Source organism: Crocuta crocuta, unplaced genomic scaffold, assembly GCF_008692635.1.
Source record: "Crocuta crocuta isolate KB4526 unplaced genomic scaffold, BGI_CrCroc_1.0 scaffold99, whole genome shotgun sequence".
NCBI classification, from domain to species: domain Eukaryota; kingdom Metazoa; phylum Chordata; class Mammalia; order Carnivora; family Hyaenidae; genus Crocuta; species Crocuta crocuta.
In genome coordinates, this window is record NW_027551560.1 from 4,037,276 (window position 1) to 4,109,364 (window position 72,089).

General features: G+C 40.7%; 1 long non-coding RNA gene across 1 annotated transcript; it reads left to right on the plus strand.

The window, feature by feature from the left end:
- The first annotated feature begins 8,321 nt into the window (after positions 1-8,321).
- LOC144219520 (uncharacterized) lies at positions 8,322-20,478 on the plus strand. The gene is made up of 3 exons (XR_013331443.1): positions 8,322-8,616; positions 19,301-19,432; positions 20,152-20,478. It is a non-coding gene; the product is annotated as an uncharacterized LOC144219520 (long non-coding RNA).
- Positions 20,479-72,089: the final 51,611 nt, after the last annotated feature.

Here is a 72,089-nt window from a genome sequence, read left to right on the forward strand (position 1 = left end):
GGCTAGGCTTCCAGTGTCCTCTGAGTCTTCTTTAGCATATGAAAACCTCACTGGAAACTTCCCCTGGACTTTACCTCCCCCAACTCCCAAATATATAACCAGTCTCTCCACAGGGTCCAGGGCGGCTCTTCCTGCCCATGGGTCCTGTCCCTGTGATTTAATAAAATCACTATTTTTGCACCAAAGATGTCTTCAGGAATTCTTTCTTGGCTGTTGGCTCTGGACCCCTCAAACCCCACCATCACCCCAAAAGCTCATCATTAGAGCTGGGTATAAAGGGCCCGTGTTCCGAATCACTGGGTGGAAGAGTTCCTGCCTGCCGACTGGGAACACGAGTTAGAACTTTATACAAATGAGAATAAACTTCTGCTGTATTTGGTATTGTTTGTCAAAGCAGTTAATCTATGCGATTAACACACTTTCCACTGTACTCAGTGCAGCCTCAGGAACAAGAACAAGAGAAACAATCAGAATTATGTTGTCTGTGAGCCTTCACCTGGCGATCTTGAGATTTTGGACCCACGCTTTGAACCCTTTTTCCCCCTGGTGTCTCAGCTGGGGCCACAGGCCTCCTTAGGACAGATTTCTGGCTCTTCCACGGACATTTCCCTCAGTCTCCGAAAGGGCCCTGAATGATAACTTTCTGGAGGTGGGCAGGCCATTGCTTCATCGCACAGGGGCGCTGGGAACTGACGGGGGTATGCAACTGCCTGGGGTCTGGAGCCTCCTGCTTTGTGAGCTCGCAGGCCATGTATGGTCGCATGGGAAGCCAGCCTCGGACTCTGGGAAGGCTCATTCCTCCCCCGGGCAACTCTAGGTGTGCAAATAGCTCAGGGAAGGATCATTTAAAATCGCCTTTAAAGCCTGATTTGTAAATAATCTAAGACTGAAGACAGAGCAAGTTAAATATTTATTTGAAGATTATGCCTCTAAAGAGGGATTGTTGAAAATTAGTGAGTGCTTTGCCATCTTCTCTTTCCCCTCCCCTGCTGGAGGGCATATTATTTTTACGGCTGTGTTTGACAGCCAGAACAAGCCTCTGTAGATTTAGTGGTTGTTTGTAGTGGCATTTATGTGTTTGAATGAGCTGGGCAAACAGGAGGGAGGGAGGTGGGGGTAGTTAATTAACTCTGCGAATCTCTTGCTAACACTTCCACACTCAGAAAAGGCCAGTAAAAGAACCATTCACAGGTTTTTACAAAAGAAATCCTTTCCTTAACATGGCAGGTTTGGAAAGCACAGCAAATCCACTCTCCTGCCTTACAGATTCAGGATCTTCAAAGAGAAACACTTGCTTCTGGGCAGAAAATATCTGTGGGTATAACTTGCTGGGCCAGGTATCTGGCCATTTCCTGGGATAATGTCACTCATTCATTCATTCATCACACATTTACTCATTACCTGATGGTTCTAGGCCTTAGGTATACATACCCATATACATATAAGATATATGTTCACATATGGACACATATATGTGTATTTACACAGATGCACGCACACATATTCATACACATACATATTCATAAACATGTACCTGCACACACGTGTATACATACACACACATATAAAACACGTGTTCATATATGGACACATGCACACACGTGTACACACACATGCATGCTTATATATACACACGTGTGCATACATACACATATAAACATATATTCCTATCTTGATACATAGACATGTGCATTTATATACACATATGTACACACATACATATACATACATATACAGATACATATATATGCCAAACCTGCTTTCTAAAGTACACACAGAAAGTTATTTGAAAAATTGCTGATTTTTTTTTGTAGTGAATTAAAACCAAGCTTGAGGAAAAAAATACCAAAATGCTTGCTCAGTCAATATATAGATTTACCTAGAGCATTTTCCTCTCCCAGGAAATTGTGTTAGAAGGTGTTCCTTGAGAGTGTGAATCCCATGTTCCCCTGAAACTTTGAATTCTTGGTAACTCACTTCTCTGGGCCTTATCTTTAAGAGATTGGATTAAATCAGTGTTCCCTAAACTTGCATGATCTTTTTTTTTTTTTTAAACATTTTTATCATTTTTGAGAGACAGAGACAGAACACTAGCTGGGGAGGGGCAGAGAGAGAGGGAGACACAGAATCTGAAGTAGGCTCCAGGCTCTGAGCTGTCAGCACAGAGCCCAAAGCAGGGCTTGAACCCGTGAACCATGAGATTATGACCTGAGCCAAAGTCAGATGCTTTACCCACTAAACCACCCAGATGCCCCTAAACCTGCATGATCTTAAGAATCACCTGGAGGTTCTGCTTCAGTAGGTCTGAGATGAGGCCTGAGAATCGACCATTTTTTTAAATGGTTTTGGTGCACTTTATTCGTTTTCTTCTATAATTCTAGTAAAGGCCCAGGTGATGCTTGACTCAAAAAAATGTTTGGAAAACACTGGAACAGATGATCTTTGGGGTCCTGCCTGGCTATGACATTTATTATCTTATTTCCAGGGGCTCCTTAGTCCCCTTCAATGGATATCTCTGGAAAAGCTTTAATATGAGCACTGATGATCAGTAAATTTTTTAAACAAGTAAAAGAGAAGGGTCATACATGAATATTTCACCATCACTGTGGAACCGTAGCTCACTGGTGATCTTATTGGAGGAGGTAGCGGTGACATAACGGGGGCAGATTCCCTCAGTGACAAATAGTCCAGTCAAGTTAGGACAAGGCCACTGTATTGCATCAGGGCTTGAAGACTGTGCAGACCTCACGCAGCTGTTGAGTGAGGGTCAGGGTTACCAGCCTAGCTCCCATGCTCTGGAGGCCATTGGGCACTGCAGGTGCCCTTTCTCTCCCTGATCCGCCATTGTCCTCATGGGACAGGAAGGTCAAGAACTCCTAGGCACTTCCTCTCCACCCTTTCCTCAGTTTTCCCAGCCCTGGGATACCACCACCTCTAGAACTTGCTCTTCTTTCATTTCTTCTCCAAGGCACCATCACACTTGTCCTTTCCTCCACCCAAGATGCCTATTCTGGCTTAGCAGCCCACCCCTTGTGCCTGGGGAGGAGGATAAGGGGCACCCTCTTCATGGTGCACCAGGTCTCTGCAATGTCTCCTCTGCCATGCCTCTTGCTCTGCTTCCAGCTCCTCGGTACCTCCTGCAAGACAGCTCAGGCTTTTGGGCTCCAGTGATTGCTCCTGCACTCATTGTCCCTTCAACCTCAGAGGAGGTATCAACTCCCTGTCTTCCTAATTTCTGGGTTGCCTTAACATCTCCTGTTTGGCTTCTCTGTGCTTCCACTATCTCTCCTAATTCCCTACATTAAATTCCCTTTGTATAGGAGACTCATACACATTTCTGTTTTCTGTACTTGGCCCCTAATAACTAAACTCTCAAAGTACATCCCTAGGTTCGATTTCTGCCATGAGATTAACACCATATCTACAACAGCAGCACCTGACAAATGCCTGGCTGCCATGCTGGCATCTCGTAATCAAGAGGTCCCAAATGGAATATCTCGACTTTCCCAATTCCCGTCCTTTTTCTGTGCATATTGTCTGCATGCTCTTCTGAATCCCTCGGCTCAGATTTCAACAATCTCTGCCACTCTTCCCTCCAACCTGGCCCTCATGTGCAACACATCACCTATCTTCCCCGATGTGTCCACATCCCCGCCCTCCTGTGTATTCATACCCTTCCTTATGCCATCATCCTCTCTCACTGCATACACCTCTGCCAGTCCCTGGCCTTTGTTCTGTCCCCACCTCCAATCCACATGTGAGCTCCTGGGGTGACATTAGTCAAAACATTCCATTCTGTCCACTGCTGGCAAAGTCAGGGTCCCATCCCATCATGGCAAATGAACACTCCTGTCCCCTAACCCACGCACACAGCCTCACACCACTGCAGGCACCCTCCACTCACCATCACTCCGACATACCTGCCTTCTTGCATGCACTCTGTTCCCTCCTGCCAGAACGCCCTCCTTGTTTTTACCTATCTTCAAGTCTTGGTTTGATGCCAGCTCCAACCTAAAGCCTCTCCTAATCCTGCTATCTGGAACTAATCTCTCCTTCCTCAAAGCGCTCCTGCATTTCTTTATACAACTCCTTTGCCTCTTATCACGTTCTGCCTGGTGGGATAGCCACATGGCTGACATCACCCCAAATGGCAAGTTTTTTGGATGAGGTGCTCATTCATATTTACAGCTCCTATCAAATATTTGACCCTCAGCAGAGACCAGTGGAAGTCACGTTACTGGCACTCAGTAAGCCAACAAATTTAAATTTACTATGCTTCACAGCAATGCTTCCATATAGATCCTCTCTATTTGAATCTATCTATTTTCTCAATCATATGGCTGTTTTTCTTGGAAATAGTATTTGTTTCTCTTTTTAACTCAGCCTCTTAAACATGACCAACAGACATTCATCATTTACTAGACTAACGTTCTGATACGATTATATATGGAGTATCTGTCACGGACACATGTTGAGTGATTTACATACTTTATTTTATCCTCTCCAGGAGAGATCCTCTTCACTGTACAGGTGAGTAAAACTAAGGCTCGTAGAGACTGAGGAATTTTACCAGCATCACACAGCTGGTCAATACCAGTCGGGGGCCTGAAAAGAGATCTGGATGACTCAGAACTCTACATTGTGAAAGGGGAGAGGCTGTTTACTTTCTTCTTGGGAGGAAATGTTGCACCTGAGGAGAAAACAGACCAAGCAACCACTCCACCTCTAGTTTGCTCCTGGTATTGGAACTGCCCTCTGCCTTGGATTTCCCTGGACAGCAGTGAGCTCACCCACCTTGCCTCCTTTCTTCTTCTCTGGCTCTGTGCATAGTGAAAGGGATTCCGTCGGACTCCAGCCTGGTTTCTTTCCCAGCTCCCTTATGATTAACCCCACCCTCACCCAGGTGGGCTCAGTTATCCTAATTCTCAATAACTCAACAATCCCAAAATAGTTTGTCTTTCCAAGAGACCTGAGGCACGTCAACGCAGGCATTCCTGGAGATGGATCTGGCCATCGGTAATGGTGTCACAGAATGTGATGGGAGCAATGGAATTCCTGGCCTGGCCTCTGCTAGTGTCTGGGCAGGCGGAGCCCTAGGCAGGTCTTTCTGGGGGCTCTCTTGCCTGCCAAGTTGGTTTGACCTTTGGGGCATGGTGAAAGGTATAGCTTTTTGGTTAGCTATTTTGCAAGGCTTTTGGATTCTCTTGCTTTCTTTCCCCTTTGCTTTTATTTGCAGACTCAGCTTTGAACCCAAATGCATTGAGGCAGGGGTGCCTGGAATAGCCCAGCTCATTAATGGCAAGCCTACAAGTGAATGCAAAAGTATGAACATAGTAACAGCGCTGAGGTGACTCTCCTGTTTNTCTTCTCTCTTTCAAGGCAAAAAGGACACAGCTTCTCAGCGTCTGATGTCTGCCTGTCAGACTTCTTGGCCCTCAGGCTGGAAAAGCTCTGGAGTTCTCAGGAATCCTTGCAAGGCTGGCTCCAAGGATCCCCTTCCCCTCACCCCTGCAGACCACAGGGAGGAGCAAGAAGCCTTCAAGGCACAGACCAGGTTGGACTAGATTCAGAAGCCTAATTACCACCAGAAAATTAAAGAAAGGTAATAATTGCTTTTAAACACTTAACAAAAGGCAATCTCACCTCACAGGTTTGTAAATTTGTAGTGAGAACTGATTACAAGGGGGCCCTTGTGCTGCCTTCTTTGTGTTTGATTTGCAAACCAGAATGCACACGCCCCCATATGCATAATTGGACCCTCACGGTCTCCGCATCAATGTGGCCAGGCAGCCCAAGTTTATTTATCCAGTGCTCATTCAAAGAAAAGCTGAATGGAACAAGAAAACTCCCACTTTGCGATGGGATTAGATACCGTGGAGTATTCCTCCCCCCTGGTACTCTTTCAAGGATTTTTTTTTTTTAAGTTTCTAAATCTGCTTGGGAAAAAAAAAAAGTAAATTACCAGAAGTGAGATTAGTGGGGAATATTGTTCTTAGGACAATAGTGTCTTTATGGTTTGACTGGTATGGGCTCCCTGCTTCAAAAAAATACAAGAGCTGGAGGTGTGGGGGTTCTTAATTGCCTACATCTGATCAACTGGCAGCAGAGAAAGAAGAAAGAAAGAAATCTCATTCAGCTCTGATTTAGCCTGGATCAAGTCCACTTGCTAATCAGAGTTTAATGAGGATGCCACTGGCCCTGTTGTATTTGCCAACGCTCCCACTAAGGTCCCTGGCCTTCTGTTTGTGCAGGGAGCACTTTCGTCCGGCCGCCCCACGAAGCAGGATGCAGGCTGAGATGGAAGAGACCCAGCCCGGAGAAGTTAATTAAGTTTAGGCCCTTGGCATTCCAAGTCACCGGAACCCATGGTGGGAAGCCTCACCCACCGCACAAAAGAGACCCACATGGAGCTCTGAATGATGGTCCTCCGCGGGGGTAGCGGGGCTCCTGTGCGCCCCACTGCCAGCTCTTAACCCCGGGGACTGTGTCCCCTCCACTGCACAAACTGAATAGGTCTGCAGGACCACGAGCCGCTCCGGGTGCGGGAGGCTTCAGAAGCGCGCACGGGCCGTCATCCAATGTCACTGAGAGACGTGCAGACTCCACAGTCCTCAAAGAATCCGCAGATCTAGGAAGGCTCAGATAAAGGAATGATCCTGTTTCCAAGCTGTGTTCATTCTCTGTGGTTTAAACAAAAATTACCGTAAGCAAAAAGTTGACCTTGAGATGAGCAAGCTACTGTCTTTTCCGTTTTTAATTGTGTATCATAACCTCCAAGGAGGGAATGAAGCGTCCAGGTCTCCATGAGGATGTCGGAGGGCGCTGACTCGTTGGAGGACCGGAAACACAAGTCACAGAGTGCAGGGAGCCCAAATAAACGGTCACCAGCCCTTTCCTGCACATTTGCGTTTATGGCACGTGAAGGCCATGAAGGCCACAGAAAAAAGAGCCGTCTGGAGGGTAATGGGCTTGGGTTTTGAGTTCCAGGTCCGTCGGAATTCTCGAAGGGTACGTCTTTTCTGACAGATTGTTTACCATTGGTGAAGATTGGGATAATACGTGTGAGCACGGCCTTGCACAAGGCCACATGGTAAATGCTCTTGTTGTCTCTAGACCTCAAAACCCGGAGACCAGTAGAATCCCCGACACAGCTGGTGAGCATGCGCATTCCTGAGTCCCACCTTCAGAGATTCTGACGGGCGGGTTCGGGGTGGGACCTGAGACTCTGCATTCCTAATAAGCTCCCTGGTGATGCCACTGATGCGAATCATTGGCCACGCTTTTAGACACTGCCTTCCATCACGCTTCCCTCCCCTGCCCTTCCTCTTTCTTTCCTATTTTGCATTATTTACTGTGGTTTCTCTAGCGCCTACAACAGTGCCTGGCCTATTGTAGATGCTCCAATAAAATGCATTAAACAAATGACAAATATAGCCCCATAAAATAGATGAAAAGACAAGGTTCCAGAAGGATAGGTAGCGGGGCCAAGACTACACAACCAAGAGATGGCAGAGAAAGAACAATCACCAGGTATTTGTGGCTTCAGTGCTTTTAACACCCACGCCTCCTTCTCTCACTCCCAGCATGCTCTGGACTGGGGCTAATTTGGACATAGTTCCTTTGGGAACCTGGACATCCTGACTACCAGCATCACACAGAGCTCTGAATGGCCCATTCTCTCCTGAGACAGCAAAGGTGAAAATGTAGGAGGAGGCTGATTGGCCTCAGATGGCAAAGGTGGTCTTCTGAGAACCTACAATTCAGCCAGCCCATTCTTTTTTTTTTTTTTAATTTTTTTTTTTTTTTAATTTCTAGGAGACAGAGAGAGAGACAGCGTGAGCAGGGGAGGGTCAGAGAGAGAGGGAGTCACAGACTGAGGCTCCAGGCTCTGAGCTGGCAGGACTCCGAAACAGGCTCCAGGCTCTGAGCTGGCAGTCAGCACAGAGCCCGACGCGGGGCTCGAACCCACGAACCGCGAGATCATGACCTAAGCGAAAGTCGGACGCTTAACCGACTAAGCCACCCAGGCGCCCCAAGCCCATTCTTTTTTAACGCGAGGAAATATCTCGAGAGAACTTTACCAACGCCCTTTCCCTCATTTATTGGACAGCTGACTGGAATGTTTTTCTGCCTCACAATTTGGATTTACCCTCCAAAAAAATTCTTCCTCCAGACCATGGGCAAGCTCTTGAATCTTGTTTCATAATTCCAACTGTCGAAACAGCAGCTATGGAGACCAATGGTTACAATGCATGAGATGCACGATAAATGCTGGAACAAATTAATGGACAAAACATTTTTAAATTGAGCTTTTTATTTTCAGTTAATTATAGATTCTCATACAGTTGTAAGAAATAATACAGCGATATCCCATATGCCCTTTACCCAGTTTCTCAATGGTGACATCTTGCAAAACAAAAGCACAATGTTATCAGTAGGATATTGACATTGATGTAGTCAAGATACAGAGCATTTTCCATCACCACACGGATCCGTCATGTTGCGCTTTTATAGACACACTTCATTCCTACCTGTGTCTCCCTCCTCATCCAGAACACCATGGAAATTGCTAATCTGTTCTCCATTTCAATAATTTTGTTATTTCAAGAACTTTAGGTAAGTGGACTCATATAGCATATTTCCTACTGGGGTTGATTTTTTCCCCCACTTAACACAATCCTCTAGAGATTCGTCCAAGTTGTTGATATATCATGCATTTACTCCTTTCTTGCCAAGTAATATTCCATGGTATTGAAATGGCAGTTTGCTTTACCATTTAACTGTTGAAGGACATTTGGATTCTTTCCAGTTTCTTGCTATTATGAGTGAAACTGCTGTGACCATTCATGGATAGGTTTTTGTGTGACCATATATTTTCCATTTTCTGGAGCAAATGCATCAGGAGTATAATTGCTGGGTTCTAAAATAGTTTATATTTATTTATTTTTTCATGAAACTGCCAAACTATTTTCCAGAGTAGCTGTACTATTTTGCATTCCCATCAGGCAATGGGAATCCATTTCTCTCCATCTGAATGCCTTTGGTGAAAGGTTTTTTTCATGTTTTCTGCCCATTTTCTAATTGGATTGTTTGTTTTATTACTATTGAGTTTTTAGAATTCATTATGTAATCTAGATATGCTGTTTGCAAATATTTTTTCCCAGTCTACAAGCTTGTCTTTTCATCCTCTTAACAAAGTCTTTCACAGAATGAATGTTTTTTATTTTAATGAAGCCCAGTTTATCAATTTTTCCTTTTATGGACCATGCTCTTGGAGTCAAGTCTATGAACTCTTTGCCTACCTCTAGATCCTGAAGGTTTCTTCTTGTTTTCTTCCAAAAGCTTATAGCTTTACATTTTACATTTCCATTCATGATTTATATGTTGAGTTAAATTTTGTGTAAGGTACAGATTTAGATGTTATATTTTTTTGTCTGTAGATGTCCACTTGCTCCAGTACTATGGGCGGGATGATCTTTCCTCCATTGAAATGCTTCTACACTTTTGTCAAAAAGTTGAGTATATTTGTGTGTCTACTTCTGGGTTCTCTATTCTGTTCCATTGATTGCTTTTCATCAATACCACCCAGTTTTGATGCACAGAGCTACAAAATAAGTGTTGAAGCTGGATAGACTGATCATTCCCACTTTATTCTTCTTTTACAAAGCTGTTTAGCTACTCTAGCTCCTTTTTCATTTCCATATAAACTTTTGAATGATTTTGTCTCTAGCTACAAAAAGTCTTGCTGATATTTTGATAAGCATTGGGTTAAATATTTCTACCAATTTTCATTTTTTTCATGGGAGGTGTTCAAGCTCACGTCCATATGACACATACCATGTTTTGATTTCTTTTGTCAGCATTTTGAAGTTTTTGGCATACAAGTTCTGTATGTGTTTTGCCAGATTTATCTGTAAGTTTTTTCTTTTTTCTGAGCTATTGTGAATGGTATTCTATTTTAAATTTCAGTTGCCATGTGGTCATGACTTCTATATTTCTAATATGTACTACTATACAAAAATTGATTTTTGTGTGTTCTATCCTATGGCTTTTCTGAATTCACTTATTAGTTACAGAATTTGTTTTTTATAGATTTCTGGAGAATTTTTATGTAGGCAGTCACATAATGCGTGACATAGAGACAATTTTATTCCTTCTTTTAAAATTTACTTTTCTTACCTTATTTCACTTTACTTTTTTGCCTTGCCATCCAGCTCAAACTTTCAGTACTCAACTCATGTTGAATGAGTGAATATTGAATAAGTACTGAATGGTTGTCCTTTTGAAATATCCTTGTCTGGTCTCAATCTTTGGGGGAAAGCATTTAGTTTTTTACTATTAAACTTAATGTTAACTTTAAGGTTTTTTATTTGTTGTTTGTTTTTTTGGTAGATGCTCTTGGTCAGGTTGAGTAGTTCATCTCTATTTCTGTTTTTCTGAGAATTTTTATCATGATGCCTGTTGGATATTTCCATGTGATTTTTCTACATCTGTTGATATGATCACATGATTTTTTTTCTTCTCAGATTATAATGATTGATTTCCAGATAGTCAGTCGGTTTTGCATATCTGGAATAAAGCCCACTTGCTCATGGCATATTATTCTTTTTATTTATCATTAATTTTATTTTCTAATATTTTATTCAAGAGATTTGCTTTTGTATTCATGAGGGGTAATGCTCTATAGTCTCTTTTTTCTTCCTTTTCTTTTTTTCTTTTTCTTTTCTTTTTTTTGGTTGTCATTTTCTGTCTCTGGTTTTGATATCAGGGTAATAGTAGCATTATAAATTGAATTCGGGAGTGTACCCTCTTCTATTTTCTTGAAAAGATTGTGTAGAATTACTGTTAATTCTTTAATCATTTGGAAAAACTCTTCAATGAAACCATCTGGACCTGGAGTTCTCTTTTTGAGAGTTTTTTAATTACAAGTTTAATTTTCTTAATAGTTGAAAGGCTATTCAAATTTTCCAATTATCTATTTCATATTGGGTTAATTGTGATAGTTTGTGCATCTTGAGAAATGGACCTATATCCTCTAAGTTGTCATGTGTATGTATGTAGAGCTGTTTGTAGTATTTCCTTATTGTCTTTTTGATGTCAGTAGGGTTTGGAATGATATTTTCTGTTTCATTCCTGATACTGGTAATTTCTGTCTTCTCTCTTTTTTCTCTTTCAGTCTTTCTAGAGTTGAATCAATTTGGTTGATTTTTTTTTGAAGAACCACTTTTGCACCATTGAAATTCTTTATGTTCTATTTATTACTTTACTTCCTTTGAGCTTCCTCTTTGATTCTTGGATTCTTTTTTAGAAGTGTATTGTTTAATTTCCAAATATTTAGAGATTAAAAGAGTTTACACTGGGTTCTAAAATTCTTCCATTAAAAAAAGTTTTATGATATCTAACATTGCTAATGTAATGTGGTACAAGTGACAAACAGTGGCAGATAACTTAGCTATGGGGCTATGCTGTGGGATTAGGGTAAAGCAGTGTCTGATCAGGGCAAAATTTGGCAATGACTTTCTTTTCAGGGAGGTGCCTGAGAGCCTTGACTTCTATGTCTCTGGTACAGGCTCTCAGCAATGGCTGATGGGGCACTGACAGTCATGCTTTTGTGGAGCCTGGGGAGTTCCCTTCTTTTAGTAATGTCTTCACTGGAGATCATTGACAAGTGAGACACAAACCAGCCTATAATAAGTTATGTCAAAATGAAAACCTCTGGAAACTTAAATGCATATCACTAAGTGAAAGAAGCTATTAGGAAAAGGCTATATACTATATGATTCCAATATGGTAATCTAGAAAAGGAAAACCTGTGGGTACAGTAGAAAGATCAGTGGCTTCCAGGGCCTAGGGGACAGAGAGGGATGAGTAACCAGAGTGCAGAGGAATTTTAGGGGAGTGAAAATACTCTGTATGATACCATAATGGTGGATACATGCCATTGTATATTTGTCAAAATACACAGAATGTATAACACCAAGAGTGAACCCCAATGTAAGCTATGGACTTTGGATGATAATGGTGTGAATGCATTTGTTATTGATTATAAACAAATGCACCACTGTGGTTCAGAATGTGTAGTGTGGGAAGTTGTGTATGGGTGGGGCACAAAGCATATGGAACTCTCTGTGTTTTCTGCTATAATCTATTGACTATCACAGGGGCGCCTGGGTGGCTTAGTCGGTTAAGCGTCCGACTTTCGCTTAGGTCATGATCTCGCGGTTCGTGGGTTCGAGCCCCGCGTTGGGCTCTGTGCTGACTGCCAGCTCAGAGCCTGGAGCCTGTTTCAGTCTGTGACTCCCTCTCTCTCTGACCCTCCCCTGCTCACGCTCTCTCTCTCTCTCTCTCCTAGGGGGAAAAAAAACCATTACAATTATATAGGCCCTCACACCCATTAGGATGATTAATACAAAAAGCAAACAAACCCATAAATAATAAGTGTTGCTGAGAATGTGGAGAAATTAGAGCCCTCATGTACTGTTGGTGGGAATGTCAAATGGTGAAATCAATATGGAAAACAATGGCGGTTCCTCAAAAAATGAAAAATAGAACTACCATATGATCCAGTAATTCCACTTCTGTGTATATACTCAAAAGAATTTAAAGTAAGCTCTCAAATAGATATTTATACACCCGTGTTCAAGGCAGCATTGTTCATAATAACAAAGAGGTGGAAATAATTCAACTGTCCCTCAACAGATAATGGATAAACAAAATAGAGTATAAATATACAATAAAATATTATTTAGCCTTCAAAAGAAAGGTAGTTCTGACACATACTACAACCTGGATGAACTTTGAGGACATTATGATAAATGAAATAAGCTAGACACAAAAAGACAAATGGATGCCTCTTCTATGAACTACTCAGAGCTGTCAAATTCAGAGGCAGAAGATAGAAAAATGGTTACCGGGGGTTGGAGGAAGGAGTAAATGGGGCGTTGTTTAATGGGCACAGTTTCAACTTTGCAGAGTGAAAAGTCTCTGGAGACTTGGTTGTGCAATGATGCAAGTATACTTAACATCACCCTCCATTTAAAAATGATGAAATGGTAAATTTCATGTTACATATATTTTACCACAATTAAACATTTTTGAAAACAAACAAAATTAAAATAAATAAGAAAGCAAGCTCTTGGAAGCAGAAAATGTCAACTAGCTTCAAAAGTTTAGGAGGCTCCATTTAATTTAATCTGACTTCCATTGGAATGCAGTCCCTAGCATTTTTTTAAAATTTAAATTGTAGTGAACATCTAGTGCAAAATTGGTTTCAGGAGTAGAATTCAGTGACTCACCACTTATATACAATACCCAGTGTTCATCACATCAAGTACCTTCTTTAGTACTTCTCACTCACCTAGCCCATACTCCACCTGTTCCCTCCAACGACTCTCAGTTTGTTCTCTACCCTTATGAGTCTCTTATGGTTTGTTTTCCTCTCTCTTCCCCCTGTCTCTTCCCATATGTTCATCTGCTTTGTCTCTTAAATTCCACATATGACTGAAACCTATGGTATTAGTCTTTCTCTGGTTGACTTATTTCCCTCACATTTTTATTTCACAGTAGGCACTGTAGTTTTTCTCTCTCTGGTTCCACTGTCTCTAGAATTTTCCAGTCAACTTTCTGAATAACAGAACAACACTTTCTCACGAGGCCCCACTAGAGCACTGACAGGACAGGCAGAGGCAGGTCTTGGCCCTGAGGGGCTAATAAACTGACACAGATGGATGCTTGCTTACAGAACGTGATCCTGTTCAGATAAAATAGGATGCCATTTTAAATCTAGCCTCTTATTCAAGTCTTTTTAAAGATAATTGTTACCATTTCATTTATAGCTTATCCCTCGGTTCCAGCACTTTTCCTGTCCAAGTCAAAACTGGTTCTCTTTCACACCCAAAGTGTGTGGGGATGACAAGAGACACTGGCTCATCACCCGACTGCTAGAGAAACACAATGGAAGTGTGTGATGCAACCTTCTATTCAATAATATAAGCAAAAGTCCAACTAATTTTATTGTTATTGTGGTAAAAAAAATACATAACATAAGATTTACCATTTTAACCATTTATTTTTTTTAATGTTTTTTATTTATTTCTGAGAGAGAGACAGCGTGAGCAGGGGAGGGTCAGAGAGAGAGGGAGTCACAGAATCTGAAACAGGCTCCAAGCTCTGAGCTGGCTGTCAGCACAGAACCCGATGCTGGGCTCTAACCCACGAACTGCAAGATCATGACCTGAGCATAGTCGGACACTTAACCGACTGAGCCACCCAGGCGCCCCCCATTGTAACCATTTAAAAATATATAACATCGGTGACATTAGTGTGTTCTCACTGTTGTACAGCCATCACCACCAGCCATCTCCAGAACTTTTTATCAGCTCTGTGATGAGACTCTGTCCCCACGAAGCAATAAGTCCCCATTTCTCTCAGCATCCCCAGCCCCTGGTCCAGTTTAATTTTTAATTTGTGGCCAGGGTTAAGTGAACCTGGAAGACTTATAAGGTACATGATCTTGATCTCCCTTGCTTCTCTTTTTCAACATAATCCTTTATAATAGCCCAAAATTGTGTGTATTAGATTTCCCTCCCTATTTAGTAGAGCAGAAAGCCAGGACTCATAAGCTAATGTCTCTTCCCAACCTGTTTCCTTGCTTCAATTCTTGGTTGTTCTCCAACCCATTGTTAATCATCAGAATCAGGATAAAAACACTTATAGTGTTCTTTATGCTGGCCACTGTTCTAAGTGCATTATGTGTATTACTTCATTTATCCATATACTAGAAGGATGAATCCCCTACTTAAAATGAATCTGGGGCTTCCTATTTTAAAAATCATGTTCGGGGCACCTGGGTGGCTCAGTCAATTAAGCGTCTGACTTCAGCTCAGGTCATGATCTCACGGTTCATGAGTTCGAGCCCTGCGTAGGGCTCTGTGCTGACAGCTCAGAGCCTGGAGCCTGCTTCAGATTCTGTGTCTCCCTCTCTCTGACCCTCTCCTACTCATGCTGTCTCTCTCTCTCTCAGAAATAAATTTAAAAAAAGTCACGTCTACCTCCCTATCGGCTCTGCCAGATTCTGAGTGATCAGACCTGCCCTCCTGCCTCCCTTCCTCACTCTTTCTCCTCTGTTCAGGCCAACCACACTGCCCTCCCTTTCCTCCTTCTTCAAACATGTCCTCAAGCCTTTGCAGTTCCTCTCCCTTCTCTTGTGTGTCCCAAACTTTGGCAGGACTACGTGGTTTCCCTACTGTAGTTCTTACAACGTAATACTGTCTTGGAGAGTCTTTCTCAGACCTCTTCATACTGCCCATGGGCCAGGAATTCTTTATCACATCACCCAGTTTATTACCTGAGCAATGCTTATCAGAGTTTTTACCAATTTTGTTGCTTTATTTGTTTGGTTCTCTCTGTGTGGTCATCCCCACTGGGCTGCACCCTCTGTGAGGGCAGATGCTTTATTAGTTTCATGCCTCTATCTCACCAGCACCCAGAAGAGTGTCTGGGATGCCGAGGAGGAGGTCAGTGCCTATGAGTATAATGAGTGGTTGAAAGGATAAATCACATGTGACACAAAGACTCTGACCTTGTAAGTGAGGTTGTTGGGGGACTAAAGTGCATGAGACAAGGTACCTGTTGTACATCCTGAGTCAGGCTCCAACTCTAGCTGCTATAATTTATTGTTTCCTGTAGGTTTTAAGTCTGAGATTCCCTTCACCTGGACAGACAGACTGTCCAACCTTAGTCCTTAGTCTTCTTCTTTCAGATCCCTCCCAGGGGACCCATGCAGTACCAAAGACAGAGGAGGTGTATACACAATAAGGTTACCACTAAGAGCTGAGAGACAGGTCTAAACAGCCCCACTGGGTGTCTTTAATACTTCCAGGTCCCACTCAGGTAAGGGACCCTTGGGAGTCTCCTGTGGTCTTGCTCTACCTTGGTGGACATGGAGCCATTCTTCTCTGGGTTCTCTCACCTTCCTTGTGTCATTGCCAGGAGAGGACCCAGATGTCTTTCTCTATACTCCCATTCCCAAAGCTCAGGAACTTCTGTCATTGGGTTCCTGGAGAAGAAACTCAGCTGCAGCCCCTGCTTCTGGCTGAGATCCCATCTATTAGGGTTTTTTTTTTTAATGTTTATTTATTTATTTTGAGAGAGAGAAGGAGAGAGAGAGAGAGAGAGAATGGGCCAGGGAGGGGCAGAAAGAGGGGGAGAGAGAGAACCACAAAGCAGGCTCCACACTGTCAGCACAGAGCCCAATGCGTGGCTCAATCCCATGAACCAAACCGTGAGATCATGACCCGAGCCAAAATCAAGAGTCAAATGCTTAACTTACTGAACCACCCATGCACTCCTTATCTACTGTCTTGCACTCCTAAGGTCTTCTTGTGGCTTAAATTTCTGCAAGATCATGGTCAGAAGGAATTTTATGTTGCCTCTATCTCCCCTCCCCTGAGGCAATGAGTATAAGAAAAAGGAAAATACAAGAGGAAATACATATAATGTTATATCTTATAAAATATCCAGCCACATTTATAAGGCAGCAATCTTTTAACAAAATTAGCTCCCTACTCTTGTCACATTCTTTCTTCCCTCGGAGCTTCACAGATTATCTATAGAGTCAAATGCCATAGGAACATTAAGGCTGACCATGGTGAAATAGCCTCTTCCCTGACCAGCTATTGGCTACGTGGCTTAGACAAATCCAGGTAGGTCCCAAAGGCCCTCTCCAAAGACCCTAACATGCTGGGGGTGTACAGCTTCAACATATGAATTTAGGGAGTTCACAAACATTCTGTTCATCACACCAGTTTATTTGTTCCCCACATAATGTTTTTGGTGAGGCATGTAAAGTTCTTTTTCCATTTAGTAGGTTCCATGGACAGGCATCCAGGGAGTTTATCCAAACTCACATCTGCCTTCTCTACTTGCCATAGCTATTGGATTTGAGGCATTCGTAGCCACAAGTTGGAATGGTCTGGGTTTTGTCCACATTAGCAGACTTCATTTCACATCCCCTGTTGTGTTCTGGCTTCCAGATGCCTTCCTTGGAGCTATGTGTGAAGCAGGTCTTCTACAATGACTGACTGAAAAGGTCAAGGGCAAGGGCAATGCCTACTAAGTACCTAGAAAGAGAATTAAGAGACCATCTTTGTTTCCTATAACTCTCTTCTTGTGGTCCTGCCTTACTACAATTTTTTTTAACTTGTCACTATGGAAAAATTTTAACAAATGTAAAAGTAGTCAGAATAATAAAATTAATGCCCATGGATCTGTCACCCAGAGCCAACCACCATTACCCCATGGCCAATCTTATTCCATCTATGTGCCCATCCATCCCCCCATCCTAAATTATTTCAAGGCAAAGTGCAGACATTATATCATTTCTTCTGTAAATATTTCAGTACTCATTCCTAAAAGATAAGATCTTTTTATTCTGCCATACCCAAAATACCATTATTATACCTGAATTTATTTAAAAAGTTACTCCTTAATATTGTCAATTGTTATATATCCTGTTATGAATTATTATATATGTTATTATCTCATCCTTAATATACATACTTTTATAGTTTATATTTGAATTTATTCCAATAAGGCTCACACATTTTCATTGTTTGATGTATCTGACCAGTATTTATAGGTTTCCCTGTTTTTGTTTCTTCTTGAAATCTTCCTTTTAGGGAACTGTATCATTTATCCCATCAAGTTTTCCACACTCTGCATTTTTCTGATTGTGTTTCTGTGAGCAGATGAGTATGTTCTTCCCTTTTTTGCATTTCCTATAAACTGTAGAGACTTTTGGTAAGGGCACATTCTAGGGTCACCTGGGTGGCTCAGTTGGTTAAGCATCTGACTTCTGATATTGGCTCAGATCATGATCATGTGGTTCTGAGATTGAGTCCAACATGGGGCTCTGCTCTGAGTATGGAGCCTGCTTGGGATTCTCTCTCTGCCTCTCTCTTTCCTCCCCCCTCTTTCTTCATTTGTACTCTCTCTCTCAAAATAAATAAACATTAAAAAAGACCACATCCTAGATGGTGCCCTACTCTAGGTTCTCTAAAATAGGACTGTTCAATAGAACTTTCTAATGATGGGAATATTCTATATTTGTGTTGTAGAATTATGGTCCACTAGTTCATGTGGCTGTTAAGCCCTTAAAATGTGGCTAGTGCAACGAAGGAACTGAGTTTTAAATTGTATTTAATTATAATTAAACAAACTTTAAAATTTAAAGCCCTTCATGTGGCTGGTGGGTGCCAGATTGAATAACACAGCTCTAGAGTTTTCAAAGGCACTATTGGTTTGGTGAATAAAAAATATGGCCAGTGGGGCTGGAGTTAGGCTTGCGACAGACTATCTTTACAAAATAAACAATCCAGTAACTAACTGCCTTCTTTGTTGTACCCATCAGTGCCTGGAAGTACCAGAGTCCAGATCCAGAACCTGCAACTTGTTCTTTGTTTGTTTTGTTTGTTTTGTTTGTTGTTTGTTTTTTGGTTTTTGGTTTTTGTACAGGTGGGAACTCAGTCCTGTGTGCATCTCTTACAGGCTGGGATGTGGGTATAGGCTTCCTCCACCACTTCATCTATAGGTGTCCTCAGTGGCCTTAACCCCCAAAGATCCTCAAGAAATATGCACTGATTGTACATAATTCTCATGGATGTCTTCTGTTCAGAAGAACCTTTTGAATATACTTGGTTTTAAGTTTTCAAGTAGGTATGAACTTTCTTAAGAAGCATCTTACCATAGAGCGAAAGTGAAGAAAGGTAGGATGTTATCTGACTAAAGATGCCATTATTGGAAGACCAGTGACACCAAGAGATCTGGTTGCTCCTGGGCCTGACATGGGGGTCAGTCTCATGGAGTGTGAGATCATGATCTGAGCCAAAAGCAACAGTTGGATGCTTAACAGACTGAGCCACCCAGGGGTCTCCGAAAAAAAAAAAATCACTTTAAAAGAGATTTGCCAGAGGTAATAGAAAGTTATGAGAGTAAGTGTATCAGATGGCTTTACATGCAACTGATAGAACTTGATTCCATTGGCTTTAATAAAGAGGAAACTGCAATATGATTTCACTTAGAAGTTGAAGGCAGGGCCTGGATTGGGTATTTTCCTTCTGCTATTCTCTGATGGCTTGTTCTGAGGCTGGCTCTTCTCATGGTCATAAGATGGCTGCTAAAGCTCCAGATATCACATCCAAACTTAACTATGTCCAGAGGACAAAGATAGAGCATCCCATCTGAATGGCTTTTTGCTGCCCTTAATCAAAGGAATAAATCTTTCCTCAAATTCCCATTGCAGTTTTCTTCTTATCCATTGGCTAGAATTGCATCACATGTGTATGACTAAGGCAATTGCTGGCGGAAGAGATGCAACTTCATGAGACTGGGGCTGGAAACATCTCCCTTGAGATCCAGGGTTATGCAGAAGAAGGTGGGTCCCTGAACAAAATTTGTGCTCTCTTTGGAGAGAGGAAGGAGTATTGGCTATTGGCACAGTAGATCAGATGTTCTGTGGCTTGATGATTATACACTTTGAAATCTCTGTTTAAGAAAAGGCATGCAAAATTATGAAAACAAAATTAAGAATGAAAAATAAACATCATAACAGTCTTGGGGTGCCTGGGTGGTTCAGTTGGTTGAGCATCTGACTCTTGATTTTGGCTTAGGTCATGATCTCAGGGTTGTGGGGTCAGGCCCTGTAGGGGGCCCCATGGTGAGTGTGGAGCCTGCTTGGGATTCTCTCCCAACCCCCTTCTGCCCCTCTCCCGCACTCACACTCTCTCTGTGGAAAAAAAAAAACCTAACTAAACAAATGGTAACATTTTCAGTAATTGCCTGGCACATCCCTCTGAAACATTTTCTTGGAAAACCTCTTCACCTGACAGTGAATTGTGTATCATTTCTTTAGCAATGATAGAAGGACCATTCAGACTTTTCTCAACATGGTGGATCAAAAAGATTTTTAATTGATAGTTTATAAAAGTTTCTTTCAGTTTGACAACTTGCTTTTTGGCAATATCATGTAAAGATTTAGGGTTGCTACCAAACTTGAAGAAACCACCATCCAGTTTCTTTTATAAATGAATCGTAAGATCTCCAGGTATTTCTTTTTTTTTTTTTAATTTTTTTTAATGTTTTATTTATTTCTAGGAGAGAGAGAGAGACAGCGTGAGCAAGGGAGGGTCAGAGAGAGAGGGAGTCACAGACTGAAACAGGCTCCAGATTCTGAGCTGGCAGTCAGCACAGGGCCGGACGCGGGGCTCGAACCTATGAACCGCGAGATCATGACCTAAGTGAAAGTCGGACGCTTAACCGACTAAGCCACCCAGGCACCCCAAGATCTCCAGGTATTTCAAGTTGTCTTGTGTGTTGGCTAATCTCAAGCACACTTTCCATTCATGATACTCATAAAAGAGTTCATTTTCAATGTCCTCATTGTAATGTGTCTTATAAGTTTTGTGCTAAATTTGTTGTTAGTCTTTGGTGCCAAATTATTAAGATAATAAAATTGTTTCCAATGCATCCACATAATTTGAACTATTAATCATGTTATCAAATAATCCCCAGAGGCTCTTCATTACTTTTATCCTCAATTTATCTTTTCTTCTTAATACATTGCTGCTTTAAAACATATATGCTGGGTGTAATCCAAATAGTTCCTAAACCTCACTATTTTCTTTTAACCAGTGCCAATTTACCTTGAAGTGAGCCATATAAACCTATTCTGGTAAACACAATCTAAGTGTATTCTCAACCTAACTTCCTCATCAGTACACAATAAACCACCTACTGACACTCTGCTACCATTTATCATGAGGGGAAATGTGAGTGAAGAAAACAGGGATAGAAAATGAAGGTGGTTATACTTAATAGTGGTGAAAAATCTTACCCACACAGTTAACCTTGAAGGTGAGATCTTCCTTTTTCTTGGCTTTGGAAAAGAGCCCAGCCAAGTGAGTGGCCTGGGAGCTTAACCTTCAATGGCTTCATGGTAAAGGGTAAGTCTACATCTGCCTTCCATGTAGAAAACCACCAGAGTCTGCTGGTATAACGTAAGGAGAGTCAGACATCATTAGGAGCAGTGAATTGAGGAGAGTCGCAACCAGGGATTGGAGGAACCAAGCCAAAGCTGGTTTCTAGAAAGACCTGAACTTGGGAAAATGGAGACAGGAGACATGAGACCCTGGAGGAAATGCTACAATGTTTGGTGAGTGAGCAGATGTAGCAGATGAGCACGGGATGAATTACTTGTGCATCCCAGATGATCAAGGCTGGACCAGCAGGCAGATGGACATTACTGATGGGGATAAGGAGTTTGGAAGGGTGGAACTGTTACATCCTGGTAGGGGCACAGCATGACTTAATAAAGCTGGTCAAGAGGAGTTGAGTAGCTGAGCCTTCTGCTGGTGTTGGCTTATTCTTTAGAGTGTGGCAAAGCTGGAAGGGAACCCAGTTTTTCTGACTCTCCTTTTACTCCAGGCTGCCGCCAAATAAAACCTTTACCTCATGCTAAGCATTCCAAACTGGAAAAAGGCATTCGTTCTTGCCTAGGGAGAGCCTTCCTGGGAGGTGGCTCATCAAGTTCTCATGGTGGGTGGCTCCCCTTATTGATGGTCTTATCAGTGGTAGGGTATCTGTGCAGGGTGCAAAGAACATCCATAAAGCAGGGGAGGGAGAAACCTATTGTATTAAATCTTTTTTTCTCCTTTCAGTTTTTTTCCCTCCTGCCTCCCACAGACAGCTGGTATCAGTGCCAAAACATGCATTTTAGTGCCTTTAAGCAAAACTAATTCTTCTGCCAGGGAGAGTTCTGACACTAAGCTTTCTGTTTCCAACCCCCTTAAAAAACGTTCATCAAATTTTCACCATGCAAAGATTGAAGTGTTTCAGTTACTGAAACAGCTCAGTGATGATTGTCATTGATGTTTTTTAAAGGGGATACTCATTCATTCATTCAACAAATACTTAGCAAATATTGCAATGTGACAGACATTGCGCCTGACACAGTCACAGTTCCTGCCATCTTGGAGACCCTCATGAAATAAATCACAAACAAATGTAAAATCACCTAAATGAGAGGCACAGACTTGCCCAATGTTCAGCCATTACACAAATATACTACTGTGTCAGTGTGAAGATATTTAAATGTGTCCACACGACATTCTCCTTGAATGGTCACCATCCTGTCCTTCCCTCTGCATATACAGATGATTTTTCACCCGTCAAAAAATGAAGTCGTGTACCTTCCTTGAATTGGGCTGTCCTTGAAACTTGCTTTGAGCCCAAGAAGCTGTGAAGGGATCTCTATGAGACTTTTTGGGCCAAGGCCTTAAGAGAACACATGGTTTCTGCTTCTCCCCTTTCCAAGTTATCTGCCACAGAAAAAGCCCAATATGCTGAGACCACAGTGCTGTGAGGAAACCGAGCTAGCAGTGGGGAGAGGCTGCTTGTAGAGAATGATGTTCAGCCAGGTCCCAGCTCTTCAGCCTTCCCAGCCAGGACGTCAAACGTGACTGAAGAAGCCACCTCCTCTTGGGCATTCTTATCCCAGTGGACACTATATGGAGCAGAAAAACTACCCAGAGGAAACCAGTGCAGATTGCAAAATGAGAATAAGTGGTTATGGTAAGTTATTAAGTTTGGGGGAGGTTTGTTACACAACAATAGAGCATTAAAGCAGCAGTATAGCTGCTGCCTTGAGCCCCTTGAGTGTCCCCTCCCTTGTGACCTAGGCCCCTCAGATCTGTCTCCAGCACCTCCAGGACTGCTCCCCACCATGAGTTAACACTCAATAGTCAATTCCTGGCACAGCAGGAAGCTTCCCATTTCTTATTCCAGAGTCCATTCTGGGGTCTATGTTCTTTTGGCTGATGTCTGCACATTGCCAGTAAATAAATGCTTTGAATAACTTCACTGGGGGCTGAGTGGCATAGGGTTGTAGAGGGTGGTCTTTGACCTATTCAGAGAGGCCACGGAAGGATTCTCCAAAGAAGAGATCTGAAGTGTGTGAAAGTATTAATTTGGGGAGAAGGGAGAGAAGGCATGACCATAGAGAAGGCAGGTAAGGGAGCTCTGTGGTGTGACAAGAGACAGCAGAAAGAGGAACTGAAAGAAGACCAGTGTGACTGGTATACACAGAACAAGAGGAATGTGAAGGGTCTGGACCTTGTAATTCTACTCCCAGAGTACAGCTGATTAATCTAGAGAGTTCCCCTCTTTAGGCTGACCAATGACCAAGTAGAGTGCTATATGCTGCAAGGTGACTAGCCAACTGAATCAGGTCCTTTCTTTCAGAGAGTTCAAATCAGATGTACCAAAGGAGTCCACTGATCAAGAGCAGAATTGCAGCTGAACCACTGTCATGGCAGACCTTGGCTGGGGCAATGGACACCTCTTCCTGGTTGAAGACTGACCTCTAGAATTGCTATAGAGCAGAGGTGGCCTGTAGGCCAGCTGGTGCAGACATTACACCTTTTTTAAAATTCTGCCCATATACACAGGGTATCCAGAACAATGTTTTACTATTAAATTATTTATTAAAACTGAAATATCCAAAGTTTTCAAATAGAAAACTTTCCAACATTTAGACATTTTTTGAGTATTTCACTCATACTCATCTATGGCACTAGTAGATGAAAGTAAGTAGTAACTACTTACATTAGTTAGAGTGTATGCAGTACACACCAGTTTATAACAGTTTCCACTGCTCTCTATGGTGATCTCTCAACACTTGAGGCCAGGGGCAGTTGCCATATATCATCCTACAGAGGTCCTGCTGCACAAATTCACATTACCTCCCAATCCTAGAGGCATTGGACATTGCGATCTCCTGTTGAGATAAGCTGGCTGCCATTGTTAATGGAAGACCCTTGATGTCCTCTAGGTTCTGTGTGAGGTAGGACTGTGAGATTTAACAAATATAAAAATAATAAGAACAACAAAGTAAAAGAGGACACCCAGTTAAATTTAAGTATCAGATAAGCCACAAGTGATTTTTTGGTGTAAGTGTGTCCCCAGTGTTGTATTTTCTCCTTCCTGGGAGGGAGGCCAAGCCATATTTATGGCTGATATTAATGATGTCCTGGCCTCGGTCTTCCCTGGATGCAAGCCCTCATCAATTGGGGCAACCTTGAATGAGGCTCTGCTTCTTGCACCAGAAGTGCCACACAGCACAGGGGCCAGTGAGCAGCCCATCTGAGTAGGATAATGTGGACACGTGGTGACAGTATCCCAAATGTGGGAATTTCTGTCCTGGGGATGCATGACCCTCTTAACACATGGGTTTACTCACCAGCCTGGAGACTCTCTAAATTCCTTCCTGTGGGTTTTTATGGAGGTTGCATTGAATAGACATGGTTGATTAAGTCATTGACCATTGATGATTAATACAATCCCTGGTTCTTTCCCCCTCCCCAGAGGTTAGGGGTGGTGGGACTAAAGTTCTAGCCCACTTTTCACAAGCATTACTAATCTGGCAACACTCCCCACCCCTCATCTTCTAAGAATCAGCTCATTCGAATAAACTTGGATATGATTGAAAGAGGCTAAGTATGAATAACAAAAGATACTTCTCTTGCCCCATTACTTAGGTAATTCTAAGGGTTTTAAGAGCTTTGTGCTAGGAACCAGGCAACCAGGGACAAAAACCATGTATCACAATATCACAGCTGGAACGGAGAGGGAAGTGACAAGGTGACAGTGTGGATGGCTGGAGAGAGCAGGGGCAGAAGGAATCAAATATGTTGGTGACACTTCTGTGGTAATTAGATAGTGGCACCGCTGTCTGGGGGGTTTATGTCCAAGGAAACTGGAAGGAGGAGCTGCTCCAAAGAGAAGGGCACTACCTTTCTAGATGTATCGATTTTGAGGTGCAGTCAAAAGGAAAAGTCCAGTGAGTGGCTGAAAATTCCTTTAAGAGCAACTGACATTTAATCTGGGCTTACTATGTGCTTCCTGTTCTAAGAACTTTACACATATTAATTCCTTTTATTTTTTTATTAACAATTTTTTTTTTTTTTAACATTTATCCATTTGAGAGGCAGAGCACAAGCTGGGGAGGGGCAGAAAGAGGGAGACACAGAATTGGAAGCAGCCTCCAGGTTCTGAACTGTCAGCACAAAGCCCAACACAGGGCTCAAACCCAAAACCGTGAGATCGTGACATGAGCCAAAGTCTGATGCTTGACCAACTGAGCCACCCAAGCTTCCCGCACATAATAATTTCTTAAATCCTCACAAAACTTCTATGAAAGAGATCCTACTATTATTCTTTCCACTTTATAGATAGGAAGCTGAATAACAGACATTTAGTAACTGGTCTAAAGTCACACAGTTAGTGATATTCTACCCTAGCTGTCCCCTAATGCCTTTGCCACACTTCCTCCCACCTTAGCCCCAGGGATTTGCTCCTCTGCTCCCCTTCTAGTATATCAAATCAGTCTAGAGATGAGAAAATATGTTTTATTTGTATCATATTACTTAATTAAAATATTGTAAGGGAAAATATACAATTAAAAGCAGACATCCAAAATTAAGTTATATTTACATATAAAAAATTGAGCTGGGTTCTGGCCATGTGGCACAGTTGTTTTGTGGCATCTAAGTAGGATACTTTAATTTTACCATTGCCATCTTGGTATTTAATTTTAGTGGAGAAAAGTAGTGAGATGAAGCATGAATAATAATATTGTGTCTTTGAAGAGCCTCTTAAACTTGCTTAAAGTTATTAACAATAATATATTAATTAACTAATTATTACAAGCTTTTTAGTGTGAATCCATGGCAGTTTTGTTACAGGAGTAGCTAAAATTAAGTTCCTACCAGGGATTCCAATGTACTTCATCTTCAAAAATATGTTTATTGGGCACCGGGGTGGCTCAGTAGGTTAAGCCTCCAACTTCAGCTCAGGTCATGATCTCAAGGTTCGTGAGTTCAAGCCCCAAATTAGGACTGCTGCTGTCAGCACAGAGCCTGTTTTGGATCCTCTGTCCCTCTCTTCCTCTGCCTCTACCCTGCTCATTCTCTCCCTCCCTCCTTCTCTCTCTCTCTCTCTCTCAAAAATGAATAAACATTCATTAAAAAAACAGGATTTTTACTTTCAGAAATAGGGGTATATTCTGTCACCAATTATCATCTGCCAGTCACACAAGACAATGTTATGAATCTTTAACTGGTTGTGGTTTCCAAAATAATTTATATTTTAACACTCAACCAAGGATGCAAGATATTTCCAGAGTTTGTTTTGAGTACCAACCGGATGACTTTGCTTAAAGGACCATGAGGACTGTTTCAGACAAGGAATCTTCAAAGCTTTTCTCTTACCCATGGCAGGAAGAAGAGGATGTGAGCTGTTTCTTTTTTTTAATCCATTGAAAGTTTCTGTTCTAGTTTATTTTAATCTAAAAGGTTTTTTTTGTGCTGGTACCAAATCCCAGTGATCATGAGAGAGCTTATGTCTTTCTGTTGGACCCACCAACTTGAATGATGATCTATCAGCTTTGGAGATTTGAACTTCTGAGATTAAAGACAGCTGTGCAGAGAAAAAATCTCTCTCACCCCATGTTCTACCATTCCCATGGAAATAAATATGCTTAGAGCTGAGCCAGCTTAGACACAGAGGAGTCAACACTGGAACATTTATCTGAAAAGAAAACCCAGGAGAGACCCTGACATATCTTGGAAAGGCTTCTAAAAATCTAGACATGACTATAGTTCAAAGGCTCGTGTTTTCTCCTCCCCTTCTATAGAGGACAGGCTCTCTCCTGGGGCAGTAGCTCTCGATATTCAATCCTGAGGCTAACTTCTGGCTCTGCCATCAACTAGTGAGGTGGAGGACTACTCAGGGAGCCCCAGGTCCTTCATTTGTCAAGAAATTACTTTTTGGGGCTACTGTAGAAAGGAAAGAGGAAAGTGAGCTTGGAAATCCCAGCACAGTGATGGTCACTAAATCAAAATTAAATAAAGATTCAACAGAATGTTAGCACCTACATTCTTGGGCACATTCACTGGTAGAGGGAGGCTGTGACCTGGAATGCCAGAAAACATTATCCTTGCAATGATAATTTCTCTTATGAACATTTTAATGTTTTAAATGTCTATTCATTTTTGAGAGACAGAGAGAGAGACAGGGTGTGAGCAGGGGAGGGGCAGACAGAGAGGGAGACATAGCATCCAAAGCAGGCTCCAGGCTCCCATCTGTCAGCACAGAGCTGGCACGGGGCTCGAACTAACAAAACCTGAGCCAAAGTCGGACGCTTAACCAACTAAGCCACCCAGGCACCCTGCTTTTATGAACATTTTAATATACGGATACAGATACAGACATATTCTGTGAAGGCTGGGAGGTATGTTAGATTAGAAATGGTAAACATAGGGGCACCTGGGTGGCTCATTCAGTTGCGCATCTGTCTCAGGTCATGATCTCATGGTTCACGGGTTCAACCCCTACATCAGGCTCTGTGCTGACAGCGCAGAGCCTGGATCCTGCTTCAGATTCTGTGTCTTTCTCTCTTTCTCTGCCTCTCCCCTGCTCATGCTCTGTCTTTGTCTCTCAAAAATAAATAAACATTAAAAAAACATTAAATGGGTGGTTTGTGAGGACACAGAAGAGGAGCAGTGGTATAAGAACTGGCAAGTGCAAGATAAGGTAATATATATCCAGTACCCAGTCCCTCCTGTGATTTTTAAGTCTAAATGGAAATAAATAGAAAAATAATTATGTGAAAAGAATTTAAGACTTTGATTCAAACCTTTGACACAAACTTGCTTTTTTATTTTCTTTAAATGTATGTATATATGTACACATGCATTTAGTTCAGGGAAAGGATCTCAATGGGCTATTAATTTAAAACCCTGTGAGGACAAGGTGTGTCCCTGCTTCTTAGAACAGTGCCTGTCTCTAATGAGCATCTGTTGAATGAATGAGTATATAAGCAATGAGTCAATTAGCATATACCCAACCACTGTTGAAAAAAAAGCCTAGGGAATAACCAGAATGAGGTTTTAATCATATTTGTTTTGTTTTTAGCAACATATATTGCATATTTTAGCTTGGTTTCTTTGGGAGAATTTGTGTGTGTGTGTGTGTGTGTGTGTTTCAAACTGTTGTCTGTTCTTATAAAATTTTGTGTGTTCTTTGTGGAGTGATTGTGTTCCAAAAGACTCAGACCTGATATAGTGAGGATTTCTGGAAGCTTATGGAGATAAGGAGTGTATCTTTCACCCTTCACTTTGTGCAGCAGACAGATCTATAAGAGCAAACTGGTCTACATGAAGCTATATGTAAATATGACCATTCCTTAACATGCTGAAGTGGACAAATATTATCAGCAATCACTAGGTGTCAGTAATTTGCAAGAGAGTAAGCAGTATGGGAATGGAGGTTCTTGATGTCAATCCCCATGGTAGAAAGTGCTCTTTTGTCACGGGATGGTGGCCTAGGCCATGGAAAGAGGGCTCTCTCTCTCTCTCTGCCTTCTCTCAGGGCCTCATGGCAAAAGTCTGCACTCCAGAAATAAAGTCGGAGAACTGAACTTTGAGATATGGTGGCAAGGTAGGACCCTGGGAAGGGAATTCCTGGGACCTGAGTAGGATAAGCATGTGGGCTAGACTATTAAACAAATACACCCATTGAACAAGGTCATCCATAAGGGTACTTCCATGACTAGCTGGGCTTTTGGGGAAATGAATCCAACAGATTCTGGTCATGTCAGTCATTCAGCTGGGTGACTGGGTTGGAAAATTATTTAATGGTTTTTGAAGTAAAGGGTCTCCTTTACTGTATGAATCTCCTTCTCATCATAAATATCTCTTCTTGCTGGGAGTGATTTTCAGGTTCAAGAGGCTTAATTTCATCATCTTTCATCTTGTCTGTGTTTCCCCCCTTGTTAAGAGAATAGAATTATGTCTCTCAGGTCTTTCCTTTACTTGCCTTACTAAAATGGCAAATCTGTAGCAGATAATCTGGAAGAGGAAAGGATTAGGATGTGGCATTTATTAATAAAGGGATCGGTTGTCTATGTGAAGCATTTGCGTATGTTATTGCATTCATTCCTCTTGACAACTGTGACACATGAGTATGAGTATCCCCATTTCACAGATGTGAAAACCAAGACACAGAAGGCTAAGGCTCTTGTGTAATCTTAGGAATGAGGGCATGGAACCTAGAATTATTTGGCTCTAGAATCCCTGCAATTTCTTTCATGGCATCTTCCTGTGCTTCACTCCTGCACCTGTTTTTCCACCTTCTCTCTGGATAGATATGCATGAGGTAGCATCAAAAGCATGAGAGATGTGCAGATGTGCAGGTGGTATGGGGGAGCAGGGGCCATCTTGGTGAAGACTGATCTCCTACCCTTTTCCTGCTTCTGCACTCTCTGCCTCCCCCACCCCTCAGCGATCTGTCTCTGAAAGCAGTCACAACAAGGGATTTGTCACTTGAGATCAAACCAGTGATCCATCCAGCTCAGTTTCCTGCCTCTTGAGTTTGGCTGAGTCATGACACTTGAGCAGGAGGCAGGATGCTGAAGCAGCCCCAAGGCGAGCCAACAATATTGCATGGTGTTCGTGGGACCAAAACATTCCGGCTGACCCCAGACCCGTGCGTGCCCCAAAGCAGCAGATTTAATGAAGCAAGTGGCCAGGTGAGGTCACAGACCAAATTCCAGGCATGTTTTGCCCACACTGGCTTGAAGGGTCTCCGTGCATCTCTCTGTCAGATTTATAGACACATCTGAATCTCATTTTTAAAATTCCAGCCTCTGAGTTTTGATATATTCCTTTCTAGTACTTTTCTGCTGTGGTCTGAGAAGCGAAAGGAATATTTGCATCTGTGTTGCAATTAACAGAAGAGGAAATTTTTAAATGGTCTTTAAAATTATTGTAATACCATGTATAATGTTGGCATTTTAAGGCAGAGGGAGAGAAATGGTAATCTGTTTTTTTATACATTTAAAAAAATGTTTATTTATTTTTGAGAGCGGGAGTAACAGAGTGAGAGCAGGGTAGGGGCAGAGAGAGAGGGAGACACAGAATCTGAAGCAGGATCCAGGCTCTGAGCCATCAGTAGAGTCTGACGTGGGGCTCGAACCCACAAATTGCGAGATCATGATCTGAGCCGATGTTGGATGCTTAACTGACTGAGCCACCCGGGTGCCCTGATAATCTGTTTTTTAAAATGTTTTCTTGTTTCAAGTGGAGTTGGTTTATATCCACCATCCTGTCTTTCATGTCATCTTTAAATTACCTCCCCACCACTTAGGCAGGCTGACTGCTTCTGAAAGCCGTTGAGATCGTATGCCCTCAGTAAGGTTAACAGCTTGACAACAAGACAGGTGAAAAGGGCCATTTCAGTGGCCAGGCTGGAAGATTCTGGGTCAGATACTGGAACGAACCTGAGTCCCAGGGGCTAGTTTGGCCCTGGCTATCGCAGGTGAGTGGGGAGTGAAAGAGTTTTGAGCCTAGGTCCCAAATCAGATGTGGGGGCTTGTGTGGGTATTGAAGGACAAGACCCAAAGCCCCAAGGCCATGGGGAGTAAAGATCCATTCCTTGGGTCTCCACGGTAAGCAGGTTAGCTGTTGTCTCCTCATGTCTGCAGTGGGTCATCTGTGACAGACGCCGGACAGGACTGGATACTTGTCAGAATCTCTGTCAGTGTGGGTGCTTTACTTGGCCAAGGAACTTGCTACTGATTCCCTTGACTCCTTTATTGCGGGGAGTATAAATTTTGTTCTATTCTTTTCACACTTCTTTTGTGCTCATTTTTCTCTTTATTGTGAGGCGGAATTAAGTCTGGCACATAGGAGTTTATGGGGATTTAGTCAAAAGAACAACACCCCCCTTCCTCTTCACCACTTCTTTCCTTTATCATGAACTGAAAAAGTGGATCTCTGGATCTTGCCTGGAACTTTTTTCTCGAATGGCCACGGTCGCAATGCTAGTGGCCAAACTTCAGAGAGAGCCTCTGAATGATTTCATATTCAAGCACTTCCGGGCAAGCCGGTACCAGGTGCCCAGATTATCATGGTCAGTGTTATCTGGAATGTGAACCAAGCCCAGAGTCAGGCTGGTTGAGAAGAAGGCAGGTTTGCGTTAGGAGTGGTGGTCAAGAGTTCAAGTTGATTACATTGGCATTTTTCTTTGGAAAGTTGCAAAGCAGTGACATTAAAATATCCTCCCTGCTAATGAAAGGTTTTAATAGAGCAGGGGCAAAGGACGTTAATGAGCATCGTGGCACCCTGGTTGCTGAATTAATGACTAAGTGAGGGAGTCCCAGACGCCAGGCTTATCTGCCATTAGGCATCTCTGAGCGGGCAGGAGGATCAAACTGACAAGCATCACCGTGGAGATGATTGAGTTTCTCAAGCAGCCTGTGTTATTTTAATTAGACCGGGATATTGAGAACATGGTGCATTGATAAGCTGAAGAATTAATGAAGGTTGTTTCTTCTCCCTTCATCTCTTTTCACCCCCTTCAAATGAAGCAATTATTTCCTTGACCTCAGGAACTGAATTTCAAAGAGGTCTGAAGACAGGCTGAGGCCTGCTGCTCTGGTGAATTCTGTGGTGCCCAATTACTGACCTCAGGAGTCAGCATTCCGAAGATTAGAGTCACGGGGAATTTGCTTCACAGACTCACTGCTAATAATATACCTTCCGCGCAGACACCATTAACCTGCCTTTTCCAGTTAGCCAGTCAGGTATGTCTAGGGGCAAAATTGTTATCAGCTCTCAGGGGGTCAGGCCCCAGGCTCTAATTAGAAACAGAGGCACCTGCAAGGGAATGTAATAAAAGCAGCTAGCTAGTAAAGGCTGACAGTGAAGGAAGGCAAGGTGAGAAGTCGTTCTATGTCTTAGAATCCCCGGGAACAATACTTACGTTTTCCCCTGCTTCTTCAGACTAGTTCTGATTTTCCCTGTGAGTTTTAGTCCTATAAGGTGGGCAGTGGATATTGTTGATACTGACCTTATTTAGAGGTGACTGAGAATACGTGAATTCTCCTTCCCTCATACCTGGACACCCCCCTTATTTATAGTTGAATGAACTGAACATTTGTTGAGAGATGCTGAGTGCTGGGCTCTGTGCTTGGATTGACAGTAGGCCCTCCCAGGGCTTCTGTGCTGGGAGTATGAGGAAGTATGAAAGTGCACTCCTTCACTGGAAAGCAGGCCTTGCGATGATCTAATAACAGATATGCCCTGATCTCTGGCTGAGTCCCCTGTCTGATGGGCATCTTGAAGTTTCCTTCTCTTTGTGGCTTTCTGTGTTTCTTCCTCTTCTTCTTCTCTCCATCCCTCAGCATTTTTTACCCCTCTGTTCTCCCTCCAGGGCCCTGGATCCACCTGGAGTGGAAGAATCTCATGTCCTGTGGTTTGGGAGAAAGTCCCAGTTCTTCACATTCTATGGCAAAGCATCTCTGAGTCAACCCTGTAGTGTAACTCTGCTGTGTCATTATGCCCAGGGCCTTATTTAACATTGTATGATTCTACCCCTGTTCTCTTTCCACTTACCAACTTTCTGAAAGTCCCAGGTTGGTAATGGCATTGTGTTAGGGCCATGGAATTAGCACAAACTCTTCTCAAAGCTGTCATATATATGGGTAGGTTAGTTTTATTTTAAATATTTTTCATTACATATATTAAATATCTTTTATTATAAAGTAAAAGCTGTGTTTCAGAGTTGTTTTTGCCTTCGCTGCAGGACTCTACTCTTTCCAGTGATCGAGAGTCTTTTCCTGATGCTTTTATAACATTCACACCACATTTCTTCCACCTCAGACTCTGAGAGACTCTGAGACTTAAGGATGGCTTACAGATGGGGCCCCTAGTGGGGGTGCTGGTCTGGGAGGTGAGGATGGGCTCCAGGCCCTCGAAGCCCTGCTTCAACCACAGTGATGTGGCATTGCTCGGGAGCTACCCTTGGGGTCAGATTCTGTCCAAGTCCAGGGCTCCACAGTTGGGCAAATGCTGAGAACCACTGCTCCAGAGAGCAGCTCCAGGCTGACTGCCTGGAAATGGGCAAAGAGCCACTGCAAGTCAGCACCATTGAGCGCCCTGTCTTCAGCCCATGGCCTGGAAGACGAGTGCCTGTAGGACCTGTGATCATTCCCCCATTCCTTCTGAGAATCCTTAAGACAAACTACCGGACAGATTTGAGAGATAAATCCAACCATGGAAGCAATCAACATTTTTTGACATTTTCTAGGTATTAGGCCTTGTGCTAAATGCTTTATGAGAGTTATTCCTCTTATCTCCTTCAGAAAGTGGAGGAAGAAGGTTTCGGAAAGAAGAAAGGAAGAAACGTGGATGTTAAGTCCAAGAAGTCCCTAATGGAGCACAGATGAGCCGGAAAGAACATGATTTTAAATTCTTTAATTCAAAGCTGCTAGATTGGAAAGCTCAAGTTAGAAGCAAGGTCTTTAAACATTTCAACTTGTCCTTAGTAAGGTCATCAATAATAGATGTCACAGAACAATGCTGTGCACATTCTAGAATTGAGGGTCTCAAATTTTCATCCATAAATATCACCAGGAAATGCAATAGAACTAGAGATATTCAGTCTCCACCTGCAGAGATACTAATTCAGGACATTTATTACCAGGTGAGAATTGTTGGTAGACTGTACTGATAGGAAGGTCAAAGTGACCACCATTAAACCAGCAATCTGGCTTTGCTTAAGTACATTTGCATCAGAAAAAGGCATGGCTGCTAATTACTTTGGAAACTGAGGTCACTGGATTGATCCACTTTTGGCCATTCTATTTGCATTGAGCAAGTGTGGCTGGAATTCAAGATGGCCAGTATCTTCAGCATTTATCCTATTGTGATAGAAATATTCCTCCTTCTCTTCTTTTGTTATTTTCTTATAACCTGCGAACTGTGATAATAAGTAGCTAAACGTTTCTTTATAGCCGATTATTTTGTGGAATGTGTCCCTGTGCATACAATCAAATCAGCCTTGAAAATAATTTTCCCATATCAGTAAACTTGGAGACCATTTGGGAAGACCCTTTCTTCACTGTGGCCAGAGCACTCCCACTCTTGTGGTTTTGAATGTTTCTTTGGCAGACCCTGCCCTCTTCACCCTGTCAAATCGTATTGATCCTTAAAGGCTTATTGCAAATGTCACATCCTCCTAAAGCATTTCCTGATATGGAAGACCATATCCCTTTTCCTGAGTAGTCAACTCTGACTTCCATTATCTTTGAACCCACAAAACTCATGGTTATAATTCTTTAATGAAACATCTTTTTCTTTTTTTTCTTTTCTTTTTGTTTCATTTCTTCCATTTTTATTGCTTTATTAACTTACTTAGAACGCTTATCACAATACTTAAGCTACTGAAATAGACATGGTCAGAAGTGAAACCTCAATCCTTCATGTCAGTTTCACTCCCTACTATAGACTTTTCAAAAGGGATTTGCAATATGTATCTCTCCACATATCCACCACCTCCTCCTAAACACAGAGCTATTGTACTTTTGGGGGGAAATTTTTATCTATAACAAGGTGGCCTTACTTTCAGCTGTTCCAGCACATGTAGAATTCCAAAGAATGCTCAGTCTGTTCTTTCATTTGGATTTAAATAATAGTGCAGCCCCGTGAGTGAGTTTCCTCATCTCTCCACCTCACTTCTACCTCTTTGAGGGCATGAGGCTTTCCCTCCAGGCTCTCCTGGTACCCCCTATGCAGATTCTTACAGTGGGAGATGAAAGTGCTGCCTGGACTGGTTCCTCACCATCTTTCTTCCCCTCCTTAGTGTTTGCCTTTATATTCTTCACCTAAGGCTTGGAGAACCTCTTCTCTGAAGGGCCAGCATATAAATACATTAGGCTTTGTTGGCCATGAAGTCTCTGTTGAACTCTGCTGAACAGCAGAGGCAATGTGTAAATGAATGCAGGTGTCTGTGTTCCAGTAAACTTTACTTACAGACACTGAAATTTGAATTTGATTCATTTTATTTTTTCCCCCAACCATTCAACAATGTGAAAACTGCTCTTAGCCTGTGGGCCATACAAAATTAAGCAGTGGTCCAGTTTGGCCTAAGGAACATATGTGCCAACCTCTGTCCTCCCCCAAATTTCATATCCTTTTGTATCTGGCTCCTGATGAAGTTGCCAGCCATTTTCTATTTGCCTTATAATGGGTGGGGCTGGGGCATGGATCTTCAGATTCTGGGGTCTGAAGATGGAAAGTAGAAGGGCTCTCACATTGCTCGGGCCTTCGGGTAAGTATCTCAGATGCAACAAACAAAAAGCAAGATTTGACCTTCAGATCTTTCTGCTCTTCTGTGCTTTTCTTACAGCACTAAAGGAGTATTTCTTTCCAGTCTTGAGTTAAAGTATCATTGTTTATTTTATTCTACCTTACTCCATATAATTAGTGTCTTTAAAATAAGGGCTTTTAAAACCCTATTGTCTCTGCATCATGCATCCAAATGCCTGGTACAAATTCAGTCCTCAAATCTTTGGAAAGGAATTGATTGTAAGAATTCCTATCAACCCTTTATTTCTCAACCAACACTCTTTATTTGCATTCTATCCATTCCTACTTTCTACTATTCCCCTTATAAATTAGCAAATAGAAAGCAACCAGAATATGTCTTCAAAATTCTTTTACATAGACTGTCTTGGAAATCAAGCAAAAATGGGACATAATGGATGGAAGATATATCTTCCTCTCTAGACATACTTTCACCTCTTTTCCTAAATCCCAAGCCAGCTTTCTTCCTGGGGATGCAGGGCACAAATGTGTTCAACTGCTATCCTGGGATGAACATGTGGGCTTTTTAAAGTGTTCAACATTCTCAGCCACTTATATGAAGATGACAATAATAAGATTCTGCCTGTGCTTTGGTTGAATGTATCTTACATCTGTGATTGAGTCTAACGTTGCTCTGATCCCCCACCTCTACCCTATTTCTGCTTTCCCTGCCTTTCTTGAAAGCAGATGTGGAATTCACAGTAGACAAGGAGTCTTTCTTTATATGATTAATGTCAGAGTTTTAATGACCATGAAGAAATGTACATCAATCAGAATGGCTGGTCAGATAGAAAGTTGCCCTAAAGTGCTTAAACGTATCTTTGACTCTGGAATCCAAGCTAACATATCGGGGTCTTCATTTACAAATTTTTCCCTGGTCAAAAAATAAAACATCTAACAAGCTTAAAGTATACTCAGTAGCCATATTAAAGTTCTCATAAATCATTTATGAGATGCAAAGTAAACATGCCTGTCTCTTTGTATTTTACTTCCTTGGCAGAAAGCGCATTTCAGCTGGCCTCACATCAGCATGGGTATTTTCCTCAAACATTCAAACTCCTCCTTCTAATGTGATCTTTTATTTTATTTTATTTTTTGAAATGAATACTTGATTTTCTGTCCTCTGAACAGCCAACCATGTGGCTCATATGGGCAGTTCTGAAATGCAGACTGCCATTCCTGACAGAATGATGTCCTACTGCCCGGTAAGCCAGAGAGTAAGCACGTGCTATATTTATCTAGACAGGGCCTTTCCTGGACACAGTTGTAAGGAATCATGGACCTATCTGTTTCACTTCTGTTGCTGTAATACAGTTAAGAATAAGTGTTGGCAAACAAGAGTAATGCTTGCTTTTGTATGGCTCATGATCTAAGAATGATTTTAATATTTGAAAGTTATTTTCAAAAATCAAAAGAAGAATATTTTAGTAATCTGTGGAAATTACATAAAATTCAAATTTCAGTGTCTACAAATAAAGTTTTATGGGCTCAGAGCCACACCCATTTGCTGATGTGTTACCTGTAGTTGCTTTTGCTTACCCTGGTGGAGCCTAGTCCTTTGGCAAAGGACTGCAAAGTCCTTCATAGAAAGAGTTTGCTGAACCCTGGTGTAGAGCTTTGGGTTTGTGTCAGACTTTCTCGGCTTGAATTCTGACTCTGCTTCTTACCGTGTAAAACCTGTAAGTTTTTCTTGTCTGTAAAATATGGTCTTCTTCATTGTTAAATGAATTAAATGAGCTTTCTCTGCTTTCTTCATTCCCTCTAGATGTCACTGTTCCAGTTGGGAGAATTCCACTCCTTCCTGATCAAATCCTAAATGTTCACTAGGAGACTTTGCTGTGTTGTGGATTTAACTGGTATTCAGATTCATCAAATAGCAGTGTATCAATCTTTTGGGTTTGGTTTTCTATCAGGTCAACTCTAACATGATGAAGAAATACCTTTAGCACTCACAGAAAAGACATGTTTTTTCTTTGTTGCCTGGAGGTGGGAATTCCAAGGTCTGAGCATATATTCTATAGTTTAAATTCATCTTGTGCATTCAGAAGCAACCATCTGGGCCTGTGGTCTTGGCATTCCTCCCCATGAGCAGTGAACTGCCCAGTTCCTGAGAGTCCACCCACTGTAAGTGTGCTGTGTCCATGGCCGCAGGCACAGTTTGATCAGGTTCATCAGTGCTCACTGACCCTCCACCATCACAGATGGGGATATCCCTTCCTGTGTCCATTTTAGGGTGATAATCATGCTTCTTTCATGGTATTCTTCAGTATTATCATTTATGGTTATTTGTTTGAACACAACAGAAATTCAGTCGTAAAAGAACACTTGTTGGAAGGATGTTGCATGGCAAACCAAACTGAAGGGAAGAATAAAAAGCTGCCTACCAGGCCTTAAGAAGGAGCCAGGGAAGTTGTGTGGATTTCAGAACACAGAGCTCTTTTCAAGATGTTGCTTTCATGACTCACCTTCATTACTGTTGCTTCTATGACTTTGCAAGAGATTGAAGGGTCTGGAAGAGCAAATCTGATGGGCCACCCATGGGCTCAGTAGGGGGGGTTTTGTCATTGAAATCGCTCCAGAATCACATTGAGTGCTAGAATGCCCAGTGGTCTCAAATAAGGGATGCCAACCTCCCTCCAGCCTTCAATTGTGTGTGTGGTGGTGGTGGTGGTGGTGATGGGGAATAGTGGTGGTGGGAAAGGTAGATAATACTTAGATTTTCTCTAAATTTCAGTTTCCTAAACTATAAAATCCAGATAACAATATTCATTTTGCTCTGTTGTAAAGAGTAAATGTAATAATATAGAGAAAGTGGTCTATACCATGCTTGGCACACAGTGAACATGCTGTCATTTCCTGATTATTGTTTTCTGCATCAATTTCCTTATACAACATTTATCCATCAAAATCTGTGCTCTCAGCACCTAGGGCTCATATTCTAGAACTCCATTTTAGTTTTTAGCCATAGCCAGCAGAAATTACACTCAAAGATAAAGGGAATAGATCAATGAAATAGTTTATTGCTCTGTAAACAAATTATTTAGGTTACTGTCAAGGATGTCCACAATTCAGGTACAGGTAGATAGCTATTTCCTGACCTATTTCTATGTTAAATTGAAATCTCTCTTAAGTCAAGGCTGAGTCTCCTTTATTTTTTAAAGCTCAACCAATACTTGCTGAGCATCTACCACAGGTAAAGCTTATTTACTGTGAGGTGGGGAAGAAGGTGTACAAAGGGAATTCTGTGTTAGGAAGAGTGAGGACATTATACCTTCATTACAGAACAATTTCAATGTGGGAGGAAGGGTGTTAATCTAAAGCAGCTGGAAGGCAGTTGACTTTGGGGAGTGTTACTGGGCTGTAGAGACTGTTAAAGATTTTGTAATGTCCCATGTTTCTATTTGAATACAATGTTGTTGAAAAGATGCTATTGTGCTGTTTGTTGACATAAAAGAGCTTAAGTGCGTTTTATTACTGTAGCCTCAGCCAAATTGTGAATGGAAAAAAAAAGGATGCCCAATTAGTTGTCTATCTATGTATTTTACAATACAAAGATTTCTCATGTCTGCAAGTCTTAACATTAGCCCCCATCCAATGAGTCACTTTAGATAACAAGTTAAGTGGTAAACACATATGCCAGCAGAGATGCATGTCTAGGTTTCTCCTCCATATTCATTCCCAGGGTGTTGGCTCTAAAAAAACATCACTAGTGACAATTAAAGATAAAATTCAATATCCAGTGACACTATATTTTCAAGAATTTGGCCAAAATAAAGATATTTTTAGACAAAGACAAGCAAATGAAATGAAACCCAAAAACACTAAAGGAGGCTACTGCCAATAGTTCTTCATTCATGAAAGGCTAAAAAATATATTTCAGAAAGAAAAAAAAAATGAGCCTAGAAGGAGCACCTGAGATACAAAAAAGAATGGGAGTAAATAATATGATGTACTTTTTGGTAAATATAAACAAACACTGACTGCATAAGCAATTAAAATCTAATTTATGGGTGTATAACATCAATGTAGAAATAAAATGCTCAAATGCATAACATGTAAGTCACAAAGCATGTGATCAATGCTGAAGTGTTCTAAAGTTCATGTTACTCAAAATTAAGGTAAAAATATTCATTAACTTCTAGTTTTAAATTTTTTATGTCTTTTTATTTTATTTTGAGAGACAGACAGAGAGTCAGTGGGGGAGGGGCAGAGAGAGAGGAAAACACAGAATCTGAAGCAGGCTCCAGGCTCTGAGCTGTCAGCACAGAGCCCTACGCGGGGCTCGAACCCACGGACTGTGAGATCATGACCTGAGCCGAAGTTGGACGCTTAACTGACTAAACCACCCAGGCACCCCATCTTCTAGATTTTAAAGTTACAGATGCATATTGGTCATTTATAGGATACCACTAACAGAACAGACAACCAATATGTAAAACAGAAGAGGCAAAGAGTGAAATGAGAGAGAAAAAAACAACAGCAAAACCAAAAAAGAGGCAAGACAGAGGGCAAAAACTGAAAAGCTTTGGACAAAGAGAAAATACAAAACAAGGTGGTAAAAATCAATCCAAATATATCATTAATTAAAGTGAATATGAGTAGACTGTAATATATAGTTAAAAGACAAATACTATCACACCTGTTGGACAAGCCAATGAGAAGCACCAATACAGCAGATTCAGATATGGACTGTTTTTTTTCTTAACGTTTATTTATTTTTGAGAGATAGAGAGACAGAGCATAAATGAGAGAGGGCCAGAGAGAGGGAAACACAAAATTTGAAGCAGGCTCCAGGCCCCTAGCTGTCAGCACAGAGCCTGACAAGAGGCTTGAACACCCAAACCATGAGATCATGACCTGGGCTGAAGTCAGACGTTTAACCAACTCAGACACCCAGTGCCCCAAATATGGACTATTGATAACAAATACATATCAGTGCAGCAGATGATTCAGATATGGACTATTTATAAGTCCTCATAAAAAGATACTGAAGGTTGAATATAAAAGAATGGAAAAAATTATACCAGACATGTACAAACTCAAGATAACTGGACTAGCCAGGTTAATATTAGATAAGAGCTCGTTTTAAGACAAAAGACATTTGGGAGATCATTATATAATGCCTACTGAAAAAAGATTCAAAAGTTGATGAAATTGCAAAGTAGACAAAACAACAACCATCTTAATAGGAGACTTTGAGACTACTGCATTAGATATTTATAGACGAGGCAGATAAACACTCACTAGGTTTAATATAGAATATTAACAGGATCTAACAGACATGTATGGAACACTTCCCCCAGCAATTGGAGAATATACTGAGGATTTATAAACATTAACCTAGCTTTTAGACATAAGGCAATCCTCAACAAAAATTAAAATGAGTGCCATTGAGACCACATTGTGTAAACAGAATGCAATTAAGTTAGAAATTGTAACACAAAATATAACTTGAAGACACAGCATAGGGTGAGAAATATGTATATTTAAAAATTTTTTAATGTTTATTTATTTTTGAGAGAGAAAATCAGAGCATTAGGGGGAGAAGGGCAGAGGAACAGGGAGATACAGAATCCAAAGCAGGTTCCAGGCTCTGAGCTCTCAGCACATAGCCTGATGTGGGGCTCGAACTCCTGAGCCGTGAGATCATGACCTGAGCTGAAGTCTGATGCTTAACCGACTGAGCCACCCAGGTGGCCCAAGGTTGAGAATTCTAAAAACGTACTCTGAAATGCATTTTCATGAATCAAACTTTCATGAATCAAAGAAGCAACCAAAATGGAAATTAGAAATTATTTGAAACTGACAGTTAATGAAATTGCTGTTTTTGAAAATTGATGGACAGTTGATATTCAATGCCAGCTGGTGATGCCATATAGAAATGGGGTCCCAAAGATGCCAGAACTTCTGAGTTTTATTCAAAGGATCCTGGGAAGCTGGGATTTTTAATGGAAGATTTATGATCTTTGTAACTCTGTGTGGGTTCTCCCTGAACCCCCACTGAAATATTGACAGGCCTGAACATCACCTGTTTGCCCTACTCAGTGTGGGAAGTGGGAAGTCACTAAAAGTTTATTGAACTGGAGAATGACTTGATCACACTGGTCTGATTCCAAGCACTCAAGAGCTAGCAATATTTTATATATATTATTTCATATAATTAAGTATATTAAAATATTTTTGCATAACTTAAATATATTATACAACTATATAAAATATATACATATAAATGATTATATGTATGTATATATTTTTTTATATAAAAATGAATCTGGATCGATCCCTCACTGTCGCCATTGACATAAAGCAGCTATCAGTTGACTGTGGCACTTTGTCACTTTCCCTTGTGTGCACAGAATACCTGCAGATTTTGTAGCCCAAGAAAATGACAAAGTCCCCTCGTCCTAGGTCTCTAGTGATCGCTGTGGCCATTGTTCCTTTGCTTTGGTCTGTTGGATTTTGACATGTAGTAAGCACCTAGTAAATGTTGGTTGTTGTCGTGGTTGTTATTTATGAGCCTTATTAGCAAAACAGATTTTATAAAACTGACATTGTGGTGCAGGTCTGAGGTTGTTCAACACTTAGGATGGAGGTCATGACCTAAACATAGAACCCTTTTTGAGTCTGTTAAATGAATGAACCAAGAAGCCAAGAAGCTGCCCGCTCATTGGAAGTCCTGGCCTGGGCAGGCTTCTTTAACACGGAAATGTCAAGCTGTAGCAGAGGAAGCAGAGAAGGAAAGGAGTCGTGTATAGGTGGGGAAGGCACACTAAGATGGGGTGTTCATCTTCCTGAGCCCTCCTGTCATTGAGATTTCAGTTTATAATGTCATCTCAGAATGGACTTCCTTGGTCAGCCAATTACTTCCATCACATGGCTTTATTCCAACGATTTGGAAAGGGTTTGTTACAATCTGACATTTTCTTGTTTATTGATTTATTTCCTATTGAGCATGTTTTGCTGGAATAAAAGATAAATGTCTGTCTCCTCCACTGCCGAGTCTCCAGAACGTAGAGCATGCCCTGCACACACAGGTACTCCAAAAATATTCATTGGCTGAGTGAGTGTATACTTTGTAAATTTGCCTGAGCCCACCCTTGCTTTTATTTATGTACATTAGGAAAAAGAGAGTCTACTAATATCTGGATCTGGCAAGATAGGAAATGCAAGTAAGGACATTTTAGCAATTGCAATTATAATCCCCATTTTTTTCCCTATAAATTCATCTAGGCCTTGAAAAAGCTTAAGATGGAGGGATTCTTTTTGGAGTCTCTCCTTTGATGGAAGCCATAGTCTCTACAGAACAGCACTTATTTCACAATGCAGAGAAACTTCTAGATGTAAAAGGTGGCATAGGCTGTAAACCAAATTCAACAAAATTTGGAGATGTGCAAGTCCATCTTGCATTCTTCCTTCAGATTCAAATCAGAGGAGAATTGCTAACAACGTCATTTCTTCCATTTGATTTTGCAGCTCAAACAAAACTTTCACTCTTGGCCTAAACTCTAAAATGCAGAAACGTGGTGTTAAGGCAGTTTTAACAGGAAAGGAAGCTAATTGTCCTCATTTCTTGATGAAGCTATTAATGTTGTTAGGAGTACTATATTCTGCTGTTCATATAAGTCTTGATTTCATGTGCATTTAACATTCCAAAGTGCTTTTCCCTTTATGTTCCATTTCATCCCTGCAGTATTCTTAGGTGTAAGTTATCAGTCGCATATTTAGAGGATATGAAATCTATCCTTTCCTCTTTGCCCAAAATGATTACATACTTTGCCCGGGAGCATTTAGGTACTATTGGAAGACCTGGATTTTAGTCTTGACTTTGCTTTATGTAATGTTCCATGTTCTCATCTCCATCTGTGTTCAGTCTCAAAGCTAACTCTCTTATAAAAAGTTGGAAACATCCCCAAATCAGAGCAATTAAAATATGGATTTAGGGAATGAGAGGAAATATGCTTGGATTACTTGTTCAAGAAAGACTACATTTTACAATTATCCAGGCATGTACTGATTATCACCGACATTACATGCAATAATTAGCAAATTCTATATTTTATGGGGCATTATTGATTATATTATGGGGACATACCTTATAATTGTACCGTGTTTTTATCTTCCTAAAGGACTTTAAAATCTATTATTTCATTTTATCCTTACAAATGATGCCTTAAATTCTTCTAATATGGCATTTTTAGCAGGTTCTAGAGTTAGGTAACTCTTGATAACATTTGCAAACTACAGCAGAAAGCCCATGCAGTTGCATACCATAAAGAGGAAGTTGCCCTTAAAAATATCTGATAGATAATCAGAAGTAGGTAAAGAAAAATCCTACACGTTTAAACACTCAGCTATCTAATTCCCTTGGGATTTCAGACTCCGTTCATAACAGTGAGTATTTTGTCATCAACTAAAACTGCAAGCTGTATTCATTATAGTAGAGAGTGAAATGTCAGTGAGCATTTTTGCGTTCGCTTGTTGCTGGGATTAAGACCACATTAGTAATTAGCTATAACTAATTTGCTTCAGTAATTACCCACAATTATTCATAATCTCATGGGTAATGGAGCACACAGCACAGTTGGCACATGCTGCCTTTTGGGCACTGACCTCTTGGGTGAGAGGTCATCCCAGGCATGAGGAAGGGTGGGCTTTCAGCAGAGTCAGTCGGTCTGGTAGACAACACGTGCAAATAATTTACCAGAGACATGAAAAAAGCCATTGTGCATGCAGGGAAAGCTTTATAATTTCTATTTAAGTGAAGGACTGAAACAATTTTTGTCTTGTTTGTTGTTTGAAAAGAATGTTCTGGAAAACAATATGGCAGGCTTTCCTGGGAGTAGGCAAGACATTCAGTCTAGAAAAGAAATCACATGTCTGGGTAGAAAACTACATGGAAGAGGGGAATGTGACTGAGGCAGGGGTCCCTGAGATGGAAAGGAGGAGTCTCCATTCACAACCCTTTCAGAAGCAAACAACATTCAAGCCTCACATTACCTCATTCGGTACAGAACCCTAAAGGTGATTAACAAACGAATCTCTCCCTGGCAAGGTGGTTGGTTGGAGCAATGGGTTTCCAGTAATTATGTCACAGAGGGACAAGTTCAAGACTTTAGTTTTTCTTTTTTTCTTTTCTTCTCTTTTTTTAGCGACAGAATGAATTACTCCTGAACTAATTTTTATAGCTTAGATTTATATTCTATTCTGTATCATAATTGTTAAGAGTAGAGATTTTGGGGGTAACATAGAAAGGTGTTCCAGTCCTGGCTCTACTATACATCAACTGGGCAAGTTACTTGGCCTTTATGAGCCTCAGTTTCCTTTTCTATAAAGTGGATAAATTAATAAGTACTACCTCATTGGATTGTTGTGAAGATTCAGGAACTAATGTTAAAGCTCTCACCACAGCATTTGGTATTAAGTACACCATACATCCTTGTTGTTATTATTGCTGTCACTGCCTTACAAAGTGATACGTGTTGTACTATTTGTTCTACACAATCTCCCTGTGATTTTGTCACCTCCATTTGACAAATGAGAAAACTGAGTCCCAGGAAAGGTATATGCTATTCTGAAGTTAACACAATTAGTAGGGTAACCCATAATTCAGAACTCTGATAGACTATCTTCCATTCAAAAGGCTCATTGATGTGAGATAATGGCATCATATATACTCTATCTTAGTCAGACCACTAGACTTTCTCTATATGTAATTGCCAAGGATGCAATTTCCTTCCCTTTAGCTCTTTCAACTCTGCTTACAACTCCTTGCTACTTGTTACTCTTCTTTTAAATTAGTGGAACAGGGGCGCCTGGGTGGCTCAGTCAGTTAAGCATCCAACTTTGACTCAGGTCATGGTCTTGCAGTTCGTGGGTTCAAGCCTCACACTGGGCTCTGTGCTGACAGCTAGCTCAAAGCTTGGAGACTCTCTTCAGATTCTGTGTCTCCCTCTCTCTCTCACCCTCCCCCATTTGTGCTGTCTCTCTCTCTCAAAAATAAATAAAACATTAAAAATTTTTTAATTAGTGGAACAGTCTGGTAGGCAGAATAATGGTCCATGAAGATACCCACATCTTAATCCCTAGAACCTGTGATTATGTTAGGTTACATGGAGGATAGAATTAATGTTGTTCATCAGCTGACTTTAAAATAGGGAGGTTATCCTGGATTATTTGGGCAAACCCAATGTAATAACAAGGATGCTTAAATGTGGAAAAGGGAAGCAGAAGAGAGTCAGAGAAGGACATGTGACAATGAAGAGGTTGGGTGATGTCATATGAGCAGGATTCCCATTTTTTTCTGGCTTTGAAGGATGAAGAAGGAACCATAAGCCAAGAAATACAGGCAGTCTCTAGAAACTGGGAAAGGAAAGGAAGTGGATTCTCTCCTAAAGTTTCCGGAACTACTTTATCCATTTTCCCAATTTTGTGGATGAGAAAAACAAGGTTCAGATTCCAAAGTCTTGCAGCTAAGATGTGACAGAGCCAGGAGTTAAGCTCAACCCGTTTGACTCTAGAGCCTGAGCTTTAAGGCTCTTCATTTCAGTGACATCTACCAAGATGGTTGTTCCTCTGAGCTGCTGTACAGAACTAGCTTTTCTACAGAGGAATTATATCATCGAAGGAAGAACTTGGCCTTTTAGAGTCAGTTATACTCAGTATTCTGCTTTTCATTAGTTTGAGGTTGAGTTTCTTCTTCCTTAAAATTCAAATGACTTCCCCTCAATCCCTCACCCCAAGAACAGATTGTTGTATGAATTGAAGGTGATGTGTATCATCTTCAACATGATAACCAACGTGGTTGATGCTGACAATTCATACTTTCTTGAGTTCAAACAGTTGTTAAATCAATATGATTATTTATGTAATTGTTTTAATGTCACCACAAAGTTCTAGCTCTCATTCCTGATCATTTTGTATTTTGTAACCTATGACTATTGCTTTAATGTTAGTGGTTGTGGTTTTGATTTCATTACTTCTACTCATAAGTGTTGAGTAATTAAAATGGATAAGTGGTCATTCTTGCTGCAGTACCAGTTTCAGGGATAATCAATTCATCAATTCTGTCCTCAGGAAGCCTAACTTTACATGGAGTGGGCTTGGGAGTGTGGCTAAAACAAATACATAACAGACTCATACAATGTCATTAAGGGTTATGGTAGAAAAGTAGAAAGTGCTACAGAGTGACAAAGGAAAGAACAATTTATTGGGGTGGTCTGGGAGACATTTCATAAAGGAGTTAGTACTTAAGCTGAGCGCTGATAGCTTTATAGTGCTTTCAAGGGTAGAGGTGGTTCAAGAGGGCATGGAGTAGAAGAAGCAACACAAGGGGCATCTGGGTGGCTCAATCAGTTAAGTGTTCAACTTTGGCTCGGGTCATGATCTCACGATCTGTGAGTTCGAGGCCCCCATCAGTATCTGTGTTGACAGCTCAGAGCCTAGAGCCTGCTTCAGATTCTGTGTACCCCTCTCTCTCTGCCCCTTCCCTGCGCATACTGTCTCCCTCTCTCTCTCCAAAATAAATTAATATTAAAAATTTTAAAAAAAGAAAGTAACATGATCCAAAGTATGGGAGGAATCAAAAGTCCTTCAAGTTGACTGGAAATGAGAGTCAAGTTCTGAAGTAGGAAGACTGAGGAGGAGTCAAGCCTCGAATAACAAGGCTTGACAGGTGCTTCTAGAAGCACCCCTGGCCGGGAAGTGTAGGATGCACTGGAATATTGGAGGGAGGTAGGACTGGGCAGCTGAGAGGGAGAATGAAGTGGATGACAGTCAGGATGCTGCTGCTTCAGTGCACACCAGTGTCTGTCATCTTTTTTCTCATTATCACTTCCCTAAGAAGTCTTTTAGACATCTTTCCTTCTAATTGCCAATTCAATGGCATTTTTGATTCAGATATACTGTATGTGTGTTTATATACTGTATATATATTTATACTTTATACATAAAAAGAGACTTTAAAAAAGATTCTCCCATCTCCAATCCAATTTTCACCCCCTTCAGGATGAGTCTTGTTGAGAATGTATAGTATAGTAGAGGTGAGGAGAATCTGAATTAGTTAAGTGACGCCTCAGTGCATGGAAAGTCAGCAGAAAGGGAAAGACTTTGAGGAAATACAGGTGACAACTCTTGCAAAAGGTGTGGAGAGAAGATACAAGAGCCTGGACCATCCTGAGAAGAGGGCACTCTTACACAGACAGGGTCAGCTTCCTTCTCTTTACACTTTTCTTCAATGTGTCAGCCTTCCTTCTTAGAAAGCTGTGTTTGGTCCTCACTTCAGCTTGAAGGCTGAGAAGATAATTCCCCAGAGAATCTACAGAGCTCCACTGTTCTGATTTTGTAGAGAGGAATGGGTGTCCCTGTCCCACACTCGTACCTCACAGATTCTGCCTCATTTTGTGTCATGGTCTAGATCAATGGTCCATGGGAGGACGTCCTGAGACAACTGGTCAGAGCTCAGCTTTCTTCCATTCCCAGAGGGAAGTTCACTTTGAACGAGTTTGTTTCTATGTTAAGAATGGGTACTTATACTGATGCCATGGGAGGGGGTATTTTGGCAACTTCTCAGCGGTCCTGCTGGTGTTGGGATGTGGATGACTAAATGACACCTTTGCCATATTACCCTTGGTCTAGAATGCTCTTGGAACATTGAAAGTGACCCACACGCATAAAAATAGTGTTGGAATGGAGAACATTCGTACGTGGGGCTCAATTATTTGGATTGAGAGAGGGGCAAGATATTGTTTTCTATTTGTTTTTCTTTGATTCATAGTTGAAGTTGCCGCCCTGGTAGGTATATTGGTTTGGTTGTAGGATAGTTAGACTGGAAATGTTCTGAATGATAGTACAATTGTTAGTGTGGGAGAAATAGCATCATAAATGTGCACATTTTGAATGTAGACTTAATTATACTTGAATGCAGGTTGTTTCTTTCTTGTACATTTTGTCGACAGCTGATTGACCCCATCCTTCATATATATCATATTGGGCATTTCAATTGTTTTGTCAGTGAGAAGAAATGTAGTGTATAAGAAGTTTGTTAGACTATGTGTCAGAAGATTTGATTCCTCATTTTGGCTTTGTCCCTTAACAACTGTATGATTTTTCATAAAACACATATTTTTCTCACTTTTAAACAAGACCCTAGGACTTACCTACCTGCCTGAGGTGATTGTGGTAGGACTTAACTGATAGAGGTTGTGGTGTTAAGGGAAATTTTTCTTGCTGATTCAGTGTCCTCAAAGGCCCCCCAAACCAAAAGCAATTAGAACCAAAACATCTCTCTGGAGCATGCTAACAGGTTGGGCAGGCAGCTTCAGAATGTATAAAGGAAGGCTACGGGACTGAAGGAAGAATTCAACAGGGAGTTCTTTGGTGAGAGTTGTTGACAGGGTGGGAGAAATGCCCGCCATGAAGAAGGCAGGAAGTCCTCCAAGTGAGGAGGCACTCAAGAGAACAATCTAGAAAGCTTGACTTCTACCCTTTAGAGTTTGGAGGTTTGAGACTATTACTTGATTTACTCAGGAGAACCTTTAGAGAGTTTGACTTTTTCCTTTTGGAGTGTGGGGGGTTGGGACTTCAGAAAAATATGAAGGACACAATATTAGATTATTTGATTCACTCAAGAGAACCATCTAGAAAGCTTTACTTCTACCTTTTAGAGCTTGGGGGTTTGGGACTATCAAGTGATTTACTCAAGGGAACCAACTTGAGTAAATCACATGATACTTGGGGGTTTGGCACTATCATGTGATTACTCAAGGGAACCAACTAGAAAGCTCGACTCCTACTCTTTGTAGTTTAAAGGTTAGGGAATATTACTTGATTTATACTTGAAAAAAAATTGTCAGGCTGTGGCTGAAGCTGCCATAATGACAGAGAAAGGAGACAGGGCTGCAGTGAGAGGGATCTGCACTCCCACTGAACGTGCAAAGGTATATGCTTCCCTGGGCCAGTTGAGGAGCCTGTTGAAAGTACTAGCTCTGAGGAAGCAGCATGGATGGCTGGATGTCACAGCCTAACAGAGGTATATAAGAGAGGCAACTTGCTTGGGTTATATTCATGTCTGGCCCCCAACCAGTGAATAGCACCTCTTTCACTCTCAAAGATGAATGTCCCAGTTCAGAAAATTTATATAACAGCTACTCCAGTGTACCTAATAAGTCAGGAAAGGCATTTCAGAGATCAGATAATTACCAATTGGGGGTTTCCATTGAGAGATCTTGGGGGGTAAGAGTCAGTATTTGGACATCAGGCACCCTAGAGGATCTAGTGCCAGATAACAGATGTCTCTGTGAGGGAAAGATGAAGATGACCATGGAGTCTAACATCTTAATCAATCAAGTTTTCACCAGAAAAACAGTACTAACAGGAGATAGAGAGTAAGAGATTTCTCACAAGGAATTGGGTTATTGTTTTACTGGCTGGGCAAGTTGGAACCCCAGAAAGACAGGCCATCAGGAAGGGCAGATAGTGGCTAAAACTGCAGACCACAGGTACAAAAATTTCTCTGCTGAAAAGCATCAGTGTTGCTTGTCTAGCTTTCAACTGATTAGGCCAGGCCCACCCAGACTATCTAAGATAATCCCCCTTAGTTAAAAGAAAGATCCTCACCTGTTTAGTGAGTGAGTGAGTGAGTGAGTGTGTGAGTGAGTGAGTGAGTGAGTGAGTGAGTGAGTTATTAGAGAGAGAGAGAAAGAATGGCCTAACTGGGGAGAGGGGCAAAGGGAGGAGAGAGAAAATCTCAAGCAGGCTCCATACTCAGTGTGGAACCCAACATGGGGCTTGATCCCACCAGCCTATGATCATGACCAGAGCCGAAATCAAGGGTTGGATGCTCAACCAACTGAGCCACCCAAACACCCCTCTCCACCTGATCTTAAATAAATTCAACCAAAATTTAAAGAAGTTATTTACAAAAAAGCTTAATACAATGTTGGACATTCATATCAATTTGCAAAATAACTCTTCAAAGTTTCACACATTTATAAAAGTGAGCAGAAAAGAAAAAAAGTGTGTACTATCATGCTGTGTTTTTGCTTCTTTCTTTTGAATTCAGTATCAACTTTGTCATAAAAAATTTAAGATTCAATTTCTCTAGCTGTGAATATATATTTGTCAGTTTTTGTAGCTATAGCTTCTATATTGATGATAGCATGTTGGATATAATTAAATTATGTGTGCACTACAACCAAGACAAAATATCTTTCTGATCTGTGGGATTTTTAAGGAAAGCTTTTTATTGTGAAATAATCTTCAAATTGCAAAACTGCAAGTTGAAAAAATTGTTGAGTTTGCTTCCCCTAATGTTAACACCTTTGGTAACCACAGTACTGTGGTCCAAACCAAGGCATGAACATTTGTACAATGTTGTTAGTTAAATCACAGACTCTATGGAAATTTCAGGAGATAGCCCTCTCAACCCCTTTCCTGTTCCAGGACGAAACCCCATAGCCTTCATTTGCTGTGTCACCTCAGCCTCCCACAAGTCGTGATGGCCCTGCATTCTTTCTTTGTCTTTCATGACCTTCACACTCTTGATGAGTTTGGGCCACTTGTTTTGTAGAGTGACTCTCAATTTGAGTTCATCTGATGTTTTCTCCTAATCATATTGAAGTTGTGCATTTTGGACAGGAATATCTCAGAAGTGATGTGTGTCCTTCTTAGGGCATCCTGTTAGGGCATGCATGATGTTAACACTTTTTGTTACTCCAGATATTAACTTCAATCAGTTGGTTAGGGTGTCTGTGGGTTTGTCTGTTGTAAAGTTACTACTTTCCCTTATATAAATGATAAATGTCTTAGGCGAGATACTTTGAGACTATGTTGATATCTTGAATCTCCTCAAATTTTACTCAATGGTTTTTGCATCATACATTGATACATCTTGCCTGTGACAACTGTTACTATGGCATTTGCCTAATGGCAATTTTTTAAAAATTTGTTAAACAAAAAGTTTGTTTGTTTGTTTGTTTAGAGAGCACACATGAGTGAGTGGGAGCAGGGCAGAGAAAGAGAGGAAGAGAGAGAGATTCCCAAGCAGATCAGCTCCCAAACAGCTGTCGGCTCCAAGCCCAATGTGGGGCTCGAACTCATGAACTGTGAGATCATGACCTGAGCCAGAAACCAAGAGGTGGATGCTTAAAGGGCTGAGCCACCCAAGTGCCCCCTTAGTGATGATTTTTTATTTTCTTGGTTCCTTCTACATTTATAAATTGGGATTCTTCTGTAAAGAGGAACTTTCCCCCCTTTATTTATTGAATCAATAATGCCTTAATATTATTGTGCATTCATAGATAATTGTTGTATTCTATGGGTTATAATCCAGTACTATAATTATTTTTTAAAATAAAATTGTTGCAGCGCTGACCATGGGAAGTTCCCCTAGGTTGTGTCCTTGCCTTTAATATTTTTTTTATTTGAGTATAGTTGATACACAATGTTATTTTACATTCAAGTGTGCACCACAGGGGTTCAACTTCTCTATATTTTATGCTATGTTCACCACAAATGTAGCCACCACCTGTCATTGTACAAGGCTACTATATATCATTGACTATATTCTCTATGCTGTGCCTTTTATTCTTGTGACTTGTTAATTTCATAACTGGAAACCTGAATCTCCCATGTCACTCCACCCATTTTGTCCGTCCCCTACTTCCCTCTCCTCTGGCAAGCATCAATTTGTTCTCTGTATTTATTATCTGATTCTCCTTTTTATTTGTTTCTTTATTCATTTGTTTTGTTTGTTAGATTCTGAATATAAATTACATTGTATGGTATTTACAATAATCAAGATATGGAAGTAACCTAACTGTCCATATATAGACAATTGGATAAGGAAGATGTGATACACACACACACACACACACACACACACACACACACACACACCCCACACACTCACTGGACCATGTCCTTGCCTTTTGATGTGCCCCTGTCCTTTCTCAAATACCTCCTTATTTTCTGGCACCACAACATCTTCCAGGCTTATCTTGTATTTTCCTGGCCCACCTCTAGAATCAATCCTTTCCCCCAAGGAGCTCTGGTTCCTTTTATTGGAGAATGGAATATAGAAACCAAGATCTGGTGCTGGGTATGCTCAGACTGCTGGAAGATAGTGCTTCTCAGCTCTCTCAGTAAACAGAACTAGGAAACATATATATATGCAAACAGATATACATTTCTATATCTATCTATTTATTTGTATGTATATGAGCTCACACTGAGTACCTGCATTCATAACTTGATTCCAATCCAACAAATAAGTTCATTCTAGTTTCTCCCTTTCCTTAACCTTTACTTCTGTCCACAATAGTGAGAAATCTGGCTCTTGTTATTTACAATATAGGAATAAAATAAATAGCAGTTGATTTGTACTATATAATACATAGGAAACCTTAGCTTTCACGTTATTCTCTATACATCAAGATTTTTTAGCCCCTGTTTCTCATGAATAGTTTATATGCAAGCAGACTATAATTTTCAGCTTTTCTACTGATCCTCCCACTTGGTAGCCTAATGGTTTTCAGTATGTTGAAGGCCGTAATGTAATTTGTGCCATGGGCTACAGAACAGCTACCTGGTATATCACGATGCTAGTAGGGGCATCCCTAACTATGCACTGCATGCTGTCCACATAAAGGAAACTTCACTTTGTATCTGAAAAAGTTCCAGTCATTATTCAGATTTAGCTATACATGTCTTTCATGATATCAGATAAAGCCATGGCAGGAGCTGGAAGCAGAGGTTAGAGGTCTCCCAGACCCCTTCTCATGAATTTTGTGTAACTGTTCATAACAAACACTTCATAGAAATATTGTAGACAACAAGAATGACTGGGAGCTCCTAAAGTAACTGGAAGTGTCTTGGATGAACTGGCTGTAAGATCATCCTGATAAGACCTTTCTTTCTCCCTTAATCCTTACCTTACTCCAAACTTGGAGAGACCAGAGGAAGTAGAGGGATGGGAGGAGGAGAAGAGAAAGATCAAGGACAAAAAAAAAAAAAAAAAAAAAAATCTCAGAGAAGCTCAGCCTAACCCTTCCACCTATGTTGACATCCAAACTGGTTCAGACGTAGGAAGAGGTATGCAATTTTAAGTGGTATAAGATTGTGGCAGTTTGACTTTACATTTAACTGGCTTTTTTAAAAAGTTTTTTTTTTTTTTGAGAGAGAGAGAGAAAGAGAGAGGCAGAGAGAGAGAGAATCCCAAGCAGGCTGCACACTGTCAGTGCAGAGCCTGATGTGAGGCTCAAACTCACGAACAATGAGATCATGACCTGAGCTGAAATCAAGAGTCAGAATCTTAACCATGCCACCTGGATGCTCCTTAACTGGCTTTTGATACCTGAAAAATAACTAGAAAAGTTATGGAATCTGCCTGGCAGTTCATCAAAAGCAGAAAAGAATGATATAGCAAAATTTGGTTGAAAGTGTTTTGTAAATGATAATGAGCTATATGTTCTATTTCCATATTCTAAGACACTTCGATCTTCATATATATACACGTATGTGTACATATATATATTTCTTCTTCTGAAATTGGGATGCATCTTTAAAATTTTTTTTTCTTTACCTTTCAATGTTTATTTTTGACAGACAGAGACAGAATGTGAGTGGGGGAAGGGGAGAGGGAGAGGGAAACACAGAATCGGAAACAGGCCCCAGACTCCAGGCTCAAAGTTGACAGCCTGACGTGGGGCTCGAACCCACGAACTGTGAGATCATGACCTGTGCCCAGGTCAGATGCTTAACTGACTGAGCCACCCAGGAGCCCCCCAAAATTGGGATGCATCTTAATCCCAGTGTACATTTGTGGAAGTGATATCTTTCTTCCTTCTACCCCCTCCTTCCTTTCTTCTGAATAGTTGCTATTAAATCTATAATGTATTTTACAATAAGAACTGAGAAATCACTGCAGGTTTTCCTGTTTAATCAAGGATCCCTGAACTATATATGCAATTTTCCTAATGAAAAATTTCTTCTTAAAAGTATATATTGAAGCATAAAACTGTTTCCTGATTTCTTTTGCATTGCCAGACTAATAATTTTATATAAAACTAAGAAATGAAAAGGTACATTCCCCATCTTTAGCTTTCTTTTATCTTATCTAAAGACATATCATTTTTAGGCAAAACATGTTGCCTATAGTGTATTTTCCTTTTCCAGTACAGCCCCAGATAGTGAAAGGAAAAAACAGGTTATTTCTGTAGGAAAAATTGGAACCAAGCTGAGAACCTATCTATTAACTTTGCCTTTTCTCCCTCCCTCCTTCCTTTCTTCCATTCCTACCTTTCTTGTACTTTTCCTTTCTTCCTTCCTCTGTCTTTCTTTTTTGGTACAGTAAATGGTAGAACCAGACTGAAGTTTTTCAAATCTGAAAAACAGAACAATAACAGTGAGAACAACCACAAAACATCCTCATTTTGGACAAACTACATGCAAGTTTCTAATTTATGTAATTTAAAAAGTAGATTTAGAAAGTTCTGAAAAGATGGAGTTTCTACTGGAAAGGCTGACAGACTCTAAAGTATAAGTGTGTTGCCAGGCGCCACCATAATAAAAGGTGGCAAGCATCCAGAAGCACTCGCAGCTGCATGCCTGAACATTATTAAATATCTAACTATAGTTTGCAGGCCCTGGCCAGCTTGTAACTCATTTCTGGCTGACACATTCCAGCTTGTAATTAGTGTAGTGCTTATATGGTCCTTGCATTTAATTCTTTTCCTGTAAAACAGGTCTGTTCCAAAAGACAAAGATGCACTTCACTTGGCATTAGGGGAAATCCATGCGGTTGGGATTCTTCAGGTAGTCATGTGTGGCTGGGATCCACAGGGAAGGGAATTCTGTCTTCTTCAAACTCTCTGCAAAATGGCCCACAGATCCCCAGATTTAATTTCAGCCTTTGTTATTAGCTTCTTCCCTTACAAAATCTTATTTTTTCTTTGATCTGCTAAGACGCAGCTACTTGACCACCTCACTCCCTTGATCTTCCTCTTTATGAACAAGCATAGAAAGAAACAGCCTGTCAAATGAAATGACCAGGATGTGCACAGATCAAACATTTCAACAACGGGTCCACAACTAACCCATTTCATGCTTGTCATTTGTCCTGGGTTGGTAGCATGTGTGCTCAGCTCAGGTGGAACTATGCTCCCCAGATTTCTCCACCTGCCTAGTTTTGGGTTGGTGGGGCTGCGAGGCATGGGAAGTGGAAGTTACGTGTGGCAGTGTTCTTTTTAACCCCGGAAGCTAGGGGCAGAGTTCTGGTGCTGCTGTTGCTCTCACACACGTGGCCACTCCTCTGCTTCTCCAGATCCACTGGATTATCCTTCAGCTTCTTCAACTTCTAGATCAAGTCTGTTTCGCCTTGTGATGAAAGGCACCAGAGTCACATCATTTAATTTGAAATTTTGGAGAGACCAGTGTGGATTTCAGTTGACTTTCATAGGTCCCAGTTCAATGTCAGGGGTCCCAGTTTGCCCTTGCTCCCCACACCCTTTCTTCTCCTTCATCTTCTCTTCCCAGCTGCCTGAGCTGCTGACTATAGGGTCAGTGCCACACACCACAGCCTTACATGGACTGTTTAATCATCACCCAGAATTGTGTAAGGTCAAACGCCCATCATAAGTCCCTTATTTTATATCATTCTTAGTGATTCTGCTCCTCTCATCATACTCTACTTGGTACAGTTGTATAGCCCTTACGAAGTTAAGCCCTAGGAGAGTGTTCAAGAAGTGTTCAGTTTTCCTTACTGAGGAAGATGGAAAAGGCATCTTTCTTTCCTTTTTGAACAGCTAAATAAACTGTGAGCAGAGAGATTCAGTGACTTGAGACACCAGAAAATATCAGAGATGACATTTGAACATAGACATTGCTGAAATTGTACCCAGTGAGCCATGAGCAGGCACTACATGTAAAGGGAAATCAAAGAGGTGGTATGTGAAAAGGTATTCAATATCACTGGTAATAGGGTCACACAATAAGATGCTACTTTCCATCTACCTGGGTGGCAAAAGTTTTTAAGGTTTAGTATCAGCAAGAATCTTCTCCATGAAAGAGGGAACTCTCATGAACTGCTGGTGTCAACTGGTATAGCAACTTTGGAGGATGATTTGGTATTTACTAAAATCTAATGGATTCATGTCCATTACCCAGCAAATTCATTTGCACCATCTACCCCAGAATATATTTTCATGTGTGCCCAAGGAGGCATTTTCAAAGATGTTCAGTAGAATAAGTTAATGTTCATTAACATGGGTGTGACCCAAAAGCATGATGGTACTTCTACAGTATGGAATGAGGTAGATCTATAGACACTGAAGATGTTCATGTGTATTGTGGGATGGATAAAAAGCAAATCACAGAATGATATGTTTTGTAGAGTACAGTTCCTGTGAAAATACACAAACAAAACAGGGCTATATATTTCCCATGAGCAAATATGTGTAAGTAAAAATATTTATAAAGTTGGCAAGCTAATACTGGTGATTAAAAGAGATGAAGAGAAAGCTGGGATTGTATGTGATAGAGTTTAATTTATGATGTTTCATTTCTTTTACAAAGAAAATATATTCATGTATTACTCATGTAATTAATACTTTTTGCTTCAAAAAAATAAAGGCAATGCGTCTTAAGGAAGAGTTATAGACCATATGGAATATTAAAAAAGGGATGATGTGTTTGCAAAACATCAATTTAGTTAATACTTTTCATTTTATGGCAAGGAAATTGGGACTCAGAGAAATGAAATGATTGGCTGAAGGCAGACTCCAATAAAAATTTGAAATCAGATTGTCCTGGAAAAATTGGTAACAGAGTTTCTGGAATTTTTTGTTAATAATCTCAGAAACACTTTGATGAAACCAGAGTTTACTTAGGGCCACCATCATGGGAACCTTTTGAACAAACCAGATTCAACTTCAACATTCACGATTTGGTCTTGTAACCATATTTCTCATGGACTCTGTTAAGATCATGCCAACATCACATTATCAGTGTCGAGTCTAACAGTCTATTGTTAAAGCCATAAGTTTCTATAATACCTTCACCCTCTGTTGCCTCAGTAAATTCATGTTCTCTGCAGCATATTCAAAAATATTTTGATCTCTGTCTTCCTTTAAGGTGGTTCACATTTGTGATATTTCCCAGGAAGGCAGAAAACTCAGAGACAGTTCCCTACAAAGCCATTCTTTAAATCAACAGAAATATATTGCTGGTATATTCTGAGTTCATTTGTTTTGATGTCCCAGGAAAGAAAGAATTGTGTTCTGCTTCTACCAATGTATTTGCATCTGGCCTTCTCAAAGTTGGGAAATAACCACAGAGCAGTCCAACACATGCAAGTCCCTTTCGCCCACAGCTTAATTCCAGTCTGCTTGTAGGGATCTGTTTGATTAACAGAATCTGAGTTTTACCTATCAGATCACTTAAGTCCTATCTATGTTATCCCTGATTATAAAGGTTTTTTCTTAATCCCTGATTCTTACTCATCTCTCCACCTCAGGTGCTCCACTCCAGATGACTGGGGTGGCCACGAGGTATTATAATGATCTACTCTGTGTTTTTCACCATTACTATATTGTAAGTAGGTGGAGAGCTAGGGAGAACTGGGGCTGGTAGAAGTAGGTTCAGAGATAAGGGACCTTATCTCTACCTTCTCTGTGGGTTTCAGAATCTTCTATCACTGTCTTTCACACACTATCTTTTTATTATAGTTCCAACAACAACCATGCAGTATGGTATCCAAACAAACTTGTTTTAAGGATGCCACTTTTGGAGAATATATTCAGAGAGAACTTGTTGCCTCCCTAGCTATGTGTCCCCCTAGTTTTCCATTTTGGACAGCAGAGTCTTTCTGGAGCTATTCCTCCTCTACCATCCTGTCTTCAAGGACAGAAAACCCCCCATGGCTGCTGTCAGAAATAATTCTACTCTTCTTTGAATCTGAGCCCTTCTCCTCAGAAATAAAGGCACCAAAGCAATTGTATCTGCCTCCAGCCCTCACAAAATATTTCCTTCCATTAACTGTTTTCAGAAGTTCCTCTCTCCTCTCCAGCAAAAAGAAATACTTATTTTTTTTCTGTGCCTCAATAGCCAGGGGTGTGGTGTTACACTAATCGCCTTGCCCATCCTCTGAAGATTAGGAGTGGCAGGTCATAGCCTTTGCTTCATCTCTATGCTGAGTTTCAGAAGAGCTGGAATCTGAGATTGTCCAACAACTAGTCTCCTCCAAGCCTTAGTCATTTTAGTGTGACATTTCTGAGCTTTTGTTCAGCAAGTATCCAACACACACCACAGATGTTACTCATATTCTTCAATCTACTGAAAAGAAAAATACCCAAGTCTACTGGCTTACCAGAACTGAAGTAAACATTGGCAACAAGTGTGGAAGGACTGACTGACCTACTGGTTTAATATTTTTCCACTTCAAGCCCTTAATGTGCATCGTGTGAATCATCTAACACTAAAATGTCATGCTCCCCATGAGGTTTCTCTGCTAATTATCCAGTGAGTTTTTCCCTTCTCAGTTTTATGTTTTGTGTGATTGTGTGTGTGTGTGTGTGTGTGTGTGTGTGTGTGATTTCCTCCCATTCTTATTGATGTATAATTGACAAATAAAAATGTATATCCGTGAAGTGTACCACTTGATGTTTTGATATATGTATAGGTTGTAAGTTGTGGGAGATAATGACCACAATCAAGTCAATTAGCATACCCATTGCATCACATAGATTTCATTTTTCTTTTTTTCTTGTAGTAAGAACACTTAAGATTTACTCTCTTAGTAAATCTCAAGTATACCATACAGTATTGTTAAGTATATTCATGTTGCTGTACATTGGATCTCCGGAACTGAGACTTTGTACACCTTTCCCCCTCCCCCACACTCGTGGCAATCACCATTCTACTTTTTGCTTCTATGAGTTTGATTCTTTTAGATTCCATATATAAGGAAAATCACGTGCTATTTATTTTTCTTTGTCTCACTTTTTTTACTTAGCCTAATGTCTTCCAGATTCATCCATGTTGTTGCAAATGACAGAGTTTTCTTCTTTTGTAGAGCTGAATAGTATTCCATGATTTTTTAAATTTCAAGGGTTCCATTGCTTAATTCTTGGATGCACTTATTGGAAAATGTAGCTCTTGATCCTTGACCTATCCATCTTAGTATTCTGAGGCTTGATTTACAATATTTACAAGAAAGAGAAATCCCACTAATGATGTGAATGGATATGATCTTGTGTAAGGAGCTGATGGAAAAAGAAGAAAATTAGTTGGTATTTCACCAGAAGCTTATTCTACTACTAATAAAATCAATTAAACATGTACAAGCATCTTTTTTGAACTAGATACTTTGGGAATAGAAATCATAAATAAAAGATGGTCCCAGCTCCAGCTGACCTCCTTTCTTTATGCAGCATGATGACACCTTCCTCTGTAAGGCCTGGCTCAGGCCCAGAAAGCCTTACAAGCCTTACCTTTTACCTTGGCACTTGACGAAGTATTAAACTCAACTTATGGTTGCTTCTTAGAGAAGATCTTAGTGCCATGTGAAGATCATAAAATGCTCTTTTTCTTACCACATCTATATTCTCACTCACATTTTCTTTTTTTAAATGTTTATTTATTTTTGAAAGAGTGGGGAAGGGGCAGAGAGAGAGGGGGGAGACAGAGGATTAGAAGTGGGCTCTGTGCTGGCAGTAGCGACCCCAATGTGGGGCTTGAACTCATGATATCATGAGATCATGACCCGGGCTGAAGTTGGACATTCAACCTACTGAGCCACCCAAGCGCCCCTTCACTCATGTTTTCTAGTGTAATATTGCTAAGGACTTTTGGAAGAAAACCATTTAACTGCCCACTATCTCAATGGTTTCCTATTTTGGAAGGAATTCCAGGATGGGTGGAAGTTGATGGAGTCAGATATTGAATCTCCAGAGGGTCTTTGTGATCAGGGTTATTGGAGACTATTCACGGATGCAGCTGCAGGGACTAGTGTACAGCACTACAGACTGGAGGGATTTTTGGTAGAGTGGTGATGACAGCAAGTGTCCGTTGTCCCTGGCACCACTGTACATTTAGTAAGGAGATTGTTCTGGTAGCTGGATCATGGCTGTTCTTTGCCTTCTTAGGTTCTCTCCAGCTCTTGTTATCCAGACTTCTCCTAGATTCCTTGAGGTACCTAACACCAATTCAGTGAGCCCCTTGTTTTGTTTGAGTCAATCAGTGCCTATTCCCATTGTTTGTCATCAAGATCCCAGTCTGGTACCAACATTTTGCATATGTCTTGCATCTCAGAATATTATTAGATCAATATATTGAATGCTTAAAGCTATCAAAATGATCAATGATGGTTTTTCTTATCATTTGGGTAGTATCAACCTGGCCAACATTATCCTATGTTTTATCTTCTTTATATTTAAGACTAAAGTCAAATTTTTATTTGACTATAAAACAGTCTTTTTAAACATTTAACTCTGAGAGGCTAAAATATTTAGGTATTATTGACTCAGAAGATGCATATATCCTGCTATTGTAGTTGACTCCAAGAGATGTATCTGGGGGATACATTTAACCTATTTCCATGAATGAACAAGACTGCCTCTGGACAAAGCATTGAGCGAAAGTCCCCGGGCTATTAGCAGACATTAATCTCCTCCAACTGTTTTGTAAGTTCCTTATTTTGTCAGGCCTGTAACATGCCATCCAAAAATTTTAAAGGGAGTGTCTATGGGCAAAAAACAGATCAAGACTCTTGATTTTAGGATTTTTTTGGTGATTCTTATAGCAAGAGTTTACAAACTGTACCCTGCAAAGCCCTGGGGGTTTCATGGAATCCCTTTGGGGATCTCAGGACGAGTATGCATGAAATGACAAAGGCCAGAGTCTCTTCAAGCAGAAAAACATCTTTTTCTTTAAGTATCAGGTTTTCATACAAACCAATGGACCCCTTTGAAACAGTGAAAACTTCAGACCCCTATTCCCCAGAAAAATTCATATACAGACATAGGGAAAATTTTTGCATGTAATTTTCACGGTGTTTATAGATTCTGATGATCTTTTTGGATCTTTATTCTATAGGTTCTCAGATTAAGAACCTTTGAGGAAAGCTTTCTTAGTTGAGGTTTGCTTTTCTTAAGAAAAAAAAAAGCTACCATCTTTCTATATTCACATGTTTGGGTTTTCTTAATATCTCCATATCTAGGCAATTCCAAAAAGCTGTCTTTTCATCGCCTTTTGAAATGGGTTTTATTTACACACAATGATGTGTGTAAAGAGGGGTTGTCCTTAGACAAGACCAGGCCACTTACCTGTTTTGCATCCAGAGGAATGTTTGCTAAGAAAAGTTTCTCTGCAAAATATGTCTTCTTGAATACTCTTGAGCTGGAGATGATTTGACTTTTCATAGGAAAAGGCTGAAATAAAGAGCTCATGGCTGGAAGATATCTTCAAGAGTCCTTAGACTCAAAGGAGCTAAGAGATATAGATCAATATTCAAGGAAAGGCCAGAGAAAATTCTGAGAGAGCCAGGTATAGGAAAAGAAGAGAAGAATATGGAGAAATGCAGAAGGAGGAGAAATGATAAGGGTCAGAAGCTAGTTCAAGCACTTTCTCCTTCCTCAGGAGTTGTGTGTATCTTGCTCCCACTGCTTGGACTTATCCTCCTTCTCATCCCCTTCACTTTGTGAGTCTTAGATGAAATGTCTCCTCCTTTTCCTCATCCTTCAATATAAGGTGTATTTCCTCAGTTACTCTTTCTCCTAGAACTTAAAAAACTATTCCTAAAGCACATATCATAATTTAATATTATATGTATAGAAACATACATATATAATACAAGTTTTGAGAGTGAATATGTATGTGTATAGAAATATGTATAATATATGTCTACAATATAAAATATATGCTATATTAGTATTTGTCCTCATTTATTGGCTGTCTCCTACTATAAGCCACTGTAGGGGGAGGGACTGTGTCTATTTTGTGCTTGACCAAGAGTATGATTGTTAATAAATAGTTGTTAGTTGAGTGAGTGAATGATCACTAGAAAGTATGGTTCTCACTAGATGAGGCAAAGAGTTATGCTACCCATTGGCCTAAGGATGGGCGACTTAGACTTAGGGAATGAAGAATTGGTTGAAAGAAGAGTATATAAATTTTTAGAGAAGGGACTTGTTCAGAAAAAAAAAAAGCTGAACTCGGAATTTCTTTGCTCTGGATTTCTGTATCAGAATCCCAAAGTGAAGACCACCTGTAAGTATGAAGCCTGTTCCTGCTGGCAATCTCCACTTCTTCCTCTAGCGTGGAAGGGGCTCTACTTCTGAGAAGGGATGAGAAGGATGGTAAGGAGAAGAAAGTCACTTTCTGCAGCCTACAGTGTTGAGGTAGCAGCTCCTAAGACCTCTCCTGGGGCAGTGCAAATAGTCATGGAAACAACCAAGGCTACTTCCCTTGGCTTTAGATGGTGTGGTCCCTGCACTTATGTGCAACTCAATGTAGGGACAGCCTAGGAAAAGGGAACCCTGTTGAGGGTGAATAAGAATTTTCCAGTGAGTGTGTGGTTTCCATCTTCATTGGGTCTGCTTCTGAGTATTAAATCCTCAGCCCTATCGACACCAACTGACACTTGGAAGTGCAAGCATCCAAGGAAGGCATTCTGTGCTGTGTGTGGAAACTGAAATGTTGCCTATTGCTAGGACTAACTCAATGCAAAAGGAGATGAGGGCTAGACAGGCAGATATTCTTTCTGAAACAATGACTATGAGAGAACTGAATCAGTTATATTTAGGAAATTTCATATTTTGTCGTACCTTTCTTGAAGTGTATTAACTTTCTTATAGTGAGATAAACAACATAAAAGCCATCAGCATTACATTTTCTTGGTTTGAGTTCACATGAATTGACTTTTCTGGATCAGTTAGAGGGAAAAGAATCCTCTCATCCTGCCTGAATTGCTGCATACTCTAGAGAGTGATCTAACTTTCCATTTCATTTCCTGCTCTATAGAGGTGGCATTGACAAACTATACATATATTCTCTGCAGTAAAAACCCCAAGAATATTTGGCTTTTGAAGGACCATGAATGAAAGAGGCAGAAACTTGATTTGGAATCCAGACCTGCCACTTACAAAGAAGATGACCTTAGAGAAGTGACAGTGACTGGTATCTATGACTGAGAAGATTTAGATGGTCTCCAAGCTCCTGTTACAAGATTGTGTGATATTCCTAATGAAACCAAGAATCTACATTGAGGTCCTTTCGGCCCTGTAATGTAAAGGAGAGTGGGGGTGGGGGGTTATTATAGTTTCCATCCTCCTCTCAGGCACCTAGTTACAGTTTTATATACCCCCTCTTATCAATCCTATTTCTCTATCCCTCCCTTTATGTATGTGGTTGAAGAATTCCCCATATTAACCAATGGGCTAAGGAGTATATATAGGACCACTACTTTTTCTTAGTGTTCCAAATATCACACTGGGATATTATCACATCTTAAAGATTAGGTCTTTCCTTTAAAGTTAGTGCTAAAGATCCAGCTTTGGGAAAAGTCTAATAATTATGTAAATCTCCTGTATCCACTAAATAAGCTTCTACAAAAAAGCAAAATAAGTAACATTTGTCTTGCTCCAGTCCAGTCCAAGCTTACTGTGTGTTGTACCCTCTCCATTCTCCTGGATAGCCTGTGACCTCCTTACATGATCTTCCCCAGCTATCCCATTGAAATTCACCCTTTGAAAATGAATTTTTGTGGGGCGCCCGGGTGGCTTAGTCGGTTAAGCGTCCGACTTTCGCTCAGGTCATGATCTCGAGGTTCATGGGTTCGAGCCTCGCGTCGGGCTCTGTGCTGACTGCCAGCTCAGAGCCTGGAGCCTGTTTCAGAGTCTGTGACTCTCTCTCTCTGACCCTCCCCTGCTCACGCTGTCGCTGTCTCTCTCTCTCTCTCTCTCCTAGAAATAAATAAAACATTAAAAAAAATTAAAAAAAGAAAATGAATTTTTGTATGAGTAATTCAGTAAGAACTTTAGTCCAAGTGGTACATCTGTAGAAGTACTTGTCTCTCATGTTCATTTTTAAATTATAAAATGAAAGGAAGTTATTGCACAAGAAATTTCAAGATTCCGTGAGCATATAGGGCAGAAATTATTTGGGAGGTGTAAGGGGAAATTTTTGATTTCTAAACGAGTCATCACTGACAGTTCCCACAGATATGAAAAGCCAACTTTGGTTCACATTTCCTCGGGTGTCCTTAGGTTCTTAATATTTCTCTCAGAGACAATACCGTTGGGTAGAATTCTTTCTAAAGGATTGCTGAATTTGCTAATTAAAATCATGTTAACTGTACTCATCAGATGGGAAGGCATTCTGTCAGTTATAGCCCTTTATGAATATGTGAGAAAAAGACTATAAATTCAAAAGATCCTAAGATACTTTTAGCTTATCCCAAACAGAATACATTTTCTCCCGGCTTATATTCAGAGATAATAATAGTTAACAAGCTTATTTTGGAGCAGTTTTTCCCTTTCTGCTAGCTATGGGCCCATCTGTTCTGCATATAAATTTGGCCTCAACCTCCACATCATTACATTGTGAAACAGCGCTATCAGTGACTTCACTTTGGCACGCAAGAGATTTCATTGTGAAATTCTCTAGTACGTGGAGTTGTCTGTTTCAACTCTTCAGCACATTCTCTGACTATAAGCTGAGAATGGAATCTAGGATTTAAGCAGTATCTAATATTGGTTTAGTCAACACACACACATAACCCCCCCTCTCCTCTCCACAAATGTTTAATCAGGATGTATGAGATCCCTTGCTGAATAAGTCTTGGACCTCCCTGAAGAGCATTCTGAAACAAATAAGGAGACGCACACCTATCCTATGGGACTGACCCCTGGAGTAGGTAATCTGTAGAACAAAAATTACTTATATTCACTAGTCAGCCTCTCTCTCCTTTTGGTTAGGTTTATTCCTAGGTATTTTATGGTTTTTTGTGCAATTGTGAATGGGGTCAGTTTCTTGATTTCTCTTTCTGTTGCTTTTTATTGGTGTATTTATTATTGGTGTATAAAAATGCAACTGATTTATGTATGTTGATTTTGTACCCTGCGACTTTGCTGAATTCATGGATCAGTTCAAGTAGGCTTCTGGTGGAGTCTGTCAGGTTTTCTGGGTAGAGTATCATGTCATCTGCGAAAAGTGAAAGTTTGACTTAATCTTTGCCAATTCTGATGCCTTTTATTTCCTTTTGTTGTTTGCTGATGCTAGGACTTCCAGCACTATGTCCAACAACAGTGGTGAGAGTGGACATCTCTGTCGTGTTCCTGATTTCAGTGGGAAAGCTCTCCGCTTTTCTCCATTGAGGATGATATTAGCTGTGGGCTCTCATGGATGGCTTTTATGATATTTAAGTAAGTTCCTTCTATCACGACTTTCTCGAGGGTCATTATTAAGAAGGGATGTTGTATTTTGTCAAATGCTTTTTCTGCAACTATCAACAGGATCATATGGTTTTCATCTTTTCTTTTCTTAATGTGATGTATCTCATTGATTGATTTCTGAATATTGAACCAGTCCTGTAACTAAGGAATGAATCCCACTTGATCATAGTGGATAATTCTTTTGATATGCTGTTGAATTGGATTGCAAATATCTTGTTGAGGGTTTCTGCATCTGTACTCATCAAGGATATTGGCGTATAGTTGTTGTTGTTGTTTTTGTTTTGTTTGTTTGTTTTTTGCTGGGTTTCTGTCTAGTTTGGTAAAAAAAAGTGATGCTAACTTCGTAAAATTGGTCCAGAAGTTTCCCTATCATTTTTATTTCTTGGAATAGCTTGAGAAGAATAGGTATTAACTCTGATTTAAATATCTGGTAGAATTCCCCAGGGAAGACATCTGGCCCAGGGCTCTTATTTGTTGGAAGACTTTTGATGACAGATTCAATTCCTTCACTAGTTACAGGTCTCTTCAGATTTTCTATCTCTTCCCGATTGAATTTTGGCAGTGCGTCTGTGTTTAGGAATTTGTCCATTTCTTCTAGGTTGTCCAGTTTGTTGGCATAAAATTTTTCATAGTATTACTTTGAAAATTGCTTGTATTTCTGAGGGATTGGTTGTAATAATCCATTTTCTTTCATGATTTTGTCTGTTTGGGTGCTACCTCTTTTCTTTTTGAGAAGCCTGGCTACAGGTTTCTCAATTTTGTTTATTTTTTCAAAAAATCAACTCTTGGTCTCATTGATCTGTTCAACTGTTTTTTGGCTTCTATATTGTTTATTTCTGCCCTGATCTTTATTATTTCTCTTCGTCTGCTGGGTTTGGGGTGCTCTTGATGTTCTGCTTCTAGATCCTTTAGGTGCACTGTTAGATTTTGTATTTGCCCTTTTTTCTAGTTTCTTGAAATAGACCAGGAGTGCAATGTATTTTCCTCTTTGGACTGCCTGGGCTACCTCCCAAAGAGTTTGGATTATTGTATTTTCATGTTCATTTGTTTCCATATACTTTGTAATTTCTTCTCTAATGGCATGATTGTCCCATTCGTTCTTAGTAGGGTGTTCTTTAACCTCCATGTTTTTGGAGGTTTTCCAGACTTCTTCCTGTGGTTGATTTCAAGTTTCATAGCATTGTGATCTGAAAGTGTGCACGGTATGATCTCAATTCTTTTATATTCATTGAGGGCTGCTTTATGACCCAGTATGCGATCTGTCTTGGAGAATGTGCCATGCGCACTTGAGAAGAAAGTGAATTGCATAGCCTCAGGATGTAGACTTCTAAATATATCTGTCAAATCCATCTGGTCCAATGTGTCGTTCAGATCCATTGTGTCTTTAGTGATTTTCTGTCTAGTTGATCTAGCCATTGCTGTGAGTGGAGTGTTAAAGTCCCCTGCTATTAGCACATTCTTATCAATAAGATTGTTTCTGTTTGTGATTCATTGTTTTATGTATTTGGGTGCTTCTGAGTTTGGTGAGTAGACATTTATAACTGTTAGCTCTTCCTGATGGATAGACCCTGTAGCTATTATAGAATGCCCTTCTTCATCTCTTGTTACTGCCTTTACTTGAAAGTCCAGTTTGTCTGACATAAATATGGCTAATCCAGCTTTTTTTTGACTTCCAGTAGCATGATAGATATTTCTCCATCCCCTTACTTTCAATCTGAAGGTGTCCTCAGGTCTAAAATAAGTCTCTTGTAGACAACAAATAAATGGATTTTTTTTTTAAATCCATTCTGCTACCCTATGTCTTTTGATTGGAGCATTTCGTCCCTTTACATTCAGTGTTATTATTGAAAACTATGGGTTTTTAGAGTCATTGTGTTCTCTGTAGGATTCATGCTTGTGGTGGTGTCTCTGGCATCTTGTGTTCCTTGCAACATTTCCCTCATAGAGCCCCCTTAGGATTTCTTGTTGGACTGGTTCAGTGGTGATGAATTCTTTCCATTTTTGTTCATTTGAGAAAACCTTCATCTCTCCTTCTATTCTGAATGACAGGCTTGCTGGATAGAGGATTCTTGGCTGCCTATTGTTTCTGTTCATCACATTGAAGATTTCCTGCCATTCCTTTCTGGCCTGCCAAGTTTCAGTAGATAGGTCTGGAACTACTCTGATAGGTCTCCCTTTATATGATAGGGCCCTTTTCTCCCTACCTGCTTTCAGAATTCTCTCTTTGTCCTGATGTTTTGCCAGTTTCACTATGATATGTCATGCAGAAGATCGATTCGAGTTACGTCTGAGGGGAGTTCTCTGTGCCTCTTGGATTTCAGTGTCTGTTTCCTTCCCCAGATTGGGGAAGTTCTCAGCTATAATTAGGTCAAGTACCCCTTCAGCTCCTTTTTCTGTCTCTTCTTCTTTTAGAATTCCTATGATACGGATATTGTTCCCTTTGATTGCATCGCTCAATTCTCAAATTCTCCTTTCGTGCTCTTGGATCAATTGATCTCTCTTTTTCTCGGCTTTCTCTTTTCTAACATTGTGTCTTCTAATTCACCTATTCTCCTCTCTGCCTCCTCAATCCGTGCAGTGGCCGCCTTCACTTTATTATGCCCGTCATTTATTGCATTTTTCAATTCATCACAACTATATTTAAGGACCATAATCTCTGTAGCAATAGCTTCTCTGGTGTCTTCCATGCCTTTTTCCATCCCAGAGATTAATTTGATGACTGTTGTTCTAAATTCTTGGTCAGTTATGTTGCTTATATCTGTTTTGAGCAATTCTTTAGTTGTCATTTCTTCCTGGAATTTCTTTAGAGGAGAGTTCTTCCGTTTCATCATTTTGGCTAGTTTTCTGTCTCTTGTAAGTTTTAAAAGCTTGTTATGTGCTCTGCACCTCCGAGTTTTGCTATATTAAAGGAGGCTCATTGACTGTCTATGGCCTGTCTGTCCAGGAAGGGTTCTTTAATGGCGTCCTTGGTCTCCCTTGTTGTGCCTTTGGTTGTTTTATTTCCCTACTCAAGTGGTATTTGAGACTCTCCACCATGTGTACTCTGGCTTGTTTCTTGAGGTAGCCCTGGAAAGGAAAACAGACAGACAAACACACAGGGAGCAAAAGCACACAAACACACAGACAAACAAACAAGCAAACCGAAACGGAAAACAACAACAAGAACAAGAGCAACAAAAGACAAAGGACAGTGTAGAAGCATAAAACCAGAAATCCCAGCTACAGATAAAGAGCAGGGTGGGGGCAGTGCTGACGGAAGAGCATGTACAAAGGGAGCAATGACGGGGTGGGGAGAAAGCGAAATTGCACACTGACCAGGCAGAGAGACTGAAGGCTTAATTCAGAGAGAGAAAGAGGAGAATCTGGTGGGAAGCTAGGAGAGAGAAACCAAGATAATGTTACCCGAAGAAACGATATAGTCTGACTATTCCAGAGAGAGAGAGAAAAGAAGGTAACAATGGAGGTGTAGAATATGCATCAAGAAAATGGATTAAACATGACTGTTTGAGCAATCCAATGACCAGAGTGCCCAGGCCAGCAGAAGGGAGAGATAAGAATGGGATAAGGGAAAATAGATCTGAATAGCAAGAATTAATCTAGAGTTAATCATGGCAAAGCATCAATGTTGGTCTTGCCCTGGGCTCCAGTTAAAAAAAAAAAAGGCAGCTCTCCAGAGCGAATGGGCATGGTTTGGTGTAGGCAGGTCTCGCCTCCACTGTAGGTCCCGTGGGCCGCTTCCTGAGGCCCTCCCTTGGTGGTTGTGGGGAGAAAACTGGAGACACCCAGTCCCTTCTCGAACCAAGGATTGCAAATCAGTCTTTTGGGTCTGATCTCCCTGTGCCTCAGCCATAGCCAAGGTGGGTGGTGTTCTATATCCCAAGCCCCGCCTCATTTCCAGATCTCAGTCTTTGAGCTTTTATGATACTGCCTGAAATGTAATCCCACAGCCCAGGCCACTTCCTAGCCAGGGATCGAGTAGGGGAAGTAGGGGAGCAGTGTTTCCTGGCGCTGCCTGGAACTGGGGCACCCAGCCCAAAGAAATCCCCACAGCTAGGGATTCGAATCTTCTCCGAATGCCCTGCGGTAAGAGATGGGATGATAAGATCTGTCTCTGTCCCAGGCCGAGGTTTTTCTCTTCTTTAAGGACATTCTATGAGCAGTTTCAGCTGCTCTTTCTCATCCCCTCGTCTCTCCTTGGACGGGACTCCCTCCCTTCCGTGCCTCCAGGTCCTGCCCCTTTTTATCTTCCCCAGTTCACCATCATGCATCTATGAGGCTGTCTTCTTAGTGGATCTGTCGCTTCTCCTCTCAGACCCTTGCGGTTCAGTGTCCTATGGCTTCAGGCTTTCTTTGTTTGAGAGATGCAGCCAGGCGAAAATTATGGAGCTCCCTATTTCAGCCATCTTGCCTCCCCAAGTGTTTATTAATTCTTGAAGTTTTAATGGAAGAACTGGGAACTAGTTTGGGGATATGTATCATCAAGTTTTTAGAGTACATTCTGTAGAGTTATTTTGAAGCATGTACAACTATCAGTGAAAAACATGTGCATTCATGTACACCTCTGTTACTTTATTTTCTACTTTACAAGAGCCCCTCAAAGTAGGGATAAAAAGTATTCAATAACCTTCCTTTATGGTGATGAGCTCACTTTGCTCTAGGTTACATGGTAATTTCGTTGTAAATGTCAAAGTAGACTGAGAGATTTTTGAGTAGATCCTCCCTAGAAACCCATGGCATGAATAAAATCCACAAAAATACTTTCAGCATCCGCTGATGCCTACACTAAAGACTTCTTTATGGGCCAACCATTTTAATGAAGAATTGACTTAGGTTGTACAAGCAAAAGCACATGAGGTTTGGTCCTCTATTAATATTAGCAATGAAAAAGTGGGCTCTAGCATCCTCAGGTTGGTATGAGACCATCTTATCTGCATTATGGGCATGGAGATGTGTAGCCAGGATATGTTTCTCTGTCCCTCAGAAGTCCCATAATATATAGTGATATGTATTGAAACAGATAAGGACATTTGGGTAATTATGAGTCCTTCAGCATGATTTTTCCAGAAGCCTTGTCATAAAATGAAAATTATTTGTACATTGTAAGCTGTGAAGAATTTGTTTAGATCTTAATTTTAATGGAAAGTAAAATGGGCTTATTTTATCTCTGCTGCCTCCCATATACTTTTCCCAACCTCTGTTTTCTGTTTGGAAAGACTTTGAAAAATGAAAACTCAAGATAGATATTAAGTGACAATGTAGATATTCCCTGAGATATTTTGTTGGCTTACATGAACATGCATAATTAAACAGGACCTAATTCAAATGTTTATCTTATTTTAATATTGTATCATGGGGTGGAGCCTCCAAAGTGCCAGGAAATAGGAACTCACCTCTCCTTTTTGCAACTGAAGCCTATACACACCTTCAACTACTCCTCAACTTCAGGTACGCTGTTTTCTATGTATCTAGTATATATCTGACATAGTTTTTTTTTTAATTTTTTAATGTTTTATTTATTTCTAGGAGAGAGAGAGACAGCGTGAGCAGGGGAGGGTCAGAGAGAGAGGGAGTCACAGACTCTGAAACAGGCTCCAGGCTCTGAGCTGGCAGTCAGCACAGAGCCTGACGCGGGGCTCGAACCCATGAACCGCGAGATCATGACCTAAGTGAAAGTCGGACGCTTAACCGACTAAGCCACCCAGGTGCCCCATATCTGACATAGTTTTAAGAATTTTTCAGATTCGGGGGTACCTGGGTGGCTCAGTGGGTTAAGCGTCTGACTTTGGTTCAGGTCATGATCTCATGGTCTGTGGGTTCAAGCCCTGCATCAGGCTCTGTTTTGACAGCTCAAAGCCTAGAGCTTCTTTGGAATGTGTCTCCCTTCTTTTCTGCTCTCCCTGACTTTTGCTCTGTCTCTCTCAAAAATGAGTAACTGTTAAAAATTTTTTTTGAAAAAAGAAAAAAAAAGAATTTTCCAGATTCTTCTTAATATGCAGTGCTCAATTTCCAATCTTGCCAAGTCCTGCACTGGTTACATATAACACAGGAGTTTTATTTCTCTGTACCGTTCAAAACCCAATTAAAGAACAATGGAGTGGGATTGATGATATCAGGGTTCTGATCCCACATCTGCCATAAAGTAATTGTGTCCCCTTGGGAAAATCATAGTTATTTTGGGCCCCTTTCCTTTTCTTTATTTTGACAGAGTTCTTTCCTAGATTATTTAAAATAGCACATATACTTTTTGAGTTGTAGTTTGAATGTTACTGGCACTGTAAACAAATGAAGACAATTGTGTGCATAAAACTGTACATCGTTTCTGTGACTGTGGTTTTCGAGCTGCTTCCATTTTACAGTTGATAAGAAGACAGAGCACAGCAGAAGCAGA